The sequence below is a fragment of the Crinia signifera genome, chromosome 2, assembly GCF_055691185.1.
Source record: "Crinia signifera chromosome 2, ASM5569118v1, whole genome shotgun sequence".
In the NCBI taxonomy this organism is placed as follows: domain Eukaryota; kingdom Metazoa; phylum Chordata; class Amphibia; order Anura; family Myobatrachidae; genus Crinia; species Crinia signifera.
The window spans coordinates 248,166,459-248,230,807 of NC_139218.1; the positions used below are offsets into that span (position 1 = coordinate 248,166,459).

The 64,349-nt window shown below is 42.6% G+C and overlaps 1 long non-coding RNA gene across 1 annotated transcript; it reads left to right on the plus strand.

Moving 5' to 3' along the window:
- The first annotated feature begins 32,499 nt into the window (after nucleotides 1–32,499).
- On the plus strand, nucleotides 32,500–59,615 carry LOC146059020 (uncharacterized). The gene is made up of 3 exons (XR_014470099.1): nucleotides 32,500–32,597; nucleotides 54,222–54,328; nucleotides 59,508–59,615. It is a non-coding gene; the product is annotated as an uncharacterized LOC146059020 (long non-coding RNA).
- The last annotated feature ends 4,734 nt before the right edge of the window (nucleotides 59,616–64,349 follow it).

The following is a 64,349-nucleotide window of genomic DNA, read 5'->3' on the forward strand; positions in this document are numbered from 1 at the left end:
TTCCCCTACTATCCACGTCGGCGTGGAGTTGAGAATATATAGTGTGGCGAGCGCAGCGAGCCACCGAGCCCGAAGTGTGGCGAGCGCAGCGAGCCCCGCGAGGGGACGCGTATAACTTCACAGGTATACGCGTCCCCTCGCGGGGCTCGCTGCGCTCGCCAAGCTTCGGGCTCGGCGGCGCGCTACGCTCGCCACACTATATATTCTCAACTCCACGCCGACGTGTATAGTAGGGGAATGAAAAGGTCGGAGGACGCGCACCGCTGCGCTCGCCACGCTTCGGGTTGCCGTCTATCGTGGGGTGGGGTTTACGTCGTAAAATTTGGGGGTCTAGGGAATATTTTACATTGAATCCAATGTAAAATCGGGTCCCAGGGACCCGATTTACATTTCATTCAATCAAAAAATCGGGTCGGTCGCGTCGAACGCATCGCATGCGACCAAATCGCATGCGATGCGATCGACGCGATTTTTCCGACACGACCACCCCGATGTAAATCAGTGTGGCCGTGCTAGGAAACAAGTACCAAAAAAAACTCAACTATGCATAAGCCACGATAAATCCAAATTCAAACAATGCATATTTTGTACAAACCATTTTGTTTTATACCTAATAAAAATATAGTATATTGAAATTGGGACATTGGTGAGTCAGAGTTTCCCTATGAAGAAATACTCAACATCAACAGATTTTCCTTTTTTGGATGGTGCCATAAGATCAAGAACCATTTTATTGATAACCATGTGACAGGATGAACTTTCTTTACCATACCGTGGAGAACAGGAATGTTGCAGAAAGCCCTGACATTACAAACCATTTCTATTCATGCTGCTTCGCTTAATAGTGGGCAAATTAGAGACTCACTTTGCTGGTTTAAATACTGGGCATCCACAACATGAATTGGAGTGTTAACTCTAATGTAGGGTACACACCAGAACGATTAGGGCTCAATCCCATCAATCTGGATCCAATTCCGACCAATTGGATGTAGATTGTATGTAGATTGGGCATGTTTTTGCATGTTTAGATCCGATTCCAATCCGATGCGCGTCTCCGCTGTCGTTTGGTCATTTTACAGATCCTACACTAGCCCTTCCTGGCAATTATAGATATATCCAGCATGCTGGATATTAATCGCCGAAGATTGCTTAGAAAATGCCATGAAATCACCCTGTGTGTAGGACCCTTAAGCTCATCACAAAATCACCAGAAAGTTATGACTTTGCAAGTTGGATGTTTTAATAAACAAAACGGAAGCACAGTGAGATTGTGTTCTGCTTAGGTTCACAAAAAGGACTTGGCATGCATTTGTACATAAATAAAGGTCATTTTTCATGAGTTTATCAACAAACATTCATAATCCCTTACAGTAAATATCAAGGGAGAAAAAGAGAATTTGAAATATAGCTATTTTGGTAATATGCTCCAGTGATGGTGTTGAACATATTGTAGGTAGGCATTGCTAAGATATGACGTGAAAGGAAATGGGTACTTGTGTACTAGCACAGCGCCCATCGCATCGCAGACCATATCGCCGATGTTGTACAATGGCATACAATTTTAAAATTGTATGCCATTGTATATGGCATACAATGCCATACAATGCGATTATAAATTGTATAAGCACCCTAATGGGTGATTGCAATGGTTAAATGCACCCACACGCCACCCCCAAGTATAAACGTGAACCCGAAGCATGGCCAGCGCAGCGAGCCCGCGAGGGGCGGCGGTACGCGTTCTACGACCTTTTCATACCCCCACTATCCACGTCGGCGTGGAGTTGAGAATATAAAGTGTGGCGAGCGCAGCGAGCCACAGAGCCCGAAGCGTGGCGAGCGCAGCGAGCCCTGCGAGGGGACGCGGATACCTTCATAGGTATCCGCGTCCCCTCGCGGACACAGGTATCCGCGTCCGCTCACCACGCTTCGGGCTCGGTGGCTCGCTGCGCTCGCCACACTTTCTATTCTCAACTCCGCGCCGACGTGGATAGTGGGGTATGAAAAGGTCGTAGGACGCGTACCGGCGCCCCTCGCGGGCTCGCTGCGCTCACCAGGCTTCGGGTTCACGTTTATACTTGGGGGGTGGCGTGGGGGTGCATTTAAGCATTGTAAGCACCCATTAGGGTGCTTATACAATTTAATATCGAATATGAGTTAAAATCGTGTCACATCGCATTGCATGCCATCGGGTGTATGGCATGCGATGCGATTCGGTTAAAAAATTGGCCGACTAATTATCGGGCCGCCATGCTAGTACACAAGTACCAGGAAACGTATGTATTCCATTGCCATATTCAAAGGGATACACTCTTTTTCACTGTGCATGCACGTTACAGGTTGAGTATCTCTTATACCAATATCCATTATCCAAATAATTTCGAAAACCATAGTTTCCAGAAAGTTTTTTTTTTGCTAAAAGCTAATGGGGACTGCTATCTGTAACTGGCACTACTGGGGGCATGATATGTAACTGGCACTAAATATGTGTAAGAAAGTGATTGCTTGGCAACTCAGTGCTTGAAATTGTACACAAAATTTGTTTCATGTTTTGAAACCTTGTTCCATGAACAAATTAAATATATTTGTATGTATTTCATGTGATTGATGTGTTTGTACAACATAAATGCAAGATACCTCATTCAAATATAAAAATTCCCATGGTCGCATCCCCCGCCCTGCCGCCCGACGCTCCCCTGCCCGCATTGTTGTGTGCGAGTGCCTGGTGAACACTGTTCACCATGGCCACTTGCACACAGAGCATGCACATGCATAGAAATGCACATATGCAGCTAGGAAACATTGTACTACCATGCACATGGACCTAAATAAGGTCACCAATCTCTAGTGTAAACTGTGAAATAACTAGAACCAACAGCTGGGTAACTGTACATATGATTCTTTATGATTGAGTAATATTCAAAACATTGTAATGAAAAGGTGAATCATTGTTTAAAGGGGATGCAGTTAGAATCCCGGCGGTCAAAATGCCGGCGCTGGAATCCCGACCGCCGAAATCCCGTCACTTTCTCCCTCTATGGGTGTCCATGACACCCATAGAGGGAGAATAAATTAGTGTGCCGAGCATGGCAAGCGCAGCGAGCCCGCAAGGGGGTGCGAACCACGTCCCCTCCTTGTCGGGATTTCGTCGGTCGTCATACCGGTGTCGGGATTTTGACCGCTGGGATTTCATACCAATCCCGTTTAAAGGGATGGTAAATAACTAAACAGAGTTTCATATTGTATCAAAATTGGACGGTTTAAAAAAACGTGAACTGAATTATTTATTTAATGTGCATCCTGTATAAATGTATATTTATCATAAGCTAGACCTGCTATGATCTTTGTTATGACTATCGCAGTGATTGTAGATAAAAGGGTATAATGAGATGTAGAATCTGTGTATATCAGGGTGACACAACCTTTGTGGATATGGTAATCCTAATCCCTGCAGAAAATTGGGCTATTATAGTATGCATTGTTAAGAAACATGTAACCCTTTCATGCTTTTTGTGTCCAGGGATCCAGATGGTAACCTCATTAATATGATAAGTAGGCCTCATCCTCAGTGATTGATGTCTTAGGGAAAGGTTTTGATATTGTCATTTCAATAGGTACAATGTAATCTTGACAAAAGGTTAAATCATTTTCCATATTCATAGCCATGACTTGGCATTACTGACCATTTTCTTCAATCACTGGCTAAAAAAATGATTATTGCTATATTAAGACATCAGATGCTTCTCCCAACATAACAAAGCGTAACATGGCCTTGTAATGTAATAACTAACAATGCATAATTGGATTGAGTTCAAAGGAAATATCTAAAGCCTGTACACACACATTGATTTGCTTTTGATTCAATGTTAGATTCGATTTTCTATTAGATCTGGCATTAGATCTTTCCATTCGATTTGGCATTAGATCTGTACTTTTGCATTAGATATCGAATTAGTTATACATTCATGGCACATTGTACACATTCGATTTACTAGATCGAATACGATATTTCCTTGGCTGCACAGTAGATTTTTCTGTTCGATTTTGTGAAAACGGGAGCGCGCATCGAATCAAATGCAGATAGAAAGTGACACAAAAACCATTCGATTTCGTTTAGGATTCGATTTGATTTTGCTTCTATAAGCAAAATCAAATAAAAAATCTGGAAAAATCAATGCATGTTTACAGGGCTTAAATCTAATGTGTGTAAAATGTAGTAGTACGCATAAAAGCAAACCAATGGATTAGACTGAGGTATTTATGTATTACCAGTTATTTATATAGTGCACACATACAGTATTCTGCAGCACTTTACAGAGATTTTTGAACATTCCCATCAGTTCCTGCCCCAGCGGAGCTTACAATATATATACAGTACCTACCACAAGTACATACACATTCATACTAGGGTTCATTGTCTTTTTTTCTTGTGACGCAAGTTTACCTACCAGTATATTTTTTGGAATGTGGGAGGAAACCGGAGTACTGGAGAAATCCCATAGAAGCATGAGGATAATATACATATTCTGCAGTGGTATATTTTCTTCATCATTTTTTCTTGCATCTTTATTTATTTGTTAGCATAATAAATTGCACTTTTACTTTCAAACTACAAACTGACTCTACTCCGTTATTTTTCCCACACATACTACACCTGTAGATAAGGTGAGCGCAAGGTATTCTACCACTGTACACAAGCCTTTAATACTGGGTGAATTGGACACACCCCAATACCTGGCAGCTCCCTCTCTAATCATATTCTGACGAACTTGAGCGCTTCTGTCAAACCCTTTACATCTGCACACTTAAGGCCATTGTGAGTTGAATGCTCCAGCATTGTGTGCACAGAACTAAATGCATATATTTGCATGCACTTGCACCAGTGTGTATATTTATTTGGTATATATTTGGTATATTCGGACTCACCCACATCTATTCTTCTTCAGTGGTCCCATGGGTGCAATGCGGGTATTCTAATAAACCACAGTTTTTGAAATATTTTGGATAAGATATCTCTGGATACAGGAGACTCTACCTGTGTCACATGCTGCCGTGCGGCAACATGGCGGGCACAGTACTCACCCGTCCGTGTCTGCCGCCGGCTGGCATGTGTCCGGTGGAGTCCTCGGTCGGGCTGGCTGCAGCATGTCTTGGCAGCTCAGGATGCTGGCTCTGAAAGGCTTGTTGGAAGCTGTTCAGGCTGCAGTGGATGTCGGATGAAGATAAAATCTTGACGCATTTTTTCAGAAGCATCAGGCAAATGCTAGTATATTATAGACAACAAACGCTACACAAATATTACCTGCAAAGAATATAAAGGAACATACAATACATAGGCTTATAAACTGTTATATATATATATATATATATATATATATATATATATATACACTATACTATACCATAATTAAGCTTGTACTGTACAAAGGGCCAGGCTGAACCAGAATCAGAGGGAGGAACTGTCTCTCCCCAACTGTAAAAGCTTGCTGCCCACTGTCACCACTTAAATAACAGAATGTCAGCTGAAAACAAGTAATGATCAGGGCCGCCAAGAGGCAGGGGGGACGGGTACATTTTACCTGGGCCCGGGCCTATCAGGGGGCCCGGGTCCGAGGACACACACACACACTGTTTATTAAAGTCAATTGGTGCGTGCACACTGGCGCGAATCTGTGTAGCGGGACTCGGGAGCGCGGGCGGCAGTAAATTAATGGAGGAGAGGCGAGCGGCAGCTTACTGTCTATCTGTCACTGTCAGTGAGTGTGCACGGACAGTGGCAGAGGCGTCCGGTCCACCGCTGCGGAGCTTCTGTGCAGAGAGAGAGACTCTCACGAGAGGTTAATCATCTCGCAGGTCTGACTGTGTATCTGCTGCAGACTGCAGCAGCAGGGAACGGAATATGCTAGTACAGCCTGCACGTGGGTGACCAGGGAGGGGAAGGTGGGGTGAATCCGGAGGAGTTGAGAGCCTGAGGTCTTATCTTTTGGTGTGCACTGACCCAGAAAATTCACAGACAGACCCAGTAAATTCTAAAAACGCTGCAGTGCTTCTTGTAAGTACATTTGTCTGACCTGCCTGGCTTAATATATAATTTATATATGTTCTGTCTATAAATGAGCTGTGTGTGTATATATATATATATATATATATATATATACACAATAAGCTGATTTCAGTTTCAGTGCTTCTAGGACATTTTTGGCAAGGCATATGTGTTCCAAATGGTGCTGACTACAAACTATAGGACCTTGATCTATAGAAAATTAATTCAATGGTTGTGTCCAAATTGAAGTTTTTTTTTTTATAAAAACACACTTCAATTCAATATCTCATTGCGGCCTTGTGGGTGCATTTATTGTAGTGTTCACACTAGGTTTGTAGGCTGCGCCATGTGCATTTTTGTAACTTGTGACTGCGCCCTGCCCTTATTTTGTTGTGGTAATGTGTACCCTTCCACAACCCCCCACCACACTGACAGAACTTTGTTAACTGCAGCTCTAACTGCTGCCATTGTGCTGAAAGGCCTGCCCCTCTCAGCCCTCCAGTGTCCCCCGGCGCCTTTGCAGCTGCAACTGTATGAGAGCGCAGCACCGCACACTTCCCCCACCCCTCTGGTGGCTCTCGGCCATTTCAAATGCTGTGCGACTCCTGAACCAATCATAGCTTGCATAGTGGCAGCTGCAGTGATTGGCTGCTGGGCTGCGAGCTCCGATTGGCTCACTAGTCAGCGCACCATATTTTAAATGGATGAGAGCCGCCGGATTGGTGAGGGAAGCCTGTGGCGCTGCTATCTGCTCTCCTGCAGTGGTGGAGGGGGAGGCCAGACCCAGACTACCGGGGTGAGTCTGCACTACAGGAGGCATTAAGTAGAGGCACTACAGAGGGCATTAAGCAGAGGCACTACAGGAGGCATTATTTAGTGGCACTACAGTGACATGATCGTGGCTGGAGCTGACATCAATAACCTTTCCCTAACAGGCTTGGGCACTTGTGTGCTATCTCTGACACCCCAATGGTTTTTTGGGCACGACTAGCACTTTCTAATTAATGGTCGGCTACCAGCCCCAGAAGCCGGCTTCCTATTAATCGCCTTTTCAATGGATTGCTAATAAAAAAAGTACTGTAGCAGGACTTAATCACTGGATGGAATTGCACACACGCATTGAAGCCCATAAGCATGCACAGTACATCGATAATCGTCCACTGTGCAAATTTGCAGCCATGCGATTAGGTCTGAATTGGGCCTTATGTGAGTGTGTTTGTGTGTACAGATGTGTCCCTCTATGTTTTCTGCAGTTTATCATAGCGGTATTGGTATGTGAAATGGGGGCCCTGGGAAGTTGTTGTACCGGGGCCCAGGGTTTCTCTTGGCAGCCCTGGTAATGATAGACCACTGCTCCACATGACAGCTCTCTCCGGATAGGGAGGTACCATGGCAGGGTCAGTATACATATTTGTGCAGAAGATCATGGCACTATGACAGATTCAGAACTCTCTATTTCTCTTTATTATTTTTTCATTCTAGCTTTCTTCTCTTTTTCCTTTATGTTATTTTTTGGGAAATAGTCTGGGGAGGAGGGAGTTATTAAAAAACTCTATCATCATACCAGTTGCAGTATCTTATGACTGGAAGATAGATCTATAACAGGAAAGATGGGCAAATCCCCAGCTTTACCCAGAGGCCTCCCCCCCCCCCCCCACATAGCCCTGTCCCCGCTACACAGTTCCTTATTTACTAAACTATCTAGCGGGGTGGAGACACGATGACACACTCATGAAGCCAGACATCCCACCTTCTCGCTTGGTCATGTACCCCAACATCCCGCCGTCTTGGAACTGCAAAGTATGGAAATATGGTCCCACAGTTTATCTTGCAGGATGGAGTCTATAACAAAGCATAAAGTGGGAAATCTTTGAAAGCCATTTAATTACTGCAAAGTACAGACTCATGCACTTGGAATATGGCAGATAGACAAGAAGATGCAAGGAGATTGAATATAGGCAACAGTTAAAGGTTGTATTAACCCCTAAAAAGAAGCGCAGAACCTTAAATCAAGTGCATATACTGCAACACATAGGGCCTTATTCTGGTTAGGTCGGTGAAACGTACGTACGGTCCGTTTCACCGTCCGTTTCCCGTACGCTCGCGGAGAGCGAAAGTCCGCCCACAGAACAGCTGCGCACGGACGGTCACAAACACAGACAATGGGGAATGCACAGACGGATCTCCCTCTTAGCCACCAATACCTGGCGTACATCAGAGCGTACACCACCGTGTATGGACGGATGTTGTCCGTTTTCACACCGACACCTTCCGTATACCGTATCTGAGCGTACGCCACCGTACATGGACGGGTCTCGCCTTTTTCAATGGAAAACTCAGCGTGTCACCGATCGTGAGAGGATGCGTACGTCCGTGCACGGTGGCATACCCTTCAACTATATGGGCCTGCAAAGAATCCCTTTCAAGTTTAATTATGTCAATTGTTCTTAGATGTGGTTTATGTGTCTTTTTCATAATAAAAAACTGGTATGTTTGTACTACAGTGAAAAAGTTGGCACATATCGACTTTTGTGAATTGAGTGTCCTGCTTTTTAAAGTATACAAAAACACTTTCTGAATGGGTGTAGATGGTTATAAAATAACTACCTTGACATATATAAGCAGGTCTTAGAATAAATATTACCTAAAATTAAACCAACCTTTACATGTTGAGAAGTGTAGAAAGATATGCTTCCAATGTGTTTGAGGGCTGTGTGTGGCTTGCAGGTAGTGAAATAATGTTTTTTACTTAATAGCCTGCAGCATTGCTTATTACATTCAGGTGTAGTAATCAGCGTTAATTAGCAGATCCAGGCTTCCCTTCTTATACGGTATCTCTAGGGGTGGTCTGGAGCTATCTTTGGCGTCCGCCTGTGTTTTTTGGCCAAAATGCACGGTGCGTTCGCCGATCGAGGCGGTTGTGGCACAGTGCATTTTGTGTGCACGCCCATGTTTACGCCCAGTTTTCCTCATTATTCCGGCCGCTCCCATAAAAACACCCACATGCCGCCCACAATGACCATGTTCTTGCGGACAGGTTTTTTCGCATGGAGAGACCCGTCCGTGAGCGGTGTGCAGTCGCCGCACATGCGCTTTGCGAAAGCTACCAAGCTACCAAGCAGAATAACCCCCATGGTGTAAAATATAAAACTGGGCATACTGTAAGAACTACTTTCAGGTGTAAAAATCTGATTTTCCTACACATTTTACACCTACATAGCAAAATAATGTGGAATTGTAAATGTGCTTCATTATACCTAATGAGTTGGATCAAGGGCCTGCACATTACATAACCTGAATAAGTTGCATTTCTTGATACAGCTATTAACATATCTATTGTGGCTACTACACAAGTATTGACATTTAGACATGTACTCCTGATTATGATTACCCTATGATTTCATGATCTACTGATGATCCTAAGCCTGTACACATCATCAAATATACAGTATGTATGTAATATGTAATATGGAATCCTACTCTACTATGGAAATATAATAACTGAACCTTACTGAACTTACTTTATCATCCTGGATCATCAGCACAACTCTTGCTTGGTGGACTAGTAAAGGGGTTTATTCATTAATATGGGAGTTCTATTGAAGATGGAATGTTGCTATGGGCAACCAATCAGAATCGACTGCTTATTTATTTAGCATGTCTAGAAGATAATACATTCTGATTGGTTGCTATGGGCAACATCCCATTTTCAATAAAACTCCCATCTTAGTAAATAAACCCCAAAGTTCAAAAAGTATCCACACTCTGGCTGTAGAGTTTATTTCAATGAACTTTCATAAACGACAAATACATTATTTTTTCACATAATCTGTTGTTTTTCAATACACTTTGGTTATCTGACAAAAAGCATTCACATTTTTTAAAAATGTTTTTGGCTAAACTGCAAGCCACAAATGCACCACTGTGTTCACTCTTCATCAGACGTGACTCCACTGTGACTCGCCTTCCAACAGAATTAGTTCATGTGCATGCTCAATGTTCTCATCAGTCATGGACATGGTCCGGTGTCTGGCTCCTTCTTCATGGCTGAAACTTTTGCAATAGTCTTTGAACTTTTCTATTCATTCATACACACTTCTTCACACAAAAAAACATTATCTCTATACTGTGCACAAAGTCTTAAATATCAGCACCAGATGCAGTGGTGTAACGAGATACATGTGGGCCCCATAGCAAAAATTTGTAAGGACCCCTATTTATCAACTAATGCTGAAAAATGTGTATAGCACATGATACTTTCACAGGCAAAGTGGGCCCTTCTCAGCTCTGGGCCCCATAGCAGCTGCACTCCCTGCACCTATGGTAGTTACGCCTTTGACCAGATGCACACTTAAACCACAAAAAAACAAAAACAATCACTGCAAGCTACTCTTCTTTTGTGCAAATCACAGGTGGGCAGACCACAGTACAGGTATCATGGGGGGGCCTCCGTCACCGCACTGCGATTCCAGCCGCATATGTTAGTACATATGCGCTGGCATCACAGCGGCCAGACGGCGAAGGGAGGTGATGTAGATTAATACATCCCGCCCTATGAAGGCACCCCAGCAAGGTATTAATATTGGGAGTGAATGAGCGCCAGACATTTCTTATATATATATATATGCCCATTCTTGCCAACTTCTGATTCTTTGACTTGGCACCCATTGTGCACAAACTTTGCCATATCCAAGCTTGTTGTGGATTATGTGTTGCATAGAGACCTTGCTTATCGAGAGTGCAGCATTCATTTCACGTGCAGTGGCGATCTGACAATTCTGATAAATTAGATCCTCCATAGCCAAAATCATGGCAGAGTTTGGGATAATGTGCACCTGTCCAGGCTGTGGCAAGTCCTTGATGTTTTTGGGGACCACCTCACAACACTGACACCATCGGAATATGATGTACTGTGCGGGACACTACACTCTGAACACTGCCTTCATGCTGGGATAAATTTCAGAAGCATGCTCGCCTTCAGCGCAAGAAAAATTGGATAACAACTCTTTGCACTGATCTGGAGGAATCCATCACGCATCTAAACCCATTAAAACAACTCAACAACATCACCATTGGTGACCACCCACAACCACAAACACAATGGTAGGGGCAGAGTAGTCCTGAAGTGTGTTCATTTCTAACATTGGGTGGCAGGGACAGGGTGTCTGATACGATAATCTTGATTCAAGATCATTGGGTGTGTCCCAATAGAAACCACACCCCCGGCATCCATGGTAGTTACACCCCTCACCAGAAATATAAGGATTTATATGTTATTAAAAAAATATCTTCACATCATGCTCCAATTATACAGTATAACCATCTCGGTACTTATGTAGTATCTGGGCTGCCGATTTAGAAATCGGATCGCATCGCATCGTATCGCATGCGACCAAATCGTATGCGATGCGATGGTCAAGATTTTTCCATAGGATTCAATGTTAAAATGGTCTGAGTCCATTTTAACATAGAATTCAATGGGAAAAAGGGGTCATTTTCCTTTCCCCACTATCCAAGTGGGCATGGAGTTGGATATAAACCTGTGGCGAGCGTAGCGAGCCACCGAGCCCGAAGCGTGGCGAGCGTAGCGAGCCCCGCGAGGGGACACAGAATACTTTTTAAGAAATATGCGGCCCCTCGCGGGGCTCGCTTCGCTCGCCACGCTTATGGCTCGGTGGCTCGGTGGCTCGCTGCGCTCGCCACGCTATATAAAATCAACTCTATGCCCACTTGGATAGTGGGGAAATGAACAGGACCTTCTTAACATTGAATCCTATGCAAAATCGCATCGAATCGCATCGCATCGCATCTGATTGTATGCCTTAAGGTAAGGCATACAATCACAAAATCGGCAGCCCAGATACTACATAAGTACCACCATCTCTTAGACTATGGGGGTTATTTCATTTTCCCGCTATTGTATTCAATTGCAGGTGTTTTCATTCATTTTTAGTAGTTTTTCTCTTAGTTTTGAGACAAAAAAGGCATGCACGAAAATACTAAAACTGGGCAAAAACACCTGAAACTGAATGCAATAGTAGCAAAATGATTACTTGACAACCAACACAGAATACAATACATATTCATAAAATTCAGTTTTTGATCATAGCTTCTGAAAAGCATTGTATCTGGAATAAAAGCACCATTTGCATTTTTTCCTGGTAACTCAATGTAAATCAGTTTCTTTCTCATCAAACGCCCACGTGTTCCAGTCACAGATGAGAGAGCTAATTGTATTTCTATGATTTCACGTGGCTGGAACACTTACCACATTTACATCTCTCTTTTATTTTTAATTTAACTCTATTCATAAATATGTTAATCACCTTTACAAACTACCCTTGGGCTACCTTTTCCCCAAGTAATTAAAATGAGCAAAGCCAGGAGAGATCTGTAATTCCCTGTGCATGTGTCTCCTGGCTAACTGTTTATCAAGCAGAAGAATGCTGCACTTTAATAGTGCTCTATGCTACAAGAATGATTTCAGCCTACACAAATAGAATTGTGCATTATTCAGACATTCTTCGCTTTGATGAATATACTTCCTCAACACCAAAGGTTAGTGACTCAAGAATTAGACACTACAGTGTCATCTTCTTCAGCAAAAGCAGATTTGAAATCCAAACTTTTAAAAGAAAAAAAATCATGTACAGAAAGCATTCTGTGAAAAATGTGTTATGATTAAATTCTTTGTGTTCTTTGCATTTACTTTTATCCAGCTTCATCCTGAAATATATAGCCTGACAAATGTGTGAATGCTAGTTTTAACATATGCGCAGATGTTTTTCATCTGTTTTGAGTTAATTGACACATTTTGGATCAGTTTCCGCTAGTCTAGCTAATTCGTACGCATTAATGTAAGGCAGCCAACTTGAGGCAAGAAATCCCCACTCTCTGTGGGCTGAAATGACTTGGTAGCGCAGAATGCTTAGGAACAATGATAGACGTGACTTATGCCTGACTGTAAGAGAGGGATTGTAAGAGACAAGGATCAGTCATGCTGGGAAATTATATGCATTAGATATACCCACAGCGGGGTTTTTCCTATGTCATGTAGGAATCATATGTTGTTACCGTTGAGAGATATTTATCACAGTATGGTAGATGTCTGTGAATAAATCCACAGCACACCTTTACACACAGTTCTATGTATATTGAAACCTGTCCATCTTATTTGTTTTGTTTTTATCAATGGGTCATTTTCAAGATATACCTGTGTTTATAGCAAACATATAATTCCTTTGTCTTTTTTTTACTTTTAGCTATACTATTTTATACATTTTATAAACAGACACGGAAAACATGAAATAATGTTACAGTACTTGTAATGTATATTACATGTAATTATTGTTTAGAATTTAATTATCTGTCTATTTTAGAGATGAGCAGTTCTGATTTACTCGGAAAATTGGTAATGGGTGGTCCCAGTTCCAAATTTCATAATTTTTTAAAGAAATAAATTACATGTGTAATAGGTGCACACGCAAAAAGGGGTGGGAATGGCGATCAGCAGCTGGAGTGACAAACAACAGCCGGGAATGGTGGGAAGTGCAGCTTCCAGCAAGGGCGAATGCTAAATAAAAGGTGTATCATGTCCTTAGTAGTATTGCCTCTTATACACATTAGGTCTTATTCTGGTTAGGTTGGTGAAACGTACGTATGGTCCATTTCACCGTATGTTTCCTGTACGCTCGCGGTGAGCGAAAGTCCGCCCACAGAACAGCCGCACACGGACGGTCACAAACACCAACAATGGGGAGTGGCGTACACTTGAGCATATGCCACCGTGCACGGACGGATCTCCCTCTTAGCCACCGATACCTGGCATACATCAGAGCGTACACCACCATGTACGGATGGATGTTGTCCATTTTCACACCGACACCTTCCGTATATCTGAGCGTACGCCACAGTGCAAGTAGAAATTGAGTCCAAAAACATCCTTTTTGCTCTTAGATGTGGTTTGTGTGTCTTTTTCCATATAAAAAACTGTTATGTTTGTGTTACAGTGAAAAAGTTGACACATGTTGACTTCTGTGAATTGAGTGTCCTGCTTTTTAAAGTATACCAAAACAGTTTCTGAATGGGTGTAGATGGTTATAAAATAACTACCTTGACATATATAAGCAGGTCTTAGAATGAATCTTACCTAAAGTTAAACCAACCTTTACATGTAGAGAAGTGTAGAAAGATATGCTTCCAATGTGTTTGCGGGCTGTGTGTGGCTTGCAGGTAGTGAAATCATGGTTTTCACTTAATAGGCTGCAGCATTGCTTATTACATTCAGGTGTAGTAATCAGCGTTAATTAGCAGACCCAGGCATCAGCTCTCATACGGTATCTCTAGGGGTGGTCTGGAGCTATCTTTGGCGTCCGCCTGTTTTTGGTCCAAAATGCACGGAGCGTTCACCGACTGAGGTGGTTGTGGCACCGTACATTTTGAGTGCACACCCCCGTGTACGCCCATGTTTACGCCAAGTTTTCCTCATTATTCCGGCCGCTCCCATAAAAACGCCCACATGCCGCCCACAATGACCGTACTCTTGCGGACAGGTTTTTTCGCACGGAGAGATCCGTCCGTGAGCGGTGTGTGGTCGCCGCACATGCGCATTGCGAAAGCTACGCATGCGCAGATGGAAAAAAACCCTTATCCGCCCTTATACGGTCCCACCGTACCAAGCAGAATAAACCCCATAATGTGCTCAGTAAGTTGCAGCCGTGCCTTAACTAGATATTTTTGGTGCCCCTCCCCACACACAGTAAAAACAGGGATAGTGCCATACACCCTGTCTATTACATATTATGCCATACACCATAATGCCCATTACATATTATGCCACAAACCATAATGCCTATTAATTATTATAACACACACTGTAATGCCTATTACATATTATGCTACACAACAAAATGGCCATTATATATTAGGCCACACACTGCAATGCCAATTACATATTATACCACACACCGTAATGCCTATTACATATTTTGCCACATAATTGCCGTTTATTTACATGCATGTTGCCGTGTGAACAAGCCTCCTGCGAAACGTACATCATCAGTGCCGATAACGTGTGCGCTCACGTGACCGGCTGCTCGTCTCTGCTCTGCCTGGAATCCTACCTGAAGTGATAGGAGACACGCGCAATCCAGCACTCAGAACTGGTAACCGGACCCCCCTCCTGAGTCCACGGTCAGCCTGAGCCCACGGTCAGCCGCTGGCTCTTAGCAGGGAAGTGGTCCGTTTTGTTTTTTCTGCCTTCTTTTTCTCTGCTCTCTGCCGCATAAGTAGTAATGTACATCTGTGAATATCACCGGTACTTGTTATTTCATTCATGCATGTGATGATTTATTGCCTGATTACTTATGCATATACCGGCCCAATATAAGAAGTAGAGGTGAATGGGCTATGTGTTAATAAAAAAGCCAGACAGAGAATTCATACACTGTTGCTATCTGAATGAATGTTGCAATTTAAAATGGTTACAACGGGTCACTGTTTTAAATATTGATACAATTCAATCACTATTGTACACTCTGAATGATAATCAGTGGAATAAGGGCATGATGTGCAGTCTCCCAATATAAGGAGAACTCAGATAGAGGCAGGCCATTGTACATATGTATATAGAAATTGGTGTATATACTTTGTCAGTTTGTTTATGCAATTTTCTTTGACCGATGATTAGACCCCTATCACTTCTATAATTAAGTGACACCCATAACATCAATGGTGCATAATTGATGGGGCATATAATGGTCATTATTTTTCTAAAAACAATACTAATAATTTGATAGACAAACGGGGTATCAACTATACCAGTACCCACCAAATCTGTCATATATATTCACAGAAATTATATTTATATTTATTTAAAAAAATAAAATTTGCACAGTAATACTGTCAGTTAAAAAAAATTTTCTCTTATAATTTTTTCACATTTTTGTATATAATTTAATTTATGCACAAGCAGAAAAAAATAAAAAAATATAGAACAAATGTGTTAATTCTATCAGAATAGCTTTAAATAGGGGACTTAAAGTGCACCCCACCCGAGTTTCTTTTTCCTCCCCCCTTTTTTCTTTGATATAACTTGTTATAACTCGGGGGGGGGGCACCGCTGAGCATCGCACGCATAGCACAGAACCCAAAGGGTCAAGGTTACTAGGTGATGTTAATCCTAGAATAATCATATAATGATAATCAGTTATGTCCCCTAAACACAATTTATTTATATAAAAAACTCTCCCTGATCATTTAGTAGAGTTCCACACCCACATTCCTTGTTTACATGCATGTTGCCAGGAGTTACATGCTCTGACAGGGGTTTATTGCCTCAATTTAAGGGGTTACATGATCCTTGTAGGGGGTTTATGCTTGTTGTCATAGGGGGGGTTACACGCTCATATCCCAGGGGAAATTACATGCTCTTTGACATGGTGGATTACATGCTCATTGCCAGGTGGTTACATGCTCGTTGCTCAGGGGAATTACATGCCCATTGACACAGGGGATTACGTGCTTATTAACAAGGGGAGCTACATGCTCATTGCCATGGGGGGTTACATGTTCATTGCCCGAGGTTGAATTGCAGGCTTGCAGGGGAACAGCGTGGCCAGCGCTCCTGGAATCTGCACTTCTGGGTAGTGCTGGGCACCCTGCACTCCCCTGTCAGATGCTGGAGGTGAAGGAGAACCTCTAGCATCTATCTCCAAATAGATGGTGGCCTTCTTTGGAGTGAGTGCAAGGTCTATGTGCCACTCCCCCCCAGCCAGCACCTCCCGGATCCAACCGGTGAATGGGGTGGTCCGTTGCACCCTGGGGCCACCCCGCATTTTTGCCTATGATTCTGTTTATATACCAGTCATAAGGCCAGGACAAAAGAAATTTGGAATGTTAGGGAAAACCAAAGTGCTATGAATGCATGTGCAATATGGGGTACATTGATGTTGCACAAAGTAGCCAATCTGATTATTTCTATCATTTTCTAGGATGCAATAGAGATATTATAAACAGGATCTGATTGGTTGGTATGGGCAATATCCCCATTTATCATTTTTAGAAGCTTTAGTACATTTACCCCTTACAGAGCAAGATATTTTCTCCATCTATAGTAGGAGTGGGAAGCTCAGTCAGTAAAAGTATCTAGAACATTGCCAAGAGTAATTATCCATAGCCAATGGGATTGGAAACAGCAGGATACAGGAAACTGGATCTCTGGAGAAGCCTGGAGCCTTGGGAGCAAACACTGGAGAACTTGAAGGAGAACTGACAAGTTGTTCAAGGCAAGGAGGACTCTGGGAGGCTGGCTGCTGATGGCTGCCAGGTGGCTTCTGATTGGCTGCAGGAAATACACCTTACTTTACCTGGATCATGTGACTTGCTGCAGCTGCATCAGCACACACGGAACCAGGAAATACACCTACAGTTTACCTGGATCATGTGACTAGGCTGGAGACAATGGACAGTGTTCCTGGGTGTCATGGTGGTGCCCACATTCCCATATGGTTGCCCACATTTTGGAAGGCACGTGGGCAACCATATGGGAATGTGGCACAGAGATATCATGCCAATATCGGCAGAGTACGCCAGCAGCCAATCTGAGGCACAGAACACACCAACGGGCAGGTAAATGATGTGTGTGAGCAGCACAAAAAATGGTTCCTAACACCAGGAATCATGATTTAAAACCTGTCAATCCTGGGATTGACCTCTAGGCAGCGGAGAGGGCATACAGGGCATGTGGGGAGTGGCGGACAGCACAGCCATAGGCACAGCACAGGGGCTGTATTCTGCTGCTATCCCTCCTCACTCTATCTCTGTATCCAGAGAAAAACTGTATGTATCTTGCAGGCCACTGTAATTGGTTAGCCCCTGGACTCACATTACTGTAATCTGCAATCAATTCCTTCCTAGGTTCTCACCAGGGAACCAGACAGCAGCAACCTGGTGCAAAGAGACAGGTTGGCGCAGTCCCAAGGCAGCAGCAGACAGTATGCAGGGCATACAGGGACTAGTGGAGGCAGTGGAGAGGCAGGTAGATGACCTCTAACATTATGCTGCACAGCATGTTTTCCGGGCAGTGCCTGAGCCAAGAGCTGCTAGTGCTCATCACTGCCCAAGAGCAAGGGATGAAATGCACATTTCAATCCTGTAATCCTGAGGTAAGAGGTTATAGTTGAATTGAAAATGAAACTGCTAGAAATCCCGGGCTGCCCCACAGTTTAAGATATTTAAAGTTCGGGACCACTTGCACGGAGAGACGCAAGTGAAGGCTGTACATGCCGCCGCCCGGCTCCTTCCAGCGGGCATACCACCATAGCGAATAAGCGCCCGAGACACGGAACGTGAGAGGTGTGTGTCCCGGACGGAAGAGGAGAGACAGTGAGGCGGAGTGTAGGCAGTGAGCAGTGCTAGCTGGGGGACCGTGACTGGAAGCCCCTGAGAGGGAGAGCGTTTGCCAGAGAGCTACAGAAGCTGCAACAGAAGCTGCACCAGCGCCATAGATCTATTGCCACCCGAAATCCCACAGGGCTGTAAGCCCAGGAGAGAGCAGCGCTAGCTGGGGGACCGTGACTGGAAGCCCCAGAGAGGGAGAGCGTTTGCCAGAGAGCTACAGAAGCTGCAATAGAAGCTGCACCAGCGCCATAGCCGCCCGAAATCCCGCAGGGCTGTAAGCCCAGGAGAGAGTTGGACGAGTGGCCTGATACAAGCAGCTGCACGGGCACCCACGGGGTCTCTCCCTTTGCTGTCCGGTAAAAAAATCAGACACAGTGTTTGCCCTAATCATTAAAAGGGCCGGTAGCCTCCCCTATCCAGAATGCCTGTTAAGCATGCCCACAAAAAAGTAAAACCTCCGGTAAATACACCCGCAAGCATCTTTAAAAGGGCCCAAACCCCACCAAATAAAGTGAAGGATAGGACATCTATATCCCCAAAAGCACAAAGAAATCTGTCTCAAAAAGTAACTGATGTGTCCTTATCTCAAGAAGATGAAAGCTTAGATGAATGAAAAATGCCGCAATTAATGACAGATTTAAAAAGTGACCTCTCACTAGAACTTAAAAATCAGTTCCAAACATTAACAAAAGAAGTAGTTTGCTTGGGTGAAAGGACTGATCAAACAGAGAGAAAACTGGAAAACGTGGTAGAGGCCTATAATCATCTAAAAATAGCGCATGAGAATGTACAAGGAGAAGTAGCGGCCCTAAAAGAAAAACTAATAAGCATGGAGAATCAAGCAAGGCGGAACAATCTAAAAATTAGAGGAGTCCCAGAAAAAATCCTTGACCTCCAACTAAATCAATTTGCGCTAGATTTATTTAAAAAACTTCTACCAGATGCCCCAGAAGAACACTTGATAATCGACAGAATACACAGACTACCAAAACCAAAATCGATACAAGCTGATGTGCCGCGGGATGTAATCCTAAAACTACATTACTATCATGTAAAGGAACAAATATTGTGGGTCTCCCAAGATGAGGCCAAAACCTCAAAAATATTGAACAATCTTCAGATTTATGTGGACTTATCAGCTGCAACATTGGCGAAAAGGAGGGCCTTTTCCAAAATTACAACGGCATTACGCCAGGCCAAAATAAAATACAAATGGGGATTTCCAGTAAAGCTCATAGTCTCACATGGAGGCAGTGTAAAAATATGGAGAACAGAAGAGGAAGCAAGAGAGGGCCTATCCTTGTGGAATCTGCAACCCGTATTGAGTGAAGGAGAAAAATTAGTTACTCTCCAACAAAGGTGGGTCCCTGTAACTAATACATAAAGAAAACAGAGACATTGAACTGTCCTAAAATATTAGGGTTCGGACTGGGTAAGGGAGCGGGTGAGGGGGGGAGGAAGGGGGCGGGGTGTAAACTCCCCCCCCCCCCTTTTTTTTTGTCGCTTGGCCAGTCCCTATGGAACTCTAAGGTCAGACTCGTAAAGGAACTCCTTGAAAACAAGGGTTCAGGGGAGAGAAGGAGGAGTCGTCCACGAACAGAAATATAGAAATAAGTGGATGCAATGACATTGAACGATTATGAATTCCAAAGAACCTGACAGATTTGGTTATTAGAAAGCTGTGTATAATAAGCACAACTCCTTTGCATTATTAGTAAGATAGGATGTATACTGTTTATCAAAGAGGGTTTTTTTTTTTGTTGTTTTTTTCTTCTTCCCTAACTATGACACTTTTTTTGCTCACTTATATGAACACTTAGCTCACTAGGAGGGGTCGTCCCCGAGCAGAAATATAGAAATAAGTGGATGCAATGACATTGACGTATTATGAAGTTCAAAGAACCTGACAGATTTGGTTATTAGAAAGTTTTGTATAATAAGCACAAACCACCTGCAAGATTAGTAAGATATGTTGTATACTGTTTATCAAAGGTTTTGTCTTCCCTCTAGGTATGTCACTTCGCCTCTCACTTATATAAACACTTACAGTAGTTCACTATTAGATGAGGGGACTAGTAATATAGGTGGAACATGTAGATCCACCTACATATTTACATTTGATAGAAATTACACAAATCAATCCAGATGAATAATGCACTATTTGGTAGATATTGAGACCTATATCCCCTCCCCCACTCCCTCTTTCATTCTCTCTCCCCCCCCCCCTTTTTATTTTCTTCTCTTGCCCTTCCCCTATTTATCCCTCTTTTTGGGCCTTTATAAGGACATTGGCAATTTTATGATTGCGATATAGCACAATAAGTAGATTATTAAGAATAAGAGGTGGTAGCAATATGATTGATCACTAATACTATATAGGGAAATTTAGTAATTTCTTTTCCACTTCCCCCCCTCCCCCCTCCCCCCTCCCTTTTTCTTTTCCCTCTCCCTCTTCTTCCCCTCCCTCTCTCCCTCTCTCCCTCCCCCCCCCCCCACCCCCATCTCTTTGCTGGGGCGAATCCGTCTTCCCGCTGATAACCATCAACCTTGATGGTAGGGTTAGTTCAGCTATTTAAAAAGGCCCTATCAGACCAAAGAAAATAGAGAGAATAGAAATAGAAAGAACGATTACTCCTTACAATCCTGATAGGGAGCGATAAAGGTATAACATAAAGATATATTAGAGACTTGGAGAGGGGAAGTAAAGTCGCTACCCCCCAATAATTGCTATGAAACTCTCCCGGAGAGGAGGGTCCGATGGTACAAATAGTAGTACCTTAAATGTTATATGTGGTGGGAAAGGGGTTTTTATATGTAATGTTTGTAATGACAAGAGATATGTAGGCTTACTGTGTAAGAAAATGTACCAAGATGCCCTAAACAAAATTTCCATCTGATAGATATAAGGGAACATTGTAAGGATAAAAGAAGTGCTAATCTGTGGCAGGTGAAAAAGGTATTAAGATGGGGAAGATAGTTAAATTGATGTCAATAAATGTAAAAGGGCTAAATTCCCCGCAAAAGAGGAGTAGAATCCTGAAATATTTGCACGAACAAGGGGTAGGGATTGCGGCATTGCAAGAAACACACTTCTCAAAAGTATCTCAACCTAGCTTGGGTAATAATAAATATACAAGAACATATTACTCCAGTGCACTAAGAAAAAAGGAGGCGTGGCTATTCTAATTCAAAAAGACCTCAACTTTGAAGTAGACTTACAGTTAACAGATAAGGAAGGAAGATATTTAATATTAAAAGGGAAAATTGACCGTAAAAAAGTCACAATAGTCTCAGTGTATGTACCAAACACCTCCCAAAGTGGTTTTATAAAGACCTTCTGGAAAAAAATTAAGCAGGTAGCAGAGGGGTCAATGTTGGTGCTGGGCAACTTCAATGTGGCAAGAGACCCGAAACTAGATAAATCAGATTATGGGAAATTGAAGTCACACCGAGAGGTTAATAGAATAGCTGAAAACTTTAATGAACCTCTATACAAAGCAGAAATGTATGACATCTGGAGAGTCTTACACCCGACCTCCAGAGATTATACCTTCTTCTCAAGCCCTCATAAAACCTATTCAAGAATAGATTATGCTTTTACAGATAGGATCACTTTACAGAATATAAAAACAGCAGATATACTGCCTAGCACCTGTTCAGACCATGCTCCCCTCATGGTCACATGGCAACAAAATAATGTCAATATGACCCCTAGAATCTGGCGATGTCCAAATTCTATCTTTTCTTCCTGTGAGGCCAAGAAACTTATAAAAGAAGCGTTGGAGGAATTCCTGTTATTTAACAACGCAGAACAGACCAACGCGATTAATCTATGGTGTGCACTAAAGGTGGTTATTCGGGGTAAAATCATCCAGATTAGCGCCAGATTAAAAAAACAGGAATTACAATCCTTAGTAGAACTGGAAGATAAAATCAAAGAACTCGAAAAGAGCCACAAAAGTCACCCAACGAATTAATTAATATAAAAAGACCTAAACAAGGCAAGGGAAGAGTTAGAAATTTTAAAATATGAAACAAATAAATCAGCAATTGGAGAGATTCAAACAAAAATACCATGGCGAAGCTAATAAAGCTACAAGATTTATGGCTAGGAAAATCAAAGGAGCTAGACTTAAAAGTGCAGTAAAAGCATTATATAACCATAGAGGGGAGAAAATAACTAACCCAGCCCATATAACAAACATATTCACGGAATATCTGGAGAAATTATATAACTTAAGTAGAGATCAAGAGACGCCCCAACCTTCTCCTAGTGACATAGACAGGTTCTTGGCTAAAATAAACAGCAAAGAGAAAGCTTAAACATCCCATAGACTCTACAAGAGGTAACCGAGGCAATTAAGACCCTGAAAATAAATAAAACCCCTGGCCCAGACGGCTTTATAAATAACTTTTTCTTAATATACCAGAAAGAAATAGCGCCCGTCCTACTCCAGACCTTTCTGGAGGGAAATAAAGTAGGTAGATTCCCAGAAGAGATGTTAGAAGCAAGAGTGTTCATGATAGGTAAGGAAGGAAAGGACCCTATAGCCGCTGCAAATTATAGACCTATCGCTTTACTTAATACGGATGTCAAAGTCTACGCTAAGCTGATAGTTAATAGAATCTCCCCAATTTTGGAGGAATTGGTAAACGCAGACCAGACAGGATTTGTTAAAAACAGGCAAGGCTCACATAATGTTCATAGAGCAATCCACACACTGCAGTACGCTGCAAGAAAAGAATTCCAACTAGTGGTTCTGTTGCTGGACGGAGAAAAAGCTTTTGATCGCTTGCATTGGTCCTTTTTGGAAAAAGTGCTTCAGAAGTATGGACTGGAAGGGAGTTTCCTCAAGGCCTTCCTTACACTGTTCACTGACCCATCGGCAAGAGTATACTGTAATTGTTTCCTGTCAGAGAAATTCTCGATCTCAAATGGGATGAGACAGGGGTGCCCACTGTCCCCCATAATATATGTCCTAGCGATAGAGCCACTAGCGGAATTATTTAGACAATCAGTAGACCTGACAGGCCCGATAGTAAACAACATCCAACAGAAAATCCTATTATATGCAGATGATATCCTCCTCTTTATGACAAATCCCAAAGAATCGCTTCAGGTACTATTATATATTATTGATGAATTTGTAAAAGTCTCATATTATAAACTAAATACAAATAAATCTGAAGCCCTTTCACTAAATGTGGAGCAGACAGATCAAAAGTTCTTGAAGGAACGATTTAAATTTAAATGGAAGAGGAATACCTTGCAATACCTAGGCATTCAATTGGCCTCCAGGGAAGAGAACCTGATAGAATTTAACTACTCCCCCCTATTACAGCAATTAAATATAAAAATTAATAATTGGATGAACATAGAAGCATCCCTTATGGGCAGGGTGGCTATGTTAAAAATGTTCTTCTTGCCAAAAATGCTATACCTTTTCTGCGCTATACCAAAACTATTACCTAAATACTGGATTGCGCGATTTAACTCCCTTTATGGAGGAATAAACAAGCTAAAATAGCTAAAGAATATTTAACGCTCCCCAAAGACAGAGGTGGTCTAGCCCTCCCAAATCTGGAATTATATCAAACGGCCGTACTGATTGACCAGATTAAGAATTGGAGGTGCTCTATGAATAACAATTGTTGGATAAACTCCGAGAGCAGTAAATCGGTTGAAATACCCCTTGAGAACCTAATCTGGCTGCCCCCTAAATTTGCAAATGAGAATAAGGAGCTAACAAACTACACTAAAATCATTTTGCGGAGGTGGTGTGGACTTTTGGACAAGATGAATATACTGGGAGCCCCCATAGGACATCTTCCATTAAACACTCTAACAAAAATAATACCAAACCTAAATCTGGAAATATGGGAAAATTGTGCAATAAAAACACTAGCAGATATTTATGAAAATAAACTATTAATGCCATTTGAGCAGATTAAAAAAAAATTTGGTCTTCAAAATTCCGAATTCTATAAGTATCTACAGATTAGACACTGGCTCCAATCTGACACTTTTGACTCCATAGAATTAAAAACACTCCCAACTAATGTTCTAAACCATATTTATGGAATAAAAAGGAAGGCTGGGATCACCTTCTGGCATAAAATGCTGTGGCAAGAAAGGGAGGGGGAAGAATTCAAAACCAGATGGCAGCTGAAGTGGGAAAGGGACCTGAATTTCTCCTGGGATAATGTACAATGGGCACAACTATTTACCTTAGTGAACCAGATGTCCATATCCACAGCCCAGACTGAGAGATTTTTCAAAATATTCTATCAGACGTACTATACACCTGTGAAAATAAATAGTTTCTTCCCAGACCAACCAGATGGGTGTTGTGAAAAAAGAGGGGACATAAAACATATATTCTGGTCCTGCGAGAAACTTTAAAATTTCTGGAGGGAAATCGGAATATTCTTTCTGCAGAGTTGGGGGCCCAAAATTCAGCTGTCACCCCAATGATACTGTTGCATATTCTCCCACCAAATGTAAACTTTATGGAAAAATACCTATTAAATCAAATAATTTCTGCAATAAGAGCTGCCATCGCTCAATTATGGAAGCAAGAACAAGCCCCAACTTTGCAGAAAGTATTAAGTAAGGTCGAATACAACTACAAGATAGAGACCTTGGGGAGAAAGAGTAACAACAGAAGGGTCAAAGTATGGAGAGAGTGGGAAAGGGTTAAAGAGGGAGTAGAAGTACCCTAATACAGCGCTTGGTAACAGTAGTTACACTACCCTTTAAATTAACAGTAAGCTGAAGTAAAAAAGTAGAAAGTATCGAACAAAAATACAACGACCTCCCTTGTCATAATATAATGTTTGTCCTGTAAAGTAAATGTATTGTCTCATTTTTAAATTGTCTTTTTTTTGTATGTATGTATTGGTCCGTGCAGGACAGTGAGTCCTCGACACGTCCCTCTTTGTATGTATAAAATTTGCAAATAAAAAATATAAAAAATATATATATATATTTAAAGTTTATGCCATATTCTCCAGATTCATATTTTGTAATGGTGAAGTAATTCGTATTTGGCTAACAAAAGAGGGAAGTGCTGGTGCTCTGGGGTTGTGGTAGTCAATGTATTAGAGTCTAAAGGTGGCCATACACACGCAGATTTATCTGCAGATCTGTCTGGTTGGAACAAAAACATGGTTATGGATTAGAGCAAATGACAGTTGACCATTTGCTTGGAAATGCTGGAAAACTGACAAACTGTCACTCATCCATAACCATGTTTTTGTTCCAACCAGCCAGATCTGAAGATAAATCTTACTAGTGTATGGGCACCTTTAGGGTTTTTTGGAAATGGGTCAATTGAATGAAACTGGGAGCAATAACGGTACTTGTGTAGTTTCACGGCGCCAGCATGGCGCCGTGCTACTTCCGGTTTGTACGCTCGGCAAACTATCTAAAATAAACTAACTTAACTCCATGCCAACATGGATAGTTCATACCCCCACTATCCATGTTGGCATGGAGTTGATTTTAGATGCTGGCGCCGTGAAACTACACAAGTACCGCAATAACTGTAGGCTGGGTGTTGTGAAAGATGTTCACAGTTGAACAACTGCAGATAATAAATAGTAAATAGTAAACTGTCCCACTATGTAACGGCCCTCAATCTTAGTAGACTGCATGGGTCGTTACATCGTGGGACAATTTACTACACGTTAAGTATTCCTTATCCGAAATGCTCGGGACCAGAAGAATTTTGGATAATGGATTATTCCGTATTTCAGAATATTTTTATATTTCAATGATGTATCTTATGGTATCTTGCATTTATGTTGTATAAACACATCAAGCACATGAAATACACACAAATATATTTGTGGATAAAATAAGGTTTCAAAATATGAAACAAAGTTTGTGTACTATCTCAGGTACTGAATTTGGATGTCAAGCAATCATGTTCTTGCAGATATTTAGTGCCAGTTACATATCATGTCCTCAGTGCTATTACAGATGTCCCCAGTAGTGCTTTTAAAAAAGAAGAAGAAAAAATTGTGTTCATATTCTGGAATATATGGTTTTCGGAATAATTTGGATAATGGATATTTGGATAAGGGATACTCAACCTGTATTTACTATTTACCATCTGCAGTTGTTCAACTGTGAACATCTTTAACAACACCCAGCCTACAGTTATTGCTCCCAGTTTTATTCAATTAGCCCATTTCCCCCCCAAAAACATAGACTCTAATACATTGACTACCACAACCCCAGAGCGCCAACACTTCCCCTCGTTTGTTTGTCTCTATTTTTTGCTAGGGGGACCAGGTCTTCCACTAGTGCAGGCTGCTAAGGGTCACTCCTCCAAGCACTGTGTAAACACCTCTATTTAGTCATTCATATTTGGCTGCCAAATACAGAGAAGCATAATGCATTGCACTGATCAGTCAGATCTGTGCAATGCTTTCTGTGTACAAAGTAGAAAAAAAATATTGGCGTGGGGTCCCCTTACAAGCATACCCTGCCCCAGGCTCATTGAGATGGTCCTGGTTGCAGAAATACAGGGGGGGGAATCTAATGGGGTCCCAGTGTATTTCAACAGCAAGCACCAGGCTCATTGAGATGGTCCTGGTTGCAGAAATACAGGGGGGGGAATCTAATGGGGTCCCAGTGTATTTCAACAGCAAGCACCAGGCTATTTGCCCGGTTCTGGTTCACAAAATATGGGGAACAATATGAGTAGGGGACCCCCATGTTTCGGAAATCAGCACCGGGCTCAAACAGCCAGCGGCGTCATGCTACAGTCGGAGAACCTTATGTAAAAAGAGTCCCCTGCCTGTGGCATGTCTCTGCTGGCTGTTTGAGCTTGGTGCTGGTTTCTGAAATACGGGAGACCCCCTACTAATTTTTTCCCACGTATTTTCCAAGAGCCTGGTGCTAGTTATAGAAAGCATCAGAATCGTGGCTGGTCAGCCTGGGCCTGGTCCCTGGGGGAGTGGTGACCATCCCCCAATAAAGGGCACCCGACCACCCCTCGGTTGCGGATAAGGGACGGATAGTGTTAAAAGTGTAACAAAAAATGGTTAAAAAAAGATATTGGGTTCATGAGTAGAACTACAGGCCGCAGCAAGCCTCACCCGAATGCTGGGACTTCTATGGTGGGAATTGGCAACTCATGCTGACCGCAAGTGCCCTCAATCACCTTGCGGTCAGCCTGAGTTGCCGGTTCCCACCACAGAAGCCTATGTTAAATTCAAAACATGGCCCTCTATGAAGCTGCGCAGAACCAATCAGGCATGGAGCTTCTCCGTAGCCCGCTCCTGATTGGATGAGAGAAGAGCCAGTGACTGAAATCACTGGGGATTCCCTCATTCTCTGAGAGGAACTGCACATGTCAACACACATGCAGTTCCCTCAGTCAGCTGGTGTTGAGATTCGGTTTATTTTTTGAAAATCTTTGATGCTACTTGGACCGAAGAGAACACTATCTTCGCAGGACAGGTGAGTATGATTTTTATTCACAGGTACCGATGTGGATCCCACTGGACAAGAGGACAGGCCTACGTTTGACCTAATAGGTAAGTATGTATGAATGTATTTAAACAAGGGACTCCTACTCCTGGTTTCCCCTGTATTTTGTAAACCAAATCTGGGCCAAGAGCCTGGTGCTGGTTATAGAAATAGAGGTAGACCCCATTAGATCCCCCCCCCCCCCTTGTATTTCTGCAACCAGGACAGGCTCAATGAGCCCGGGGGTGATTATACACGGGAGAGGACCCCACTCTGTTTTTTTTATTATTTATTTATTGTTCTACGTCTTACAAAGAGAAGCCTGTATAGATCTGACTGATCCATGCAGGCTTCAGCCAAATACGCCTGCAAAATGAGGTGTAATTTACAGTCTGCTGAATTACTGTCCGAATTCAGCAGTATGAAATGTAAATGGACACAACATCATAGAAATCATGGTCATATACAGCCGTGTTCTAGCCATGGTGTATTCATTTGTACACTAGAATTTAGCTGAATTCAGATGGTAAATTAGCTGATGCTAATTTACCAGCCGTATTTTATATTGAATGGTTACAAATACGTGCATTGGTACCCATTTGATCTTAGTAAACTTCCCCTATGTGTATCTGAGGTTATTTAGTTGTCAGTCAGACATAAATACGGCCCAATGATGCCAAAAAAAGAATCACATAATCTGATTTTTCTAAATTTTCATTTCCTCTGGCAATCTACAGTAATCAAATGTATGTACCACTCTTTGGTATTTCTCTCACATTAAGCAGCAGTTATCTTCCAGGTTCTTTATAAATATATTCTAAAACTATTAGAGTACACAAGCTTAAGATGCAAAGCACTGGCTAAGATAGATGTCGGAACCTGGGGGAAATAACCTCTCACCTGACCTCCACCATGTCTAGAAATGTCCAGCAGATTAAATGTATAGCAGATACTACAGACATTACACAAAATCTTTGCTCTTTAAAAATGTAATCTCCCTGACACTGTATAAAGGCAATCATCCTGATACCTACAGTATATAAGCTACGTATTCAGCTATTTCAGCTTGTGTATCTTATTACTAGCTAAAGCCAACACTTCAAAGGTAAAATGCTATTAGTTGTTTCTCCGCCTTGTACCTTGTTTTGGTCAGTATTCCTTGTGGAACATACTCCCTTCACTGTGGAAGTTGAGTGGAGCTCATCCTCTGGATATACAGATAGACTGCAGAGGATGAGCCCCATTTAAGATGCTACAATACACAATAAATGATTTACCTCTGCCATAAGGACTGTCGGGGCAGCTCCACTACAATAATCTGCACCCTGTACATACCACCCGGACTTCCACTTATTGCCTTAAGAACTGAAGCCCAAACTCACCTCAATTGCCAATCCTGCCTTGATGTGTTTTATGTTTATGTCAGTGACTGTCAACACATGTTGCCCTATAGTCAATCTGTACCTCTGTTCACATATACTGTTAATCCATATACTCGGTGGTGGACTTCCAGGAGCGTTGTGGCTAATCAAAGTTTCCAAACACCAGTCTTGTCAAAGGGCCCACCAGTGTCTAGATAGATAATCAATAGGTCGACCCCAAAAGGTGGACATGCAATAGGTCAACAGAGTCAAAAGGTCAACAGGGCCATAGGAAAGGGCAATAGGGTAAAAAACCTCAACAGGGTCAAAATGTTAACATAGAAAAGATAAACACATGAAAAGGTCGACATGAGTTTTTCACATGTTTTTGTATCAATGTTGAGAACTGTCGACTTGGACCTCAATTTGTGTAACTCGTCTGCCGTGCTTCGGGTTACACTACGCTTGGCACACTATTATATTCCCACCCTGTGCCGACATGAATGGTGAAGTAAGAACAAGCTGGTTTAAAAAAAAATCATGAAAAACTGATGTTGACCGTCTTATGTGTCATTTTGACCCAGCTTGACTTATTGGGGTAGACTTATTGACTGTCTATCTTCTAAGCACTGTAGAGCTATCAACCAGAACCAGTCCGAAGCAGGTGGAGGGCTCAATGTAACATTAAAAGCTTATTTTTCATACCCTTAATTGTAGTTATATTGTAGATGTAACCTCATACACTAAGGGGGAAATGTAATAGGGTGAGAAAATCAAAAAGTTATTTTTTTTAAAGCAGCAATCTTTTACACTACAAAATCAAACTGGTTTTGCAGTGGAAATGATTGCCGCTTAAAAAAAAACCCCAGAGATTCTTACCAAATCTCTCTGCACATGTTACATCTGTCCCCCTCCCCCCCCCCCCCCCCCCCCCCCGCAGTGCACATGAGTCTGTCCATTAGAGAGAGAGAATTCGCTTTTGCAGGTGAACCAGAATTAGGCCAACTCGGAAAGAGCTGTTTGGCACTACTTTGGCAATAATGTACGAGGACATATTTGTACCTTAGAAAACACAAATCAATATACTGGAACTGGCTTACAGTGGCAATTCCAAAACAGAGGGCACAGATGCTGAACTTACTGAGGGAACGGTTGTTCTAAAAAAAAAAAAAAGTAATTGGAAGGAATCAGAATGAATGCTCATTTGATGTAAGGATGTAAGAAAGGAATTGGGCACCAAAGCTAAAACAATCATTTTACTACAGACAAGATTACATAAAATACAATTATAATCTGTGTACACATAACACACATAAAAAAAGTTCTATAAAACACAGCAGACTTTGGGCATATAGCACAAATAGTCTGATGTTCCCGTAAGTAGATCACAGACTGCGATAAGGTGTAATACGTATGATCCTATGCAGAGAAATTAATCTCTGCGCTGATGAAGCAAGACAATTAAATATTGCTCATGTGCAAATATATTCCAACTGGTAGCATGCACTGTACTATACAACATCCTTGCAGACAGTAACAGTTACTAGACTGTATCTAATGTAACACTAAGGTAATATTACTCTGTCTTAATATCCCCAGGAGGTATCCACATGGATCTATGACAAGGAAAAAGGCCAATTCCAGTATTTCAATACCCAAAGGAAACTTTAGCAATTCTGGGTAAGTATCACAGATTACAAAGTCAGAAGATATGTAACAAGATTGATGAATGCAATAATGGGTAAACATATACAGCTAGTATGTCTCGCATAGTAAGACCAGCCAATGCTAGCATGCAGCATACAGATGGAGTGAAGATGGAAAAAAACATGGAAACTATAGAAGGTTTTTTACCTAGAGTAAATATTATTGCTGGTGCAGTCTTGTGCAGGAACGTAAATTGCCGTTAATGTACACACTCAATCATTGAATCTTAGGGGAAATTTACTAAGATGGGAATTCTATTTCACATGGGATTTGCTTTGGACATCCAATTAGATAATATCTATTATCTTCTAGAAAGTTCTAAATAAAATAAGTAGATTCTGATTGGTTGCCAATAGCAACATCCCATGTAAAATAGAACTTCAATCTTAGTAAATTTCCCCCTTAGTGTTTGACTGATATTACCCCAACCAAAGGTCTATTAATAAGGAGAAACTATAGATGATCCTCCAGGGCCACAGAATAGCCCACCAAATCGAAAAGTAGCCATGATTCATTGATTCTAGCTTCTCTGCAATATATATAGGTTGAGTATCCAAAAAAAAAAATCGGTACTTGTGTAATATCTGGGCGCCCGATTTTTTCATTGCATCGCATGCAATATAGGGGGAAATTTACTAATATGAAAAACCTAGTTTTTCGTATTAGTATTTTCCCTACGACTGCATATGACTGTTTCAGCCGTATGCACAGTCGTATTCCGGAGGGGAATTTACAAAGCAGTCATATACGACTGCTTTGTAACCCTCCGATGTCGTAGTAATTCATATTAGCGGCCGTATATACGGCTGCTAATACAAATTTTTCAGGCAGTCTGCACAAATCAGTCAGATCCGTGCAGGCTGCAGAGTGTAAAAAAAAATAGAAAAAAAAAATAAATAAAAAAAACAGTGTGGGGTTCCCCCCCCCCCCCCCCAGCCATAACCAGCACCAGGCTGAAAGAGCCAGGGCCGATAATTAAAAATCAGGGAACCCGACAAATAGGGGTTCCCCCATTTTTAACAACCAGCCCCAGGCTCCAGGTCCGGGGCTGGTTCCCAAAATAAGGGGGACAAAATGACTAGGGGTCCCCCGTATTTTAAGAACCAGCCCCAGGCCAAACCAGCCAGCAGGGTAATGTCACAGCCGGGGGACACTTATTATATAAGGTCCCGCGGCCAAAACATTAACCCTACCGACCAGTCAGCCTGGCCAGGGGCCCTGGGGGAGTGGGGACCCCCCCAATAAAGGGGTCCTCCCCCTCCAGGACTTACCTGACCAGGCTGAAGCCTGGTGCTGTCCCAGGTGACCCTGGGCTGTGGTCACCGGGCTGATTTCAGTGTAAAAAAAAAGATGAAAAACTATTGTTTAAAACTGTGGAACTATGAGTCCCAGCAAGCCTCCCCGCAAGCTGTGACTTGGAGAACCACAAGTCCCAGCCTGGTGTCCGGTGTCCTGTGTCGTCCTCCAGGTCCATGTCGGCGGTCCGTGTCGTCCTCCAAGTCCATGGCGGTGTCCGGGTCTGAAGTAATCCATGGTGGAGATGTGGAAGGAAATCCTACTCACCTGGTCCTGTGGTGAAGATGTCTTCTCTTGGTCCGCCATAGTCCAGGTAATCTTCAAGCTGCCGGCGTTCCCCGCACTCTCCGCATCGCACTGAGGAGAGATGCAGAGATATTTCATATTCTGCGCCTCTTCTCAGGATGATTCTATTGGCCGCCTAGCGGCCAATCAGGAGCCGACTTTCTTGTCGCTGCGCTCGCCACACTTCGGTCTCGGTGGCTCGCTGCGCTCGCCACACTATATAAAATAAACTTCATGCGTAGTTGGATAGTGGGGGTATGAAATCACCCATGGGTGACTATACAATTAAAAATCTGGTCTTTACAATGAAAAAACGTATCGCATCGCATGCCTTAAGTAGTGGCATGCAATGATAAAATCGGGCGCCCAGATAATACACAAGTACCAAAAAATCTCGCTAAAAGCACTACGGGGGACATCTGTAACAGCACTACTGAGGACATGATATGTAACTGCCACTAATACTGTATGTGCAAGAAAATGATTGCTTGGCAATTAAATTCAGTACCTGACATAGAACACAAACTTTTATTGAGAGATTTGGTAAGAAATCTCCATTTATTTTTTTTTAAAGCGGCAATCATTTACACTGCAAAATTTAACTGGTTTGGCAGTTTAAATGATTGCCGGTTTTAACCCCTTCATGACAGAGCCAGTTTGTGCCTTCATGACAGAGCCCTTTTTTTCAAATCTGACATGTCTCACTTAAGTGGGGATAACTTTTTTTTGCTTTTACTTATCCCAGTGATTTTGAGAATGTTTTCTCGTGACACATTGTACTTCAAGTTAGTGGTAAATTTTGGTCGATACAGTCTGTGTTTTTTTGTGAAAAATACCAAAATATCGTGAAAAAATGGAAAATTTAGCAATATGCAAAATGTTAAATTTTCTGCTTGTGAGACAAATAATCATACCACTCAAAATAGTTAATAACTAACATAGACCATATGTCTACTTTATGTTGCCATCATTATTTCAACCCCCTTTTCATTTTTTTGGACACTAGGAGGCTTCAAATATGACTAGCAAATTCTCAAATTTTCAAGAAAATTTCAAACACTGATTTTTTTAGGGACCAGTTCAGTTCTGATGTGACTTTGAGGGACTTGTATGTGAGACACCCCCATAAATGATGCCATTTCAAAAACTGCACCCCTCACAGTATTCAAAACAGCATTTTGGAAGTTTGTTAACCCTTTAGGTGTTTCACAGGAATTAAAACAAAGTGTAGGTGAAATTTCAAAATTTCATTTTTTTTGCAGATTTGCAATTTTAATACATTTTTCTAACAAATACAGTAGATTTTACTAGAGAAATGTGACTAAAAATTGATTCCCCCAATTCTTGTGTTTTCAAAAATATCCTATATGTGGCCCTAGTGTGCACGTTGACCAAACCACAGGCTTCATAATAGAAGGAGCACCTACTTGATTTTGGAGCCTCCTTTTTATGAGATTTTTTTTTAGGCACCATGTAGGTTTCTAGGCACCATAAGTGCTAAAAGTTAGGAACCTTCCCCACAAGTCACCCCATTTTGCAATCTACACCCCTCAGGGAATTCATCTAGGGGTATAGTGTACATTTCAAACCCCCAGGGGTTTCACCAATTTTGGTACAACTGGGATGTGAAAATGGAAAATTACATTTTTTTACACAAACATGCAGTTCTGGCTCAAAATTTTTCATTTTCACAAGGAATGAAGGAGACAAAGCACCCCAAAATCTGTGCCCCAATTTCTCCCGAGTACGGCAATGCCTCACATGTGACCAAAAAATACCAGTGGGGCGCATAGCAGGACTCAGAAGGGAAGGAGTGATTTTTGGATTTGGCAGCACAGATTTTGGTGGAATGAATGGTGGGTGCCATGTTGCATTAGCAAGACTCCCAAAGCACCAATACAGTGGAACCCCCCCACAAGTCACCCCATTTTGCAAAGTACACCCCTCAGGGAATTCATCTAGGGGTATAGTGTACATTTCAAACCCCCAGGGGTTTCACCAATTTTGATACAACTGGGATGTGAAAATGGAAAATTACATTTTTTTACACAAACATGCAGTTATGGCTCAAAATTTTTCATTTTCACAAGGAATGAAGGAGACAAAGCACCCCAAAATCTGTGCCCCAATTTCTCCCGAGTACGGCAATGCCTCACATGTGACCAAAAAATACCAGTTGGGTGCATGGCAGGACTCAGAAGGGAAGGAGTGATTTTTGGATTTTGCAGCACAGATTTTGGTGGAATGAATGGTGGGTGCTATGTTGCACCAATACAGTGGAAACCCCCAAAAGTCACCCCATTTTGCAAAGTACACCCCTCAGGGAATTCATCTAGGGGTATAGTGTACATTTCAAACCCCCAGGGGTTTCACCAATTTTGGTACAACTGGGATGTGAAAATGGAAAATTACATTTTTTACACAAACATGCAGTTCTGGCTCAAAATTTTTCATTTTCACAAGGAATGAAGGAGACAAAGCACCCCAAAATCTGTGCCCCAATTTCTCCCGAGTACGGCAATGCCTCACATGTGACCAAAAAATACCAGTGGGGCGCATAGCAGGACTCAGAAGGGAAGGAGTGATTTTTGGATTTGGCAGCACAGATTTTGGTGGAATGAATGGTGGGTGCCATGTTGCATTAGCAAGACTCCCAAAGCACCAATACAGTGGAACCCCCCCACAAGTCACCCCATTTTGCAAAGTACACCCCTCAGGGAATTCATCTAGGGGTATAGTGTACATTTCAAACCCCCAGGGGTTTCATTAATTTTGATACAACTGGGCAGTGAAAATGGAAAATTACATTTTTTTACACATACATGCAGTTATGGCTCAAAATTTTTCATTTTCACAAGGAATGAAGGAGACAAAGCACCCCAAAATCTGTGCCCCAATTTCTCCCGAGTACGGCAATGCCTCACATGTGACCAAAAAATACCAGTTGGGTGCATGGCAGGACTCAGAAGGGAAGGAGTGATTTTTGGATTTTGCAGCACAGATTTTGGTGGAATGAATGGTGGGTGCTATGTTGCACCAATTCAGTGGAACCCCCCCACAAGTCACCCCATTTTGCAAAGTACACCCCTCAGGGAATTCATCTAGGGGTATAGTGTACATTTCAAACCCCCAGGGGTTTCACCAATTTTGGTACAACTGGGATGTGAAAATGGAAAATTACATTTTTTTACACAAACATGCAGTTCTGGCTCAAAATTTTTCATTTTCACAAGGAATGAAGGAGACAAAGCACCCCAAAATCTGTGCCCCAATTTCTCCCGAGTACGGCAATGCCTCACATGTGACCAAAAAATACCAGTGGGGCGCATGGCAGGACTCAGAAGGGAAGGAGTGATTTTTGGATTTGGCAGCACAGATTTTGGTGGAATGAATGGTGGGTGCCATGTTGCATTAGCAAGACTCCCAAAGCACCAATACAATGGAACCCCCCCACAAGTCACCCCATTTTGCAAAGTACACCCCTCAGGGAATTCATCTAGGGGTATAGTGTACATTTCAAACCCCCAGGGGTTTCACCAATTTTGGTACAACTGGGATGTGAAAATGGAAAATTACATTTTTTTACACAAACATGCAGTTCTGGCTCAAAATTTTTCATTTTCACAAGGAATGAAGGAGACAAAGCACCCCAAAATCTGTGCCCCAATTTCTCCCGAGTACGGCAATGCCTCACATGTGACCAAAAAATACCAGTGGGGCGCATGGCAGGACTCAGAAGGGAAGGAGTGATTTTTGGATTTGGCAGCACAGATTTTGGTGGAATGAATGGTGGGTGCCATGTTGCATTAGCAAGACTCCCAAAGCACCAATACAGTGGAACCCCCCCACAAGTCACCCCATTTTGCAAAGTACACCCCTCAGGGAATTCATCTAGGGGTATAGTGTACATTTCAAACCCCCAGGGGTTTCACCAATTTTGGTACAACTGGGATGTGAAAATGGAAAAATACATTTTTTTACACAAACATGCAGTTCTGGCTCAAAATTTTTCATTTTCACAAGGAATGAAGGAGACAAAGCACCCCAAAATCTGTGCCTCAATTTCTCCCGAGTACGGCAATGCCTCACATGTGACCAAAAAATACCAGTGGGGCGCATGGCAGGACTCAGAAGGGAAGGAGTGATTTTTGGATTTGGCAGCACAGATTTTGGTGGAATGAATGGTGGGTGCCATGTTGCATTAGCAAGACTCCCAAAGCACCAATACAGTGGAACCCCCCCACAAGTCACCCCATTTTGCAAAGTACACCCCTCAGGGAATTCATCTAGGGGTATAGTGTACATTTCAAACCCCCAGGGGTTTCACCAATTTTGATACAACTGGGCAGTGAAAATGAAAAATTACATTTTTTTACACAAAAATGCAGTTCTGGCTCAAAATTTTTCATTTTCACAAGGAATGAAGGAGACAAAGCACCCCAAAATCTGTGCCCCAATTTCTCCCGAGTACGGCAATGCCTCACATGTGACCAAAAAATACCAGTTGGGCGCATGGCAGGACTCAGAAGGGAAGGAGTGATTTTTGGATTTGGCAGCACAGATTTTGGTGGAATGAATGGTGGGTGCCATGTTGCATTAGCAAGACTCCCAAAGCACCAATAGAGTGGAACCCCCCCACAAGTCACCCCATTGTGCAAAGTACACCCCTCAGGGAATTCATCTAGGGGTATAGTGTACATTTCAAACCCCCAGGGGTTTCACCAATTTTGATACAACTGGGCAGTGAAAATGAAAAATTACATTTTTTTACACAAAAATGCAGTTCTGGCTCAAAATTTTTCATTTTCACAAGGAATGAAGGAGACAAAGCACCCCAAAATCTGTGCCCCAATTTCTCCCGAGTACGGCAATGCCTCACATGTGACCAAAAAATACCAGTTGGGCGCATGGCAGGACTCAGAAGGGAAGGAGTGATTTTTGGATTTGGCAGCACAGATTTTGGTGGAATGAATGGTGGGTGCCATGTTGCATTAGCAAGACTCCCAAAGCACCAATAGAGTGGAACCCCCCCACAAGTCACCCCATTTTGCAAAGTACACCCCTCAGGGAATTCATCTAGGGGTATAGTGTACATTTCAAACCCCCAGGGGTTTCACCAATTTTGATACAACTGGGCAGTGAAAATGAAAAATTACATTTTTTTACACAAAAATGCAGTTCTGGCTCAAAATTTTTCATTTTCACAAGGAATGAAGGAGACAAAGCACCCCAAAATCTGTGCCCCAATTTCTCCCGAGTACGGCAATGCCTCACATGTGACCAAAAAATACCAGTTGGGCGCATGGCAGGACTCAGAAGGGAAGGAGTGATTTTTGGATTTGGCAGCACAGATTTTGGTGGAATGAATGGTGGGTGCCATGTTGCATTAGCAAGACTCCCAAAGCACCAATAGAGTGGAACCCCCCCACAAGTCACCCCATTGTGCAAAGTACACCCCTCAGGGAATTCATCTAGGGGTATAGTGTACATTTCAAACCCCCAGGGGTTTCACCAATTTTGATACAACTGGGCAGTGAAAATGAAAAATTACATTTTTTTACACAAAAATGCAGTTCTGGCTCAAAATTTTTCATTTTCACAAGGAATGAAGGAGACAAAGCACCCCAAAATCTGTGCCCCAATTTCTCCCGAGTACGGCAATGCCTCACATGTGACCAAAAAATACCAGTTGGGCGCATGGCAGGACTCAGAAGGGAAGGAGTGATTTTTGGATTTGGCAGCACAGATTTTGGTGGAATGAATGGTGGGTGCCATGTTGCATTAGCAAGACTCCCAAAGCACCAATAGAGTGGAACCCCCCCACAAGTCACCCCATTTTGCAAAGTACACCCCTCAGGGAATTCATCTAGGGGTATAGTGTACATTTCAAACCCCCAGGGGTTTCACCAATTTTGATACAACTGGGCAGTGAAAATGAAAAATTACATTTTTTTACACAAAAATGCAGTTCTGGCTCAAAATTTTTCATTTTCACAAGGAATGAAGGAGACAAAGCACCCCAAAATCTGTGCCCCAATTTCTCCCGAGTACGGCAATGCCTCACATGTGACCAAAAAATACCAGTTGGGCGCATGGCAGGACTCAGAAGGGAAGGAGTGATTTTTGGATTTGGCAGCACAGATTTTGGTGGAATGAATGGTGGGTGCTATGTTGCATTACCAATACAGTGGAACCCCCCCACAAGTGACCCCATTTTGCAAACTACACCCCACAGGGAATTCATCTAGGGGTATAGTGTACATTTCAAACCCCCAGGGGTTTCACCAATTTTGGTACAACTGGGCTGTGAAAATGAAAAATTACATTTTTTTACACAAAAATGCAGTTCTGGCTCAAAATTTTTCATTTTCACAAGGAATGAAGGAGACAAAGCACCCCAAAATCTGTGCCCCAATTTCTCCCGAGTACGGCAATGCCTCACATGTGACCAAAAAATACCAGTTGGGCGCATGGCAGGACTCAGAAGGGAAGGAGTGATTTTTGGATTTGGCAGCACAGATTTTGGTGGAATGAATGGTGGGTGCCATGTTGCATTAGCAAGACTCCCAAAGCACCAATAGAGTGGAACCCCCCCACAAGTCACCCCATTTTGCAAAGTACACCCCTCAGGGAATTCATCTAGGGGTATAGTGTACATTTCAAACCCCCAGGGGTTTCACCAATTTTGATACAACTGGGCAGTGAAAATGAAAAATTACATTTTTTTACACAAAAATGCAGTTCTGGCTCAAAATTTTTCATTTTCACAAGGAATGAAGGAGACAAAGCACCCCAAAATCTGTGCCCCAATTTCTCCCGAGTACGGCAATGCCTCACATGTGACCAAAAAATACCAGTTGGGCGCATGGCAGGACTCAGAAGGGAAGGAGTGATTTTTGGATTTGGCAGCACAGATTTTGGTGGAATGAATGGTGGGTGCTATGTTGCATTACCAATACAGTGGAACCCCCCCACAAGTGACCCCATTTTGCAAACTACACCCCACAGGGAATTCATCTAGGGGTATAGTGTACATTTCAAACCCCCAGGGGTTTCACCAATTTTGGTACAACTGGGCTGTGAAAATGAAAAATTACATTTTTTTACACAAAAATGCAGTTCTGGCTCAAAATTTTTCATTTTCACAAGGAATGAAGGAGACAAAGCACCCCAAAATCTGTGCCCCAATTTCTCCCGAGTACGGCAATGCCTCACATGTGACCAAAAAATACCAGTTGGGCGCATGGCAGGACTCAGAAGGGAAGGAGTGATTTTTGGATTTGGCAGCACAGATTTTGGTGGAATGAATGGTGGGTGCTATGTTGCATTACCAATACAGTGGAACCCCCCCACAAGTGACCCCATTTTGCAAACTACACCCCTCAGGGAATTCATCTAGGGGTATAGTGTACATTTCAAACCCCCAGGGGTTTCACCAATTTTGGTACAACTGGGCTGTGAAAATGAAAAATTACATTTATTTACACAAAAATGCAGTTCTGGCTCAAAATTTTTCATTTTCACAAGGAATGAAGGAGACAAAGCACCCCAAAATCTGTGCCCCAATTTCTCCCGAGTACGGCAATGCCTCACATGTGACCAAAAAATACCAGTTGGGTGCATGGCAGGACTCAGAAGGGAAGGAGTGATTTTTGGATTTTGCAGCTCAGATTCTGGTGGAATGAATGGTGGGTGCTATGTGGCATTAGCAAGACCCCCGATGCACGGTGAAATGATGAACCTAATAATCCATCGATGTGTGGTATATTTTGAAACACTCCTTTATACATAGGCCGGGTTTGTCGGGGCAAGTTTCACAGTGGAAAATAGTTTCCTTTCTTATTCCCTTTTTATAGCAAACTTTGCACCTTTTTTGTGTCCTGCCCTTTCTTGCAGTGGAGGGGATTTCGTTGGGAAAATGCTGCCCTGGTACAATACGGGGGCCAGTACTAGAAGTACTGGGGCCCTCTGCCTGCTGGTTCCCAAATATTAGGCCCTTTATGACTTCCTCTTGAAAGTGCATAAATGTCCCCCTCTGGCCGGTAGAACGGAATAGCACGTAAGCGTTATACAGTGCCATCTGGATGATATACACGGCCAGCTTCTTGTACCAGATATTTGTTTTCCGCAGGGCACTGTACGGCTTCAGTACCTGATCTGAAAGATCCACTCCGCCCATGTACTTATTGTAATCTAGGATACAATTTGGTTTTGAGGTGTGGGTACTGGTACCTCGTACAGGGATGGAGGTGGTACTGTCTCCATGAATTGTTGTCAGTATAAGGACATCCCTCTTGTCCTTATATTTGACCAACAACATATTTTCGGTGCATATTCCCCTGCTTTCACCCCTTCTCATTACTTGGGCAATGTGCGTTTTGGGGAGGCCTCTTTGGTTCTTGCGCACAGTACCGCAAGCTGCTGTACCTCTTGAACCAAGGGCCTTAAACAGGGGGATGCTGGTGTAAAAGTTATCCACATAGAGGTGATAACCCTTATCCAGGAAGGGGTGCATTAAATCCCAGACAATTTTGCCACTAACACCTACGAGGGAGGGGGGGCATTCTGGCGGTTCAATTCTTGAATCCTTCCCTTCATATACCCTAAACTTGTGGGTGTACCCTGTGGTGCTTTCACACAGCTTATACATTTTTATGCCATACCTTGCCCTCTTACTGGGAAGGTACTGGCGGAATTTAACCCTTCCTTTAAAATGTATAAGGGACTCGTCAATACAAATACATTTTTCAGGGATGTATAGCTCTGCAAATTTGGCACTGAAATGATCAATGACCGGCCTGACTTTGAATAGCCGGTCAAAGGTGGGATCATCTCTGGGTGGGCACTGTGCATTATCGGTGTAATGTATAAATTTATGGATTGCCTCAAAACGAGTCCGAGTCATGGCCATACGGTAAAATGGGGTGCTGTACAGAACATCTGTACTCCAATATTGCCTAATTTGTGGCTTTTTTACTATGCCCATATGAAACACCAGACCCCAAAACGTCATCATCTCTACTGCATCTACAGGGGTCCACCTAGCAAATGATGACGTGGGGTTTTGAGCAATAAACTGCTGGGCATATAAATTAGTTTGGTCCACCATTAAATTTATAAAATCATCAGAGAAAAATAATTTGAAAAAGTCAATTTCTCTGAGACCTGTGGAATCAAATTGGATTCCTGGCATGGCCAAAAACTCAGGAACCTGGGGCTCAAAATTGTCTGGTGGTGGGGTCCATACGAGATCAATTATTGGGGGGGGGGTCTCAGCTGCTCTACGGGGGCGTCTTTGAGGGGGTCCCTCATCACCAGAGGAGGAAGAGGAGCTTAAGACGAATCCTTCAAATTCCCCGCTTGCCTCACTGGCTGTGTCAGAATCAGAGGCAAGCATGGCATATGCCTCCTCCACTGAATACATTCTTCTGGATGACTGGGATGACATTTGGGATGACATTTGGGATGACATTTTTATTTTTGTGTTACTGGTAGTGAAATGTTTCAACACGTGTATAGTGTAGGGGGGGGTACAAACTTTATTTCAACCCGGGGGGTATGTAGTGTGTTGTGTGTATGTAGTGCAGAACAAAAAAAATACTTTATACAAAAAAAAAAAAATGAAGGGGTTAAAAAAAAAAAAAATTGAAGGGGTTAAAAAAAAAAAAAATTGAAGGGGTTAAAAAAAAAAAAAAAAAGGTCCTGCGCCAAAAATTGAGCACAGATGTTGGTCAGTAACGTCTGTCACTGAACAGCGCTCAAAGGCAACAGGAATTTGATCAAAAAAAAAAAATAGATCAACCCTGTGCCGAAAAAGCTGATCAGTGATGTACGTCACTGATCAGCGCACAGTGGCCACAGGACACCCACAAAATCACAGTGTGTGTAAAAAAAAAATAAAAAAAGACCACACAGCACCCAAAAAAAAAAAAAAAAAGGTGATCAGTGATGCGACACTGATTACCAGTGAGGGGCAGCAGGTGCACAACCTTTGGTGCAACTGGCAGCAACTGACAGGTATATATAAAAAAAAAAAACCTCTGCACCCCCAAAAAGTTGCTGATCACCTCAGATATAGTGATCAGCACAAAAGGCGGGGGTAGCAGACACAAAATATACACTCTCTATCACTCTCTGTCACTATCTCTCTCTATCTCTCACTATCTATCACTATCTATCACTATCTATCACACTGCAGCAGCAGCACTGACAGTTATATGTATAAAAAAAAACCTGCACCCCCAAAAAGGGGGGGTAGCAGACACAAAATATACACTCTCTATCACTCTCTGTCACTATCTCTCTCTATCTCTCTATCTCTCACTATCTATCACTATCTATCACTATGACACTGCAGCAGCAGCACTGACAGTTATATATATAAAAAAAAAACCTGCACCCCCAAAAAAGGGGGGGTAGCAGACACAAATCTCTCTATCTCTCACTATCTATTACTATCTATCACTATCTCTCACTATCTATCACTATCTATCACTATGACACTGCAGCAGCAGCGACAGTTATTTATATATAAAAAACCCCTGCACCCCCAAAAAGGGGGGGTAGCAGACACAAAATATAGCTCTCTCTGTCACTATCTCTCTATCTCTCTCTATCTCTCTCTCTCTATCTCTCTATCTCTCTATCACACTGCAGCAGCAGCAGGAAGTCTCAGGAAGTCAGATCCAGGAAGCGTCCAGCACGCTACAAGCAGTGATCAAGTGATCAGGTAAGGTATTTGCAAGGATCAGGTAAGTATTAGCAAGGATCAGGTCAGTATCACGGCAGATAGGCACGGTGACCGCTCTGCACGCTACTCCAGACCGGAATGGCGTCTGCAGCGCAGTCACCGTTAGTTTAAATGTCGCGCCTTGGCTGTGATTGGTCCGTGGGTCCCACGGACCAATCACAGCCTTGGGGGCAGGTGGGGTGAGGGTGGGGTGAGGTGTCATCGTCACCGATGACCCCCTCATGCCCCCTGACGCCCGGCGGTGATTGACACCTGTGTTACCAAGCGTCTGATTCGCTGGTAACACAGGAAAACGCTGTGAATGGCTGTTCACACTGAACAGCCAATCACAGCGATCGCCGACGGGGGGGCGACATCGCAGCCCCCCCTGGGCATGCAGGGACATGTCTGCTGTCAGGGACAGCAGACATCGTCCCTCTGTCACTGCGTCTCGAGACGCAGTGACAGTTTAAAGTCATGACGTATATATACGTCATGTGTCGGGAAGTACTTCCCGGCCATGACGTATATATACGTCAAATGTCGTGAAGGGGTTAAAAAAAACTGGAGATTTCTTACAAAATCTCGCACTTTCTGAATCTCTCATCCTATTACATTTCACCCTTTGTTTCATGTTGTGAAACCTTGTTTTATGCACCAATAAAATACATTTGTGTGTATTTCATGTGTTTGATGTTGTTATACAACATAAATGCAAGTTACCTCAAGATACATCATTGAAAAACAAAAATATTCTGAAATACGGAATAATCCATTATCCAAAATTCTTCTGGTCCCGAGCATTTTGGATAAGGGATACTCAACCTGTATATATAATGTTGGGGCCCATCAACACTGGGGACTTATATTGGGGCAGATGTATTAACCCCTTCCCGACATTTGACGTATATATACGTCATGGCCGGGAAGTACTTCCCGACACATGACGTATATATACGTCATGACTTCTAACTGTCACTGCGTCTAGAGACGCAGTGACAGAGGGACGATGTCTGCTGTCCCTGACAGCAGACATGTCCCTGCATGCCCAGGGGGGGCTGCGATGCCGCCCCCCCGTCGGCGATTGCTGTGATTGGCTGTTCAGTGTGAACAGCCATTCACAGCGTTTTCTGTGTCACCGGCGAATAACGTTCGCCGGTGACACAGGGATCGGAGGTGATTGGTGCTGTAAAGTACAGCACCAATCACCGCGGGGTGTAAGGGTGACACTGGTGTCACCCCACCTCACCCCGCCCGCCCCCAAAGGCCGTGATTGGTTCGTCGGACCGACGGACCAATCACAGCCATGAAGGGGGGTTTAAACTAACGGTGACTGCACTGCAGACGCCATTCCGGTCTGGAATTGCGTGCAGTGCGGTCACCGTACCCAGCTGCCGCGATATACTGACCAGAACCCCTCTAAATACTTACCTGATCACTGCCTGGATCTTGCTTATTCTTGTGACATCCTGTGACATCCTGTGACATCCTGTGCTGTGTTGTGCTGCTGCGAGTTATTAGATAGAGAGATAGAGAGAGATAGAGAGAGATAGAGAGGCCTAGTGACAGAGAGTGCTATATTTTGTGCTGCTGCAGTGTGATAGAGCTATAGATAGAGAGATAGAGAGAGATAGAGAGAGATAGAGAGAGAGAGATAGAGAGAGATAGAGAGATAGTGACAGATTGTGCTATATATTTTTTATATAACTGACTGCTGCCCCCCCTTTTGTGCTGATCAGTATAAATTAACTGATCAGCAACTTTTTGGGGGCGCAGGTTTTTTTTTTTAGATATATATACCTGTCAGTGCTGCTGCTGCAGTGTCATAGAGTGAGAGATAGAGAGAGATAGTGACAGAGAGTGATAGAGACTGCTATATTTTGTGTCTGCTGCCCCCCTTTTGTGCACCCCCAGCAACTTTTTGGGGGTGCAGGGGTTATTTTTCATATATATAACTGTCAGTGCTGCTGCTGCAGTGTCATAGAGTGATAGATAGTGAGAGATAGAGAGATAGAGAGAGATAGTGACAGAGAGTGATAGAGAGTGCTAAATTTTGTGTCTGCTGCCCCCGCCTTTTGTGCTGATCACTATATCTGAGGTGATCAGCAACTTTTTGGGGGTGCAGAGGTTTTTTTTTTTTATATATACCTGTCAGTTGCTGCCAGTTGCACTGTCAGTTGCACCAAAGGTTGTGCACCTGCTGCCCCTCACTGGTAATCAGTGTCGCATCACTGATCACCTTTTTTTTTTGTGGGTGCTGTGGGGTCTTTTTTTATTTTTTTTTTACACACACTGTGATTTTGTGGGTGTCCTGTGGCCACTGTGCGCTGATCAGTGACGTACATCACTGATCAGCTTTTTCGGCACAGGGTTGATCTATTTTTTATTTTTTTTTTGATCAAATTCCTGTTGCCTTTGAGCGCTGTTCAGTGACGGACGTTACTGACCAACATCTGTGCTCAATTTTTGGCGCAGGACCTTTTTTTTTTTTTTTTTTAACCCCTTCAATTTTTTTTTTAACCCCTTCAATTTTTTTTTTTTTTTAACCCCTTCAATTTTTTTTTTTTGTATAAAGTATTTTTTTTTTCTGCACTACATACACACTACACACTACATACCCCCCGGGTTGAAATAAAGTTTGTACCCCCCCCTACACTATACACGTGTTGAAACATTTCACTACCAGTAACACAAAAATAAAAATGGCATCCCAAATGTCATCCCAAATGTCATCCCAAATGTCATCCCAGTCATCCAGAAGAATGTATTCAGTGGAGGAGGCATATGCCATGCTTGCCTCTGACTCTGACACAGCCAGTGAGGCAAGCGGGGAATTTGAAGGATTCGTCTTAAGCTCCTCTTCCTCCTCTGGTGATGAGGGACCCCCTCAAAGACGCCCCCGTAGAGCAGCTGAGACCCACCCCCCAATAATTGATCTCGTATGGACCCCACCACCAGACAATTTTGAGCCCCAGGTTCCTGAGTTTTTGGCCATGCCAGGAATCCAATTTGATTCCACAGGTCTCAGAGAAATTGACTTTTTCAAATTATTTTTCGCTGATGATTTTATAAATTTAATGGTGGACCAAACTAATTTATATGCCCAGCAGTTTATTGCTCAAAACCCCACGTCATCATTTGCTAGGTGGACCCCTGTAGATGCAGTAGAGATGATGATGTTTTGGGGTCTGGTGTTTCATATGGGCATAGTAAAAAAGCCAGAAATTAGGCAATATTGGAGTACAGATGTTCTGTACAGCACCCCATTTTACCGTATGGCCATGCCCCGGGCTCGATTTGAGACGATCCTTAAATTTTTGCATTACAACGATAATGCACAGTGCCCACCCAGAGATGATCCCACCTTTGACCGGCTATTCAAAGTCAGGCCGGTCATTGATCATTTCAGTGCCAAATTTGCAGAGATGTACATCCCAGATAAATTCATTTGCATAGACGAGTCCCTTATACATTTTAAAGGAAGGGTTAAATTCCGCCAGTACCTTCCCAGTAAGAGGGCAAGGTATGGCATAAAAATGTATAAGCTGTGTGAAAGCACCTCAGGGTACACCCACATGTTTAGGGTATATGAAGGGAAGGATTCAAGAATTGAACCGCCAGAATGCCCCCCCTCCCTCGTAGGTGTTAGCGGAAAAATTGTCTGGGATTTAGTGCACCCCTTCCTGGATAAAGGTTATCACCTCTATGTGGATAACTTTTACACTAGCATCCCCCTGTTTAAGGCCCTTGGTTCAAGAGGTACAGCAGCTTGCGGTACTGTGCGCAAGAACCAAAGAGGCCTCCCAAAAACGCACATTGCCCAAGTAATGAGAAGGGGTGAAAGCAGGGGAATATGCACCGAAAATATGTTGTTGGTCAAATATAAGGACAAGAGGGATGTCCTTATACTGACAACAATTCACGGAGACAGTACCACCTCCGTCCCTGTACGAGGTACCAGTACCCACACCTCAAAACCTAATTGTATCCTGGATTACAATAGGTACATGGGCGGAGTGGATCTTTCAGATCAGGTACTGAAGCCGTACAGTGCCCTGCGGAAAACAAAAATCTGGTACAAGAAGCTGGCCGTGTATATCATCCAGATGGCACTGTATAACGCTTACGTGCTATTCCGTTCTACCGGCCAGAGGGGGACATTTATGCACTTTCAAGAGGAAGTCATAAAGGGCCTAGTATTTGGGAACCAGCAGGCAGAGGGCCCCAGTACTTCTAGTACTGGCCCCCGTATTGTACCAGGGCAGCATTTTCCGAATGAAATCCCCTCCACTGCAAGAAAGGGCAGGACACAAAAAAGGTGCAAAGTTTGCTATAAAAAGGGAATAAGAAAGGAAACTATTTTCCACTGTGAAACTTGCCCCGACAAACCCGGCCTATGTATAAAGGAGTGTTTTAAAATATACCACACATCTATGGATTATTAGGTTCATCATTTCACCGTGCTTCGGGGGTCTTGCTAATGCCACATAGCACCCACCAACATTCCACCAGAATCTGAGCTGCAAAATCCAAAAATCACTCCTTCCCTTCTGAGTCCTGCCATGCACCCAACTGGTATTTTTTGGTCACATATGAGGCATTGCCATACTCGGGAGAAATTGGGGCACAGATTTTGGCGTGCTTTTTCTCCTTCATACCTTCTGAAAATGAAAAATTTTGAGCCAGAACTGCATTTTTGTGTAAAAAATGTAATTTTTCATTTTCACTGCCCAGTTGTATCAAAATTGGTGAAACCCCTGGGGGTTTGAAATGTACACTATACCCCTAGATGAATTCCCTGAGGGGTGTAGTTTGCAAAATGGGGTCACTTGTGGGGTGGTTCCACTGTATTGGTGCTTTGGGGGTCTTGCTAATGCGACATAGCACCCACCAACATTCCACCACCAAAAATAACTCCTTCCCTTCTGAGTCCTGCCATGCACCCAACTGGTATTTTTTGGTCACATATGAGGCATTGCCATACTCGGGAGAAATTGGGGCACAGATTTAGGGGTGCTTTTTCTCCTTCATACCTTATGAAAATGAAAAATTTTGAGCCAGAACTGCATTTTTGTGTAAAAAAATGTAATTTTTCATTTTCACTGCCCAGTTGTATCAAAATTGGTGAAACCCCTGGGGGTTTGAAATGTACACTATACCCCTAGATGAATTCCCTGATGGGTGTAGTTTGCAAAATGGGGTCACTTGTGGGGGGGTTCCACTGTATTGGTGCTTGGGGGGTCTTGCTAATGCAACATAGCACCCACCAACATTCCACCAGAATCTGAGCTGCAAAATCCAAAAATCACTCCTTCCTTTCTGAGTCCTGCCATGCACCCAAATGGTATTTTTTGGTCACATGTGAGGCATTGCCGTACTCGGGAGAAATTGGGGCACAGATTTTGGGGTGCTTTGTCTCCTTCATTCCTTGTGAAAATGAAAAATTTTGAGCCAGAACTGCATTTTTGTGTAAAAAATGTAATTTTTCATTTGCACAGCCCAGTTGTATCAAAATTGGTGAAACCCCTGGGGGTTTGAAATGTACACTATACCCCTAGATGAATTCCCTGAGGGGTGTAGTTTGCAAAATGGGGTCACTTGTGGGGGGGTTCCACTGTATTGGTGCTTGGGGGGTCTTGCTAATGCGACATAGCACCCACCAAAATTCCACCAGAATCTGAGCTGCAAAATCCAAAAATCACTCCTTCCCTTCTGAGTCCTGCCATGCACCCAAATGGTATTTTTTGTCACATGTGAGGCATTGCCGTACTCGGGAGAAATTGGGGCACAGATTTTGGGGTGCTTTTTCTCCTTCTTACCTTCTGAAAATGAAAAATTTTGAGCCAGAACTGCATTTTTGTGTAAAAAAATGTAATTTTTCATTTTCACTGCCCAGTTGTATCAAAATTGGTGAAACCCCTGGGGGTTTGAAATGTACACTATACCCCTAGATGAATTCCCTGAGGGGTGTAGTTTGCAAAATGGGGTCACTTGTGGGGGGGTTCCACTGTATTGGTGCTTGGGGGGTCTTGCTAATGCAACATAGCACCCACCAACATTCCACCAGAATCTGAGCTGCAAAATCCAAAAATCACTCCTTCCTTTCTGAGTCCTGCCATGCACCCAAATGGTATTTTTTGGTCACATGTGAGGCATTGCCGTACTCGGGAGAAATTGGGGCACAGATTTTGGGGTGCTTTTTCTCCTTCATTCCTTGTGAAAATGAAAAATTTTGAGCCAGAACTGCATTTTTGTGTAAAAAATGTAATTTTTCATTTGCACAGCCCAGTTGTATCAAAATTGGTGAAACCCCTGGGGGTTTGAAATGTACACTATACCCCTAGATGAATTCCCTGAGGGGTGTAGTTTGCAAAATGGGGTCACTTGTGGGGGGGTTCCACTGTATTGGTGCTTGGGGGGTCTTGCTAATGCGACATAGCACCCACCAAAATTCCACCAGAATCTGAGCTGCAAAATCCAAAAATCACTCCTTCCCTTCTGAGTCCTGCCATGCACCCAAATGGTATTTTTTTGTCACATGTGAGGCATTGCCGTACTCGGGAGAAATTGGGGCACAGATTTTGGGGTGCTTTTTCTCCTTCTTACCTTCTGAAAATGAAAAATTTTGAGCCAGAACTGCATTTTTGTGTAAAAAAATTTAATTTTTCATTTTCACTGCCCAGTTGTATCAAAATTGGTGAAACCCCTGGGGGTTTGAAATGTACACTATACCCCTAGATGAATTCCCTGAGGGGTGTAGTTTGCAAAATGGGGTCACTTGTGGGGGGGTTCCACTGTATTGGTGCTTGGGGGGTCTTGCTAATGCAACATAGCACCCACCAACATTCCACCAGAATCTGAGCTGCAAAATCCAAAAATCACTCCTTCCTTTCTGAGTCCTGCCATGCACCCAAATGGTATTTTTTGGTCACATGTGAGGCATTGCCGTACTCGGGAGAAATTGGGGCACAGATTTTGGGGTGCTTTGTCTCCTTCATTCCTTGTGAAAATGAAAAATTTTGAGCCAGAACTGCATTTTTGTGTAAAAAATGTAATTTTTCATTTGCACAGCCCAGTTGTATCAAAATTGGTGAAACCCCTGGGGGATTTAAATGTACACTATACCCCTAGATGAATTCCCTGAGGGGTGTAGTTTGCAAAATGGGGTCACTTGTGGGGGGGTTCCACTGTATTGGTGCTTGGGGGGTCTTGCTAATGCGACATAGCACCCACCAAAATTCCACCAGAATCTGAGCTGCAAAATCCAAAAATCACTCCTTCCCTTCTGAGTCTTGCCATGCACCCAAATGGTATTTTTTAGTCACATGTGAGGCATTGCCGTACTCGGGAGAAATTGGGGCACAGATTTTGGGGTGCTTTTTCTCCTTCTTACCTTCTGAAAATGAAAAATTTTGAGCCAGAACTGCATTTTTGTGTAAAAAAATGTAATTTTTCATTTTCACTGCCCAGTTGTATCAAAATTGGTGAAACCCCTGGGGGTTTGAAATATACACTATACCCCTAGATGAATTCCCTGAGGGGTGTAGTTTGCAAAATGGGGTCACTTGTGGGGGGTTACACTGTATTGGTGCTTTGGGGGTCTTGCTAATGCGACATAGCACCCACCAACATTCCACCACCAAAAATCACTCCTTCCCTTCTGAGTCCTGCCATGCACCCAAATGGTATTTTTTGGTCACATGTGAGGCATTGCCGTACTCGGGAGAAATTGGGGCACAGATTTTGGGGTGCTTTTTCTCCTTCATTCCTTGTGAAAATGAAAAATTTGGAGCCAGAACTGCATTTTTGTGTAAAAAAATTAATTTTTCATTTTCACTGCCCAGTTGTACCACAATTGGTGAAACCCCTGGGGGTTTGAAATGTACACTATACCCCTAGATGAATTCCCTGAGGGGTGTAGTTTGCAAAATGGGGTCACTTGTGGGGGGGTTCCTAAATTTTAGCATCTTATGGTGCCTAGAAGCCTACATGGTGCCTAAAAAATAATCTCATAAAAAGGAGGCTCCAAAATCAAGTAGGTGCTCCTTCTATTATGAAGCCTGTGGTTTGGTCAACGTGCACACTAGGACCACATATAGGATATTTATGAAAACAAAAGAATTGGGGGAATCAATTTTTAGTCACATTTCTCTAGTAAAATGTACTGTGTTCCTTAGAAAAATGTATTAAAATTGCAAATCTGCAAAAAAAATGAAATTTTGAAATTTCACCTACACTTTGTTTTAATTCCTGTGAAACACCTAAAGGGTTAACAAACTTCCAAAATGCTGTTTTGAATACTGTGAGGGGTGCAGTTTTTGAAATGGTATCATTTATGGGGGTGTCTCACATACAAGTCCCTCAAAGTCACATCAGAACTGAACTGGTCCCTAAAAAAATCAGTGGTGTCCAAAAAAATTAAAAGGAAGTTGAAATAATGATGGAAACATAAAGTAGACATATGGTCTATGTTAGTTATTAACTATTTTGAGTGGTATGATTATTTGTCTCACAAGCAGAAAATTTAACATTTTGCAAATTGCTAAATTTTCCATTTTTTTACGACATTTTGGTATTTTTCACAAAAAAACACACACTGTATCGACCCAAATTTACCACTAATTTGAAGTACAATGTGTCACGAAAAAACAATCTCAAAATCACTGGGATAAGTAAAAGCAAAAAAAAGTTATCCCCACTTAAGTGATACATGTCAGATTTGAAAAAAAGGGCTCTGTCAGGAACGCAAAAACTGGCTCTGTCAGGAAGGGGTTAAGCTTTAACAAGAGATAAATCCAAGGGTGAAAAGGAGAGATAAACGTCCAGCCAATCACCTGCTAACTGCCATGTTACAGCCTGTGTTTGAAAAAAGTCAGTGAGGAGCTGATTGGCTGGATATTTATCTCTCCTTATCACCCTTGCATTTATCTCTTGTTAAGGCTTAATACATCTGCCCCAGAGTCTTTAGCTGAATCACCCTGTTTTTCATTCATGCTGCTTTCACACTGCAGAAAAGGGTAAAGACCCGGTATACTTAAACGGGACTTTAAAATTGGTCTGAGCCTTAAGACCTTTCACATTGCAGGTGGAAACCATTTTAAAAAGCATTTAATACCATTCACACATTCAACCTGTTTAACCTCCAAGGGACACGTTTCAAGCCATAGAAATAGAGCCGTTCACATTGCCAAAAAAATGGCTCTGAAATGGGGAGGACACTGCATTTTAACCATTTAACAAATACCGGTATTTGTTCAATGCTTAAAGCACCGTGGAGCTTTCACACTGCAGCTCTACCCATTTAAAAAGGCTAAAATGGCAATTTACCATTTAAGAGCTGCAGTGTGAAAGGGGTATAAGTCAGCATGCTTATAGGTTTCTGGACTTGCCTGAGATCTTGCTATCAATTTATAGCACAACATCTTCACCTAAAGGATATATTAGAAACCAGACAAGCAGGCATGATCAGGTGGATCGTATCGAAACCTATAAATAAAGTATAAATGCTTGACCAGGGAATTTGCTTTTCAGTGTGAACAGGGTATTATAGAAATATTTTTCGGTATATGTGTATTTTCACAGCTGCATCCGATATATTGGGCACCGTGAAAATACACAAGTACCTATTTTTCTTTTGCAATCCGTGCTGAATCAAGCTCATCATACCATGTTTTTTACCACTATTAATAATCCAAATTGTAGACTGCAATAAAAATAATTAAGTGTGATACACTCACCAAATATTTGATTTCTTACTGTATATTAATTTAAGAAATTAAATCAAAAGAAAAGACTTATTAAAAGTGGTATTAATTTTGTAGATCCAAAGATATTATTTTTAAAATTAATTTAATTTATAATCCCCCTCATGAGTATTGGATTTAAACAAGCAAAGATAGCTGGCTAGGACAAAAAATGTTCTTTAAGCAATGAACCCTTGTAATTAAAAAAAAAAAAAAAGTAAAAAAAATCTAAATTTAAAGAAAACCAGCATTAAACACAGACTGTGGGGATTATTCTGGTCGCAGCCTTGCAAGTCCACTAAACCCCACCTTGCGAATAGTGGCCTGGCCGCCACCCATTTGTAAGGGCAATTCCCTCACATGGCCTGTGAATGGATGTTGCAGAGGGGTAGATTTATTAAGCTCGGTGAAGTGATAAAGTGTCTGGTTTTTATCACCGGGCCAATCAACTCCTACCTGTCATTTTTCAAACCAAGCCTGTAACATCACAGTTAGGAGCTGATTGGCCGGTGATAAAAACCAGACACTTTATCACTTCACCAAGCTTAATAAATATATGAGACAGTAACAACCATTCACAGCCTAGTGGGATCCACCCACATCATTCGATGGTCAGCGACCATGATTACTATTATTAATAAAAAAGTGACTCTGAAGTCACTTACATATTTGTGGATACTCGGGAGGCAGCTGATATCCGGTGATGTCAGCTGGCCACCCCCCGCACCCATGTCATCAGGGTATTTGCATGAAACATTGGGTGTTCCCATATGCAAATGGTCCACGCCCCTCCATTTGAAAAATGTTTGCAAATAATCATTTGCTACAGTATAGATAACAGCTTGCTTTTTTTTGCTTTATCTGCTCCATATTTGTAGCTAAAGAAGAGCTCCGGTCAACTAGCAAGTAACCTCCTTATCCCAACCGTCAACTAGCAACACAGCACATACTTTTTGTACCGTACTATGTGATGCGCGGGAGCGCGCATCACATAGTACAGAACGGAGCCGGTCCACAATGGACCGTGTATGGGCAGCTTTAGACAGGCCAGGTATATTTTTAAAAGCTATAGCATCCATTCACCATATTGACACCAGTAAGAAAAATGTTTGCAAATAATCATTTGCTACAGTATAGATAACAGCTTGCTTTTTTTGCTTTATCTGCTCCATATTTGTAGCTAAAGAAGAGCTCCGGTCAACTAGCAAGTAACCTCCTTATCCCAAGTGACATAACAGTACATTCTCCAAGGTTCAACAACCTGAAAAATGATTAAAGAATAACACAGTGAGTAGATTGTTTTCAGACAGTTGTATGAACTAGGTATTTTATATGTATATATACAAGTACGAGGATGACCACACTGGGAGGAAATCCATTGCTAATTCTATACAGAAGACCAACGTCTAGCAGCAGTGGAGCACAATATTTATCATATATACTGTAGTATGGAGATACAATTTATTTTTTTCTTTACTTTTCAACAAATCCTCAGTAAATTGTAAAATATGCAGACATTACTCATACAGATATAGCCACGCACTGCACTCCTATCCTTTTTAAATTGCACCAAATAGCCCTATTTGGTGAGCCACAGATTTTGTGACAGCCGTATCAAGCACTAAGATACCAATAATGGGTGCATTTAGTTATACTCAGTAATGGCTGCAGAGCTGTAAATAACACTGGGTAAAATGGCCGCAGTGTCCAGTTCCTAGTAATTTGCGCATATGCAATAAAGACATCCCCGGAAACATGGTGCAGAATCAATGTTCCCAGAGCACTGCACATTCAGTAAAAACTCTGGCAAAATGCCAGATTCTAATGCACCACTGGAGAAGAGGGGGCCCATTTGGAGCCTGTACATGGGTCCCCTTCACACATCCCACTTTTCTCTAAATATATTTAATGCCTAACTCACAACATGACATAGTACATTGCAAGGGTATATTGAATTCTGACCCCAGGATTTATGTAGCTTCCAAGTACGACTCAATTGTTAATCTGGGTAAAGCCGTATAAAACATTTCCGATATGACTAACTTGTGCCATGCCTCATCCCTGGGCCATTTTTACAGGGGGATAAGCTGTGCAACTGCACGGGGCACCATAAGGCTCGTCTGCTGTTGCTATATTGCCACCGGAGAACCAGTCTTCAGGTGCCCATACACGTTACAATTATTGTATACAATATTGTATACAATATCGCATCTCATCGCATCTCGGTTTTGCGATAAGATCAGATGAGATGAGATGAGATCTAGTACAAAAAGTATGTGCTGCACATACTTTTTGTACTAGATTTCATCTCATCTGTTCTCATCGCAAAACCGATATGCAAGGAGATGCGATATTGTATACAATATTGTATACAATAATTGTAACGTGTATGGGCACCTTCCTCTAAGTCAGATCATCAACCAGCTGTCCGCCCTGCCAATGCAGCTGACAGGACAGAGCAAGCCAGGGATGAGGCACAGCAGTATTACAGTGTAAGTCAGGCCCGCCAGGACTATGTGCTTCCGCATTCACGGGCTTGCACTGTTGCGCCTTCAAGATGCTGAACTAAGAGCCCGGACCCATCTGGTCGCAGCCTTGCAAGTCCACTAAACCCCGCCTTGCGAATAGTGGCCTGGCCGCCACCCATTTGTAAGGGCAATTCCCTCACATGGCCTGTGAATGGATGTTGCAGAGGGGTAGATTTATTAAGCTCGGTGAAGTGATAAAGTGTCTGGTTTTTATCACCGGGCCAATCAACTCCTACCTGTCATTTTTCAAACCAAGCCTGTAACATCACAGTTAGGAGCTGATTGGCCGGTGATAAAAACTAGACACTTTATCACTTCACCAAGCTTAATAAATATATGAGACAGTAACAACCATTTACAGCCTAGTGGGATCCACCCACATCATTCGATGGTCAGCGACCATGATTACTATTATTAATAAAAAAGTGACTCTGAAGTCACTTACATATTTGTGGATACTCGGGAGGCAGTTGATATCCGGTGATGTCAGCTGGCCACCCCCCGCACCCATGTCATCAGGGTATTTGCATGAAACATTGGGTGTTCCCATATGCAAATGGTCCACGCCCCTCCACCCGCACACTTGGATGTGTACTCTCAGCAAACAGCCTCATCAACATGGCTGCACGCACCTGGTTTATGCACATGCGCATCAGAGCAACTGCAAATGGACCAGCCCTGAATATTGGTCTTTTTATACACTGGATACTGTATGGAATACAGTAATATTTAACAGTACAAATGGTATATAGTATAGGCTGTTTCAAACATCTTGTTTAACATATATAGTAACGATATCGGGATGGGGATTCTCAGCAATGTATCCATCTTTGCTGATGACACAAAACTGAGTAGAGATATTAAATCAACAGAGGATGTGAACGTACTTCAAAATGATCTTAACAAGCTGGATGAGTGGTCTAAAAAGTGGAAGATGAGGTTCAATGTGGATAAATGCAAGGTTATGCATATCGGGAGACGTAACCAGTGTGCTAGTTACAACCTAAGCGGGGAAGCGTTATGTACTTCAGCACTTGAAAAGGATCTAGGGGTCCATATAGATAACAAGCCGGGGTGCAGTGTTCAATGTCACATTGCATCAAAAAAGGCCAACAGAATTCTAGCATGTATTAAAAGGGGCATGGAAACTAGGGCCTCAAAAGTAATTATGCCACTGTACAAGGCATTGGTTAGACCTCACCTTGAATATGGAGTACAGTTCTGGGCCCCACACTATAAAAAGGACATCATAGAACTGGAAAAAAACCAAAGAAGAGCAACAAAGCTTATTAGGGGAATGGAAAATTTAAGCTACGAGTAGAGATTAAGCAAGTTGGGACTTTTTACACTAGAGAAGAGACGTTTAAGGGGGGACATGCTCAATATGTACAAATATATCAGGGGCCAATATAAGGAACTCTCAAGCACCCTTTTTACTGCAAAAAAGGAATCTAGGACGCAAGGGCACAAATTTAGATTAGAGGAAAGAAAATTTTGTTCCCTCAAAAGAAAAAATTGCTTTGAGCAGTCAAACTTTGGAACTCTCTTCCTGGAGAGTTGGTGTCGGCAGATACAATAAGTACGTTCAAAATAAGGTTGGTCAAGCATTTATTGGCTAAAAACATCCAAGGGTACTAATAAGAATCATATTCTGTTTTTTTACAAGGGATAAGCTAATAAAACGTAGGTTGAACTCGATGGACGCAAGTCTTTATTCAGCCTTATCTACTATGTAAAAGATAAGTGGTCAGGAAAAGTCCCATATCATAATAAATAAATACACACACAATAGAAACAGTACTGCACTTTCTAAATCACTATCTCCCACTTTATGGTAAGGCTCCTGTCTCTACCTCTTTGCATCTGCTCTCTGGTCCCTTGCGATGTTGGGGGGCACAGATCCATACATACAGTAAATGTGGTAGAAGAAGCTGGTACACTAGGCATGTGCAGCAGCTCTGCTCTGTCCTTTACACTGCATAATGTTGTGGCAGCTATAGTGATCATATTATATACCAGTGCTATTGTTGTCATAATTTAAGGCACTTTCCAAGATGAGGGTGTTTTCGGGCAACCAGAAGCCCCCCTGAAGTCCATGTACAGCAGCAGTATAGAGGGACTGTATTATTATTCTGTCAAGTGTCCTTGAACAGCAGTGGACACAGTACCACTGTCCTAAATATGGGCACAGTGTCATGGGGGCAGGTGGCAGTGGTGGGTGTGGGGTGGGTGAGATTGGAGAAACCCTTTTTTTACTGATGCTTTGTACAGCAAAAATGTCATGTGACTCACACCAGATGTCCGTGGCTGATGACCGGCAGCGTGGGTGGAGGCAGCCGGTCATCAGCCACTGACATAAACCGCTCACCTCATTACAGCGAGTGTTTGGCACCAGCTATACCCCAGTGCACGGCAATTCAAATCACCGCCAAAACAACTCCTTATGCCGCCGTGGTCAGGACGGAGGATCAGTCGCTGACTACAGGCAGGTATACCAGCTTGTGGCCGAGAGGAGTTGAAGCCATACCTGGTAGGAGATTTATCTCCATTAACAACTGTGATTGCCTACTGGAACCATCTACATAACAGCACGGAGAGAGTGCTGCCTAACGGGGTGAGCATTAACTTATCAAACCTGTGACTATAAGTATCTCTTACATTATAAATGTATTGGTCAGCTTACACACAATATTTATATGTGTGCTAAACCTGGAATTCCTCCATTCTTCCAATCTATCTGACTCTCTGAACCAGTATTTAAAGTAATTTGCCGGCTAATTGACACCATTGAAGTCGACTGAGCTACTATAGTCTGCACTATTGGGATCCCAATTCATGTTTATTCCCCCTTTTTTAATGTATATGTTTTAATAAGTGTTTTTTATGTACTATATCAAAATGTATTTCTATATATCTTGTTTCTATATATAAAATTTGAAAGAAGCAACAGTGTGTCCATTACTCATTTTATTCAGCCAAGTTAAGTTTGTTTCTTAATATTATTCTGAAATTCAGCAGCGCAATCCACTTCAACCCCTCCTATTTCTTTTGTCTTTTGTGAGTCTGGACGGGCTCACAGAAGTGTGTGCTGCAGCTGAACTATACCCATATCTACAAATTTAGTTCATTTTTTAACAAAATGTAACTGCTGAGTGCCAGGAAGTATGTCCCGGGGTGGTTCTCTCTGGTTCCACTCCGGTCCACACTAACCCCCTGTTCCTTCTGCTTCACAGCCTAACCGTTACACCCCCTTCTAAGAGCCTTACACTAACCCACTCTCCCCACAGTATAACACTAAACTCCTTAGCCTAACCCTAAGTCACCCCACTAGTACCTAAACCTAATCCCCCCTTCCCAAGCCTGACTCCAACCCGCTCCATATACTGACCGATCAGCATGCTGGCTGTCAGTATTCCAGCATTGGTATCTTGAGCCTTTCAAGGTTCTGGCTCCTGTCTTCTGATGGCAGTTGGGATGCCAGGGTCAGTATGCTGAATGTTGTCATGCTGATTGCCTGATTGCTGACCACATGCCAATCTTACCATAGCTTCACTCTTAAGCTGCCCATACACGGTCCGTTTAACGGATCCGTTTAGGACTTAAATAGCATGCATCGCATCGGATCGCATGCCTTGTGCATGCAGTGTGCATGCAATGCGATCCGATGCGATGTGTAGCTAGTACAAAAAGTATGTGCAGCACATACATTTGTACCGTACTATGTGATGCGCGGGAGCGCGCATCACATAGTACAGAACGGAGCCGGTCCACAATGGACCGTGTATGGGCAGCTTTAGACAGGCCAAGAATATATTTTTAAAAGCTATAGCATCCATTCAACATATTGACACCAGTAAGAAAAATGTTTGCAAATAATCATTTGCTACAGTATAGATAACAGCTTGCTTTTTTTTGCTTTATCTGCTCCATATTTGTAGCTAAAGAAGAGCTCCGGTCAACTAGCAAGTAACCTCCTTATCCCAAGTGACATAACAGTACATTCTCCAAGGTTCAACAACCTGAAAAATGATTAAAGAATAACACAGTGAGTACATTGTTTTCAGACAGTTGAATGAACTAGGTATATTATACGAGGTTGTCCACACTGGGAGGAAATCCATTGCTACTTCTATACAGAAGACCAACGTCTAGCAGCAGTGGAGCACAATATTTATCATATATACTGTAGTATGGAGATACAATTTATTTTTTTTCTTTACTTTTCAACAAATCCTCAGTAAATTGTAAAATATGGAGACATTACTCATACAGATATAGCCACGCACTGCACTCCTATCCTTTTTAAATTGCACCAAATAGCCCTATTTGGTGAGCCACAGATTTTGTGACAGCCGTATCAATGACTAAGATACCAATAATGGGTGCATTTAGTTATACTCAGTAATGGCTGCAGAGCTGTAAATAACACTGGGTAAAATGGCCGCAGTGTCCAGTTCCTAGTAATTTGCGCATATGCAATAAAGACATCCCCGGAAACATGGTGCAGAATCAATGTTCCCAGAGCACTGCACATTCAGTAAAGACTCTGGCAAAATGCCAGATTCTAATGCACCACTGGAGAAGAGGGGGCCCATTTGGAGCCTGTACATGGGTCCCCTTCACACATCCCACTTTTCTCTAAATATATTTAATGCCTAACTCACAACATGACATAGTACATTGCAAGGGTATATTGAATTCTGACCCCAGGATTTATGTAGCTTCCAAGTACGACTCAATTGTTAATCTGGGTAAAGCGGTATAAAACATTTCCGATATGACTAACTTGTGCCATGCCTCATCCCTGGGCCATTTTTACAGGGAGATAAGCTGTGCAACTGCACGGGGCACCGTAAGGCTCGTCTGCTGTTGCTATATTGCCACCGGAGAACCAGTCTTCCTCTAAGTCAGATCATCAACCAGCTGTCCGCCCTGCCAATGCAGCTGACAGGACAGAGCAAGCCAGGGATGAGGCACAGCAGTATTACAGTGTAAGTCAGGCCTGCCAGGACTATGTGCTTCCGCATTCACGGGCTTGCACTGTTGCGCCTTCAAGATGCTGAACTAAGCGCCCGGACCCATTTACTGGGTCACGGGCTGGCTACACACTGCATTGCAGCCTGCAGTTTGACTACACAACTCCTGCCTCCTCGGCACGCACTGTCCTGCCCTCTGGTTTACCAGATTTTTAAAATTCTGAATCTGCATACTATAATTGATTATACAAGTGCACACTGCCTGCTTATTAATTGCATTTGCAATCATTTTTACAAACACGTCAGTGGGCATTACGGTGTGTGGTATAATGTGTAATGGGCATTACGGTGAGTGTTATAATGTGTAATGGACATTGTGGCATGTGGTATAATGTGTAATGGGCATTATGGTTAAACAATGTATATTCATTTAAGTAGCTTATCACTGCTTGGGGGGTGATCTGTGTGGCCTAAGGGGTCACTGTGTCGGCCTTCATGTTTATATGTCACTGTGAGGCCTTCAGCCAGCCATCTTATTCATGAAAGGACAGCAACTATTCCTGTGGTAACCAGTTTCCGGTAATGCAAGTACCAAAAGTGGGGTGTAAGGTATTTTTACCAGTTTGCACTGTAAACCGAATTGTCTAGCAATGGCTCTACCTCATCCTGCATATCCTGCAACTTTATTACATTTATAGTATTAATCTAGTGTGGCATTTACACTGTAACTGACTTTGTATGCAGCTACAATGTGAATAAAAGCAAAATTCAGGAAAAAGTATGAATTGCTACCTGTGGTGAAACATCTAAGGTGCACAAAGTGCCTAGTTTGATTTGGCACAAACATTCTAGTAGTAGATGTTCCCATAATGCTTCTGTGCTCAAATAATAAATATAATAAAGAAGACGGTACTTGTTTCCTAGCACGGCGCCAGCGATAAAAATTGTATCCATCGGGATCCCCAAAACTCGCGTCACATGCAACCAAATCACATGCGATGCGATCGACGCGATCGACGCAATTTTTACATTGGAATCAATGTAAAATGGTCCCTGAGATCCGATTTTACATTGGCCCCAATGTTAAATGGCCCCCAGACCCCAATTTTTATTGTTTCCCAACCCTGATGGGTCAAATGGCCCCCCCATTGTTAACGCCACCCCACGATTAACGCCAACCCGAAGCATGGCGAGCGCAGTGTGCCTGCGAGGGGCGGCGGTACATGTCCTCCAACCTTTTCATACCCCACTATCCACGTCGGCGTGGAGTTGATTATATATAGTGTGGCGAGCGCAGCAAGCCACCGAGCCCGAAGCGTGGTGAGCGTAGCGAGCCCCGTTAGGGGCCGCGCATTACTTCACAGGTATTACGCGTGCGCTCGCCACACTATATAAAATCAACTCCACACCGACGTGGATAGTGGGGGTATGAAAAGGTCGGAGGACGCTTACCGTCACCCGTCACAGGCTCGATGCGCTCGCCACGCTTCGGGTTGGCATTCATCGTGGGGTGGCGTTAACAATGGGGGGGGGGCATTTGTCATGTAAAATACCCATAAGGGTGGCTATACAATGAAAAATCGGGTCCATTGGTCCATTTAACATTGTTCCCTATGTAAAATCGCACCCATCGCATCGATCGCATCGCATGCCTTAACTTAAGGCATGCGATGGACTCGATTTTTTAATTGTCGGGGAAAAAGCTAAAAATAGCCCTAAAATCGCATCGGTCGTGTCCATCGCATACTTTAAGTTAAGGTATGCGATCACCTACGACGGGCGCCGTGCTAGGAAACAAGTACCAAGAAGACTTCTCTGGAGTAACAGCCAAATTTAATAACAATTAATAAATTAAATAAGCAGAATAAATCAGCTACATGGTGGCACAATATTATTGGAAGGATAGAATACCAGGCTGTATGAATAATTAATAGGAAATAGAATATCATCTATATATACTGTATGTCTAGGGTCTGTGAGTCTCCAAAACACTGCCATCTGCTGGTACAGAGTGAAACTACATCTCTTTCTTATACATGCACAAACACAGGTAGCAGACTAGCTTTCAAAACTTTTACTTCGAGACATATATATATATTTATGTATGATTTTAATTACATCACTTTAATTACATCAATGATATATAGAAAACACAGGGTCCATTCCAATTAGCTGCAATGGGTGCTGGCAACGCCACTCAATTTCTCCCACTTTGCAGGCTGTGGAGCATCTAGTCCCTTTCAAGGAATTTGGGCCACAGTAAATGCACCATTCGTATGCATCGTGATTACAATGACTGACCCTGCAGACTGTTGGTGGAAGAAATTATGCTGTGAAGGCCTCCATACACTTCAGCAATTTGGTCTGATTTCACCCATTCTTGATGGATCCGGACGAGAAATTGGCTGCCTTTGATGTCTCATTTGGGCCAATGTGCAGTCCCGTGTGCATTGGACCTGAGGCAGAGTTTGGACCTGCATGCAGGACCTCCGATTCGGACCCCCCTTCTGGTGACAGGTTACAGGGGTCGCATACAATGCATCACATGTGAAAGCACCGCGTGCGATATATCGCATGTGATCCTGCCCCCCCCCCCCCGGGAAGGTTCCAGGCAGCTCGTGGGAGATCAGATGGCCATACACTGTGTAAGATACAGTGGGTGAAATTTATTAAGATGTGAAATACACTTCACATGGGCTATGGGCAACCAATCACATCCTGTCTATTATCTTCTAGAGGGTGGTAAATAAATATAAAGTCGCTTCTGATTGGTTGCCCATAGCAACATGACCTGTGAAGTGTATTTCACATCTTAGTAAATTTCCCCCAGTATTTCAAAGCTGAATGTAAAACAACATTTCTTTATAGTTCTGTAAAAAATATGTTTACAAATAAATGATAGCATTATCAATAATAACAATTCTGCTTTAAAATAATGGTCAAATGATAAATGATTGACATTTGTTACTATTTACATATTTGACCTAAATGACATTTCCATCAGAACTTGTGCAGCCATTCCAGCTTAAGCTACACAATAATTATGTGAATAGCAGTATAAGTAAGAATAAAAGGTCAAGCCTGCACACTCATATCTTTCCCAAATTACAGGTTAATAGAAAATAACATGTCTAACATCATATTTAACATTGTAAAAGAACAAATGTCCCTAAAAGGACATAGGTGGCTTAACACATAACTGGTTGGAAGGAACAGGATTTGACATTTTTAAGGAATGGCAAAGGATAACCCAAAATACTCCGAGCTTTACTCATGTAAGGATGTAACTACATTTGGGAAAAATGAAGCCCACATATGTAACGTCACTGCAACTTCCTGTTCTTGCAGAAATGTAAAAAAGCTTCTTCCACACGTTGAGAAATCACAACAGCTGGGAACAGTTACTGGACTTGTGCCAACACTTGGATCGCAAATGATTCTTATGTAACTCTTCTGGTCAATAGGAGCTATACGTGAGTCTTTCCTGCAGGAAGGCTTCATTTGTCCTGTTTATTAAAACACTGGGGAAACTAGAAACAATTTTTGTACTAATGCTTTTAACATCACTAAATGTATTATAATCATGTGTAAAACATATTTTATTGTTGTTTTTTTTTTTTTTTTTAAACACCCTTGCTCAACAGTATAAAAATAGTATAGGATTGCAAGCTTGTGACTGCAACCTAGTTACTTCCTTGTTTATCCTGGTAACATTTTATTACTGTGTCCCCCAACTATAATGGGGCCTACATGTACACTGGCCCTGACTGGCGATCTAACTAGATTTATCCTGCATGCTGGATC